The 72,089-nt window shown below is 41.3% G+C and overlaps 1 non-coding gene across 1 annotated transcript; it reads right to left on the reverse strand.

The window, feature by feature from the left end:
- Positions 1-28,935: 28,935 nt before the first annotated feature.
- LOC142435392 (small nucleolar RNA SNORA42/SNORA80 family) lies at positions 28,936-29,069 on the reverse strand. Its single transcript, XR_012781455.1, has one exon. It is a non-coding gene; the product is annotated as a small nucleolar RNA SNORA42/SNORA80 family (small nucleolar RNA).
- Between the last annotated feature and the right edge of the window lie 43,020 nt (positions 29,070-72,089).

Below are 72,089 nucleotides of genomic sequence, written 5' to 3' on the forward strand. Positions count from 1 at the left end.
CACCATACTTTTCCCCCTCTTTTTTTGCACTGTTCACGTTCCCCGTAAGTGAAAAGAACACTCCCCTCATTTGACTTTACACACTCTTTTAAGTGTGCTTCAGTGTCTGCTTTTCACTATTATACGGATGTCACTCCAAATTATGTTGTTCCCTCTTCTCTGACCTAGTACTATCTGGAAATGCAGACTTGGCTGTCACGAAATTGATTGTCCGAAATCCTGTTGAGGATGAGCAACTGCTACTTGGTTCTTTGAACAGATGGAATGAGGTGAGCTTCTTTCAGTTTTCAGTTGACAGGGGTGCATTTCATGTCAGCAAACTCCACAAGGATTCACCCACACTTTCCTTGATTGTGTGCATTGTCTTTTCGTTTCCTCAGCAGTATCTACAGCCCAGACATTGTACTAGAGTGATGACCCTGATGCATATATCCTAAATAGGCCTGTCTGACCCTCTTGGGATAGTCTGTGATTTTATCTGAATAAGAGACTGATACTTGTTCAGAAAGCTATGGTAACTAGCTTCTGTGTCTTTCTGAATAATCCACTCATATTGCTCACTGATTGCACTAGATTTTTTTGTTCCACTTTAATAGATTTTTTAAGGTACCCCAAGATATAATCGTCATCATCGATGGCTGAGCAAATTCATCCCCAGGCATGCATCTCTTTGTGGAGGCAGGGTCGTGTGAGTTATTGCCAATGTGTCACTAAGCCAAAAAAACAGACAAGCCATACCTTTAAGTAAATCTCCTCTCACTGCCACCACAGGTGGCCCCAAATGCTTTAGAGCAGTGGCCCCCAAAGATCACTACTGACCTTTTGGTTCAGAATCAGTCTTTGCTAGGAGGAGGTAGGTGACTTCAGTCTTGTAAAATATTTAGCAACATACCTAGCCTCAACTCACTAGACAGCAATACAATACCAGATTGCGACAGACACAAATGTCTCCAAATACTGTCAACTGTCCCCTGGGAGGCAGCATAGTCTCTTGTTGGGAAAACCTGCCTCCGACTGGATCAGTCCCTTCAGTTAGAGTATTTCTTTTTGACCCATTTCCAGGATCAGAAAGTATGGATCAAATAAAATTTGTGTATACTTCCTGAGACTGCCAAATCACTTTCCAAAGGGGTGTGCTTTGTTGCCCTGCCCCACCAGAAAAAAAAATTCGAATGGTCCTGTTCTAAATCAATTCCGAGAGGCTCAGTTCATATTCATCAGTATTTCTGAATTTAGGAATGTAAACTATGATTGTATTATGGTTGTTATTTTGTGTTTGGGATTTTTTTCTTGGATACCAGTAAGAAGAGATTATCTAAAAAAAGAGAAGAGATTATCTGTGTACAGTTAGTTATTTTTTTTCATTTCATATAATGTTACTTCAAATGATTTGCCCATTGGTGGGATAGGGTTTCTGGGAGGAGTGCAGTTTTGAGGGTCCCTCAAGTTGATTCCAACTCATAGAGGCACTGTGTACATCAGAAGGAGGGACTGCCAGGTCCTGCTCCCTCCTCAGAGAGCCATAGTCACAAATGTAGCAGACAAGCGCTTTAGGAAAACTGAGGCAATATTTTTTTCCATGAGGGTTAATTCATAATGTTTTAATGTTTATGACCTACATTTCTTTCTAGATTTTTCTTTAGGAAAAGAGCAGTATGCGAGACAACCGTGAAGGCCATTTCCCAGTCCCTCTAGGGCCGTAGAGTTCCTCGTGTGGTGGTGACCCCCCAACCATCACATTATTTTCGTTGCTACTTCATCACTGTCATTTTGCTACTGTGAGGAATTGAGTGACCCCTGCGAAAGGGTCCTTTGACCCCCAATTGGGTCTCGGCCCACAGGTTGAGAACTGCTGCTGTAGGGCTCTATTTGCAAATGAGGGAATGTGTAAACTTTCAGAGATTGCAACATGTGAAGTGTGAATCCTGTGCCAATGAAGACCCTTGTAAATTCTGCTAGCCCATTGAGCCAGTGCTTATCTAATCTCTTTTATCTAATGACTTTTAACAATGCTCCTCGATAGTCATCTTAACTTCAATTGTCCATTGTATACATGGTGATAAATGATGACTTTAAAACCGAAGTTGTATTACCCTGTCCACTCACTTCTTTTGATTTCAAATCAAGCAACTTTTAGGAATGTTTAATTATGGGTAAAGAGTCATTTAAAAAGATATTGGAAAATATACAAATTACAGATTGTAATTAGGAAATATACATATTACAAAATATATATGGAAGAAATGATACCAATTCTATAAAATAAAAGTCGCTCTCATTGAGTTAATGATGCTACCTAAGGATTCCCTGTGGGTTTCTGAGATTATAACGGTTAGCAGGAGTAGCAGGCCCAGTCTTTCTCCTGAGAAGCTGCTGGTCACAGCCATCTCCTGGTCAATCATTATTGATAAATTAACTTCGGTCTGCTAGACCTTGGCCAAGAGAGACTGAGGTGTGTGATCAATATCATTCTGGGCGTGGGGATAGGCAGGGACACTGAACATACTCTGAGCTTGATTTCCTCATCTGTGTTGAGAGATGTTGGAATCAGATTACAGCCTCCACAGTATCTTGGTGAATTTAGTGGACCAAACATAGACCTTAGACTTTGTCGATGCGATACTTTACTTATGGTTTGAAAGCTAGAAAGGCACGGTGAAGAAGGGAAAACAAATGTTAGCAATAATACAAATGCCAAGTATGGTGTTTCTTTTTAATTACAAGCTAGAAAACTGGAATCATTCAACATTCAAGCTCAAACTACATAACTACTACAGTCAAAGGGGAGGTGGACTGTCATTAACTCTGTTCTCACGCATAGTGACCCTATATAGGGGTGGTTTTCAACCTGAGGGGTTTGGCACATTTGAGGGTCAAATGACCCATTCAGAGGGGTTGCCCGATTCTTAACAGTAGCAAAATGACAGTTATGAAGTAGCAACGGAAATAATTTTATGGTTGGAGGGTCACCTCCACATGAGGAAGTGAATTAAAGGGTCGTGCTTGAGAACCATGCTCTAAGGCAGGTGTCCTCAAACTAAGGTCCATGGGCCACATGTGGCCCGCCGGGTGTTTTTGCCCCGTTTGTTTTTTACTTCAAATTAAAATATGAGCAGTATGCATAGGAATTTGTTCACAATTAAAAAACAACAACAACTATAGTCTGGCCCTCCAAAGGATCTGAGGGACAGTGAACCGGCCTCTTGTTTACAAAGATTGAGGTCCCTGCTCTGGAGGGTTGCTGAGCCGTTTTGTAAATGCTTGCAGGAGGAGATAGGCTCACCTTTCTCCTGCGGAGCTGAACAGCCAACTCATAGATAACAGTTCAACGTTTACCTGACAACACCACGCCAGAAAGTGTTTCCAAGGTGCTACCCAAATCCCCCAAAGCCCACTGTTCTCTAGTCCATTTCCACTCATAGAGATCCTATTGGTGTTTCTGAGGCTGAAAATCTTTACATGAACAGAAAAGCCTCATCTTTCTCCTGTAGAGCGGCTTTGAGTTCAAACGGCTGACCTTGAAGTTAGCAGTCCAAGTAATAATCTATTACACCACCATTGAATGCAAATTCTATCATCAATAATAATCAGAAAGCATGATTATACAATAGCCCACTAACCCATCTATTTCATAGTTCCTCGTTGTCTTTGCTTTTTTCACTTTCTCAGTGCTATTTAGTGCTGTATTGCACCAAATTTTGTAGTGTTCTAGTTGAAATTGGGTCCCTGGAGACTGATTTAACTTAAATATGGGATGTTTCTTTAACTCAACTCCAAATTGAAGCTAAGTAGACTTTTAAACTACGGTATTTCATTTTTAGAAGGAAAAAACTCCCGCAATGTAATAACTAGGAAATCTTGTTGAATCTTCTGCTGTGATGTTATTTTTGCCCTGAAATGATCACTTGTCTTCATTTTGCCAAGTTTATTGCCCCAAAAGGATACCAAAAAGGCACAAATTGCTACCTGCAACAAATGTTCTAGTAGATATAATATCTCCACGAAGGCATCTTCTGACATAGTGTTTGGGTTGTTACTGTAAGGAAAAAGCATTCTTTCATTTTGCGTGTCTTTTATTTTTCGAAAGCTGACTCAAGCCGTTGCATCGAACAATTTGTAGTCTTTTATTCACTAACAAATCAGAAGCTGAAACCCAGGAACAATGACCCATGCACCTGAGCATTAACAATCTTTCCAAGGCCCTTGGCTATGTCCTGCATCACACCGGTGGGTGAACAGCAAACAGAAGTAATTATACAGCACAGACATTTATGCAAGTGAAAATGCACATGAGAGAAAAAAGTCATATTACCACAAAGACTTTGCCTCTGGAGGGTGGGAGGAAAAAGGGAAGACAGATTGGTTTTGGGGAGAGTTTGATGGCTGGCCTGGAGGTAGAGGGAAGCATGAGATCATTGCTTAAGAACCTTTCTGATTCTCTGTAGTGCTGCATCCTGGTGAACATGGGCAGCATCCTCCTTTGACTTCTAGCATCTGGACGAATGTGGTCAAGGAGACAACTAGCTGGGATATATGCCTTCTGGCCTCGGGGCAACTTCTCACCACTGCCATTGAGTCCATGCCGACTCATAGAGATTCCATAGGGCAGGGTAGAACCGTCTCAGTGGGTTTCTGCGACTGTCACTGTTCTCGGAAGTCGAAAGCTCCCGTCTTTCACCCGTGGAACTACTGGTAGTAGCTCCATCTGAAGGACACCTCTGTCTGATAAGAACATAATTCATATTTATTGTATTCATTGGACTCTAGGGTATTTGTTGTTTGGACAGTTTGTAAAACCCCTCTTCATAATATATGTACTATCTTGACAACCTAACAGTGGGCTGAGGCAATGGGTGCTTTGGGTTAGATTATTTTAGGCATTCTACATGTTCTTCTAAGATACCATCTGCTTGATAATATATTGTCGAAAATTAAGCTAATGGGATATATATGTATTGAGAAGGCAGGCGTTCCTTGAAAACACTCTGAAGAATGTCTTTCCTGTATTCCATCACCTAGAAGGAGCTCAAGAATAACTCTGTAAGTTTGGAAAGTTGTACATCCAAAGTTTGGTTCTGGTTTCCAGTTCTAGATACGTAGGGGAGAGAAAGAGAGAGAGAGAGAGAGAGAGAGAGAGAGAGAGAGAGAGAGAGAGAGAGAGAGATCTAGGATTCATTTCACCAGCACATGCCTTAGGCGTCATTTAGCAGAAAGAGCATGAGCCTTAAGTAGCTCAGTCTTGGTTTCATTCCTACAACTTCCACATACTTGTCATGTGCTGTCAATCCTTACAACTGTGATCAGCAGTTTCCTTGTGTGGACGAAGAAAACCAAAATTGACAATAACTTTTTTAGGAGCCTAGAGAGAGCCAACTGATGATAAGAAATATTAAGGAATAGCAAAACAAACACGAGTTACCTGTACAAAGACCAGAGTGATGCTGAGGTAGCTTTGGCAATTCTCCCTTTGCAGATGAACAAGCAGGTTCAGAGATATTACATTACTTGTACAGAGCCCTACAAAGTCTCAGGTCATTAACCAAGCCGTTACTCAGGAAGGCTCATTTTCCAACAATATTGGATTCATTGGCAAGTTCTGGCTTGAAATGTGGTCACAAGTCTTGTGGTGTCGCACCATCTCGATCACAACCACCCCAATCCAAGTCTCTCGCCTCATCCACCAGCTGGTATATTGCAACAGCTCCGACCTGTTCACTCAGTTTCAATTCTTGCTTCTTGTACTAGCTGTTCTCTACACAGGAGCCATAAAGATCTGTAGAAATCATCAATGACACCATGTCCCATTCCTACTAAATGGACAACATTGGCTTCCCACTGTTTTAGATCCCATCTTAATCCCTTTAGAACAGCCTTCGGAACTCTGACTCTTCTGCTCGGTCTGCCTCTCGATGTAAACTCGTGCTCTCCCTCTACCTACAGGAGCAGCTTCTCAAACAACCCAAACTCTTCTGCCTCATAGCTTGCAGGGTTTTCATCCAGGCAATACTTTCTGCCATTCCTACCAGATTCTCCCAAAGTTTTCCCTTCAGGTCTCTGGTCAATTGTCATCATCTAATCAGGAATTGGACAAGCGATTAGACAAGGACCATTGATAAGAGACCTGAAGGGAAAATTTTGGGACAATTTGGTGTCTAATCAGTGACTCTGGAGCCCTGGTGGGGAAATGGTCCATAGTTCGAAACCACCAGTAGCTTGGCAGGAGAAAGACTGGGCTTTCTACTGCCTTTAACAGTTACTGTCTCTAAAACCCACAGCAGGGTTGCTAGGAGTCACCATTGACTGGGTGGCAGGGAGAATCAGTGACTTCAGTCCCATCTTAGTCATTGACTTCATCGCCACTCCCACCACCCATTGCCATCAAGTCCATTGTGATTCAAGGTGACGCCTTATGTTCAGAGTACTGTCATCAGGCCCCTTTGCTGTCATGTCCCTGGGTGAAGCTCCAGCCAGCAGCTGAGCACACTACCTTTTGTGCCACCCAGAGACTTTTACCTGATTTCTTCTTCGCACTTATTCTTATCTGAAACTATTGTGTTATTGCCCTCCTTTTAAAATTATTTATTGTCGGCTCCACTCTACTCCCCAAAGCCTTTGAGGCAAAAGAAAAAGACAGAAAGAAAAGAAACAAAGCAGAATGGAATAATGATAAAACAACAAAACACCGACAGAAACAAAATAAGGGAGTCATTTAAACGGAAGGGAGAATCAATTAAATATCTTTTGTTTTTTCAACTGGCCTGGCAAATTCCATTGCACCCAGCCCACGGAGGGAGGATGTTCCCTCTGCAGGCATGTTGGAGAGACAGGCACCTGCAGGTAGCATCCCAACCCGCAGGGCACTATTTAGTAAGGCAATAAGCGAGCCTCCTGCTTGCTGGGGAATCAGGAGTAGGAATAGCATGGATGATTTCCTCTGATTTTAGCCATTAATTGCAAACCCTCCTCTACCAGGTCTTTTGCCAGAGTGACTAAGAAGAAGCCAAATTGACTAATTTGATCCTCGCCTTCTCGTTCCATTCCTGAGTGGTGCACATTGGGAGGAACGAAAGGGCTACAAAGTGGCTTCGTGCACAAAGCACAGGAGGCTAAAGCAGAAGCAGAGCAAAGTCTCCTCCACTCGCTGGTGAATGCAAGGCTGCATTGCTCATCCACTCTCCTAACTAGGGATATGGAGACATAACGTCTTGATGTCACCAGTTCGTTGTTGATGTCGTCATGAGGTGCCATTAAATCAAGGCAACCCCGTGTATAACTAAACAGATGTTAGCTGGTCCTGTGCCACCTCCCTGATTGGTGGCAGGTTGGACCATTGAGTTTTCATTGGCTAATTTTTAATAGTCGGTGACCAGGCCTATTTCCTATCCCGCTTGAGTCTAGTAACTCTGCTGACATCGGTTCCCACATCATAGCAACAGTGACAGACTGGTGGTGACCACACAGGAGGTGGCTTGGGGAGGTATTGAACCCAGATCCCCCACATGGAAGGTTAGAATTCTACCACTGGTTTACTGACTTTTCCCTCTATGCTGACTCAGCACGGTGACCATCTTGGTGGAATTTTGCAAGAAAATGAGTGGTTCGTGACCAGCCCGGCCACCTAGGTAGCAAAGGACACACTTCAGGCCCAACTCAGGGCTCCACCCATCCCTTGAGTGTGGAATGTAAGCGGGTGGTAGTTCAGACCCATGTCATTCTGTCATTGCCATTTGCCTACTAACTCCTCAGAAAGTGGTATGCACCTTTGTAATGTTTTGTTAACTAATTCTAAGCAATGGGCTGAAGCCACAGCTCAGCATGGGTTTAATGGCATTGCCAGTTTGGTCCATGATTAGAAGCTTTCACAATGTGTCCCCTCACAATTCGAACTGTATCCAAAGCGCACATTTTCTAGGCCTTTGACTCTACAATTGGAATTTCTTGATCAGGCAAAATACATGCTTTAAAAACTATCAAAAGGGTGCTTTCTCACAAATAAAACTGCCTTTGTGAAATGAATGGGCTTCAGAAATGTGTGGGAGAAATGAAATGAAAGGCAGTGAAATTCTTCTACGATCTGTATGAAACCTCTTCCTACATGGGAGCAAGCAGGCAGACCTTCTTTATTTATGGACCACCTACTACTTGAGAAGCAAGTCAGAAAATGAAAATATAAAAGTTTGTAATCATCTAATTCCTTTGGAGCTCTGTGAGGTGTCCAGTCTGGTCTTAAACAAGTTTCAAAGCAACGAATAGGAAGTCAGCGTCTGTGCTGTGTTGGCAAGACCACCCCTGAGTCCCAGCTCTGCCTCCACTGCAAGCTTCACACAGCCCAGCAGACGTGGCAATGCATCTGTGTTGGCATTTCTGTTGAAACAAGTGTTCGGGAAAATGCTCCAGTGTCCCTGCTCACAATAAGACTGCCTGAGTCCTAACTACATGCCTTTGTTTGGCATTCTGTGAACATATCCCAGCAATGCCAGCATCATTCCACCGTTATTCCATAGCACAGACGTTCACTCCAGAAGAAGCCTTCCAGTCCTACCCACAAATAGCCTGTCTCTGAAGCATTTCCTCTTCACTAGTACTATGTCATGTGATGATGTTAGGCCCCTTTGTCTGTACTTCCACGTCAATATGCTCATCTCTCCAAATGCTACCTGTCATGTTTGTTCTGTGAGAGAATGCCCTTACTCTCTGCCAATGAAAACCAGAACTCCTTCACCAAAGTAAAGCTTAGCTTTCCGTTATTCTACATTTACTTAATCACACCTCATTATGTCTAGCAAGCAAAACGTTCATCTATCCTAGGAACCAGTGCCTGCTACAAAATATCCTGATCCCAGTGAAAAAGGAAAATACAGGACCTCTGGTTCAAGAAATAATCAAGAATCTCAAGATGGCACTAACAGAGCATTAAGCTAATGCAGGGTTCTTCTGGGTGCAGGGCCCTGTGCCTGTATAATTATACAGAGAACATGCCCATAAAGCCAACTCTGCCTAGAGCTAATCTATTCTTATAACAGCCCTTTGAAAGAACCATTGCTATTTACATTCTGCAAAGGCAGAAGCCGACGTGCAGAGAAGGAAAGTGATGTATTGACTATTACACAGTTAGGAGGTGATAACACCAAGGCTCAGAGAAGCACTCCCATTCTGTGCACCTGACTTCTAGCAAATGGGACCTACAAACCATCTCTGGTCATCAAGCTAAGAATGATGTCTGCATTGTTAAATGTGTAACAAAATGTTAATAAGCTATTTTGTGACCCAGACAATTATATCAAATGCAAATTTAAATGTCCATAAAGGTTTGTTTAAAGATAGCCATGTCCAGTCATTATTTATTGTCAATTATGGCTTTTATGGGCACAGCAGTTGGTTTGAGGAATTGTGACAGAGACCCTATGGCCCACAGGGCCTAAAATATTTACTCTCTGGTCCTGTAGAGAAATCTGCCAACCTCTGACGTATATTAGGTAGTCAGTTCTTTTGAATGAAAAAAAGTGCATGTATGTATGTGCATATTATCCAGTTGCCCTCTAGTTGATTCTGATTCATGATATCCCATGCATTTCAGAATCGAACTGTTTTCCACAGCGTTTTCAATGGCTGTGATTAATCATTTAGAAGTAGATTACCATTGTGCCTCAGGATGGACGTGAAATGCCAGCCTTTCAGTCAATAGCCAGGCACATCATCATTTGTATCTCTCTGAGACTATTATGTGTTGCAGTGGTTGTTGTGTGCCATTGAGTCGATTGCAACTCCTAGCGACCCTGCCAGACAGAGGAGAACTGTCCCATGGGGCTTCTGGCTGTGACCCGCACTGAAGTAGACTGCTACGTCTTATTTTCTGGGGGGGCAGCTGCTGCTGCATTCAAATCACCTACATTTCAAATAGTAGCCGAGCACTTCACCATTCATTCTGTCACCAGGACTTCTATATTGATGTTGATCTACACATACCAGTATCTCTTCGTCCCTGGTAAAATCAAATAAACCAATCATCAGACAACTTAAAATGTTATATCATTCCATAATCTATTTGCTCCACCTTAGACTAGAAGCCAGTGCAGGAGTTACAGCACATCTCAACCCAATGTTTGCAGTCCTACAATCCACTTTCATCTCCCCTAATTTCTCAGGTGATGGGAGTATTCTGTAAACCCAGTGGCCTCTGCCTTCAAACTTCATTGTCTCCACATATTTAAGATTGATTCAAGATCCAGCAATGCAGTGTAGGGTTTATTTGGTTTGTTTGTTTGTTTGTTTTGTCCTCTCACCCAGAGTGACTACTGGGAGGTGCACCGGGACGGGACCCTCATTTTATTCACTTGGTCAACTTAAAACCTCCTTTCATCCTAAACAACATGTCTTTGTCTTTTTCTGTCAAACTCCAGCTACTCGATAACAGAAAGATACTTTATCGGAAAGCCAAGGTTGTGAAGTTCCTCATGGTATCCACTTGAATTCTCAGCAAAGATATTTTTGTAATTCTAAAGCTTACAAAATACTCTGTGTGTGTGTGTGTGTGTGTGTGTGTGTGTGGTGTGATATAAACTCTGACTCACTCCTGGAAGTCTTTGGGGGCAAGTGGGAAAGTGTGGGAATGGAGAGAATCACGGGAAGGAGAAGCTCAAAATGGTCGGGTGTAGCTTCTTGCTTTGCCGGACCCATAACATGCAAACCACCTTCTCTGATAATGTGCTCAGCATATACCTTGAATAAGTCTATTGAGAGCATGCAACCCTGATGCACAGCTTTCCTGATTTGATACCATGTGGCATTGCCTTGCTCTTTGCACAACTGTCTCTTGATCCATGCACAGGGAAGTGTCCTGGAATTCCCATTTGTGTCAAGGCTATCCATAGTTGGTTATGATCTACGTAGTTGAACGCCTTTGCACAATCAATGAAAGAGCCATAAGCCATGCCTCGGCTTCCAGCCACGATCTGTCTGATGTTAGCTATGACAGGCCTCATTTTATGTCCTCGTCTGTATCTAGTTCGACTTTGCCCAATATCCACTCACACCACAATGTGCGCGCTTCGAACTTCCCAGGGAAGAGGCTATGCTGACCCTTCCAAGCTCAATGATTAATCACAGAGCCGGGAGTATGTTATGATTGTTTTGTTTTGTTCTCTTGCTCATTACCTCCTTTACTTAGTAGGATCTTTCTCTTATCTTGATCTTGATTGCTCCTGCCTGTGGCTATTCCAGTACAGTAAACCCCAGACCACAATGCTAATCCGTTCTAGAAGGAGCACGGACATGTGATGCGGTCGAGTTCCGAATCAATTTTTCCCATAAGAAATAACTGAAAATAGATTATTCCGTTCTTGACCACCAATTTTGTACCCTAACCTTGCCTTTTTATAGAAAACATGACACAGAAATTCCAAAGTCAATAAGTTCAGAGTTAAATATTATCATTTAAATAAGAAACACAACATTAAAAAAAGTTTTGAACAACTACAGTACAGCCCATACCTTGAGATTGAGGAGGGTCTGGATCTGTGGACCTACATGTGGAGAGGCAGTAGGAGAGAGAGTCATTGTTTGGAAGGGGAAGCCCATTCCATAAAATCAACTGGTAGCTACTTTTCAGGAGTTTTCCCCTTCTTTACCTATTTTAACTAGGACCTGGATGGCTTTCTCTTAAAAAAAAAAAAAAAAACCCTTTCTAATGTGGTCTGCTTGTTGGCATTAACCTAACTGTTTTCTAAATGGATTTACTGAATTATCATTATTGATAACACAGTTAAACAGTTCCTTATCATGATGTTTCTTTAAAAAAAAAACTGCCTTAGGACCCAGGTTTTTTAATCTAAAAATAATACAAAAAGCAACAAAAACTTAGAAAATTATAGCAAAATCTTTGGAACAAAGCCATGAATGGTTTACGCAACGTGTACTAACCACACCAACTAAAGCTGAGTGACCAAACATGAACTGCTTTTGTTTACCAAAATCAAGTGCCTCGTGTCAGATTCTGATGTTCTGTTCAAGCTCCGATGTACAGTGTTCTCAACATTTCACTTTGAAATCTGCTTATGTCGAGTGCTGCTGCGATCGAGTACCGGGTGCTACTGTACCTCCTCTCTCTGATCTCCCTTCACTCTGTTTCTTTGCTCTCCCTACTAGTCTGGAAGAAATCTGTGGGTCGTATTTCCCAATAAAGCCTGTTAATCAATATTCATTTTCTGTTCCAGTCTACTTTTTCTCTCAATATGAAGAAGAATGTGGTATTGTTAGGAAGCTAGAGGCAAAAACTAGAGGTTGTCCCTCTCCATGCTAAGGCAAGGCCTCCATCCCCCTCCTTTACAGGAAGTTGGAAGCAGATAAAGGCTAGGGGCATGGCAAAAATCAGGCCTTTGATACAGGAAGCCAGGACACTTGGGAGAGCCCCAGTCTAGGCCAGTTGGGCTTAATTTGGCCAACGGGGTCAACCAGTACCATCGACCTCACTTCCCAGCAGAGGGCCCTGAAAAACCAGTCAGGAGTCCACCTCCCTCTTTGTCCAGCTGCTCCTGGTCGGTGCTGGGGTTTCTCTGGCCTCAGGTCTCCCACGTGGCAGGCAGTGGCCCTGTGTACCTGCGTCCTGGGGCTCCTCTCTTTCAGCCACTCCTCCACAGTCCCTCTCGCTGGCCGTTGTCTCTCTCTCGGGCCTCAGTTGCCACTTGGTTGTGCACTGCCCTGAGGGTACCTGTGTTCAGTGTACTGTCGTGCCTGAACTGGCTTCACTCCTTTTTAAAATCCCACTTGGATCACAAACAAAACTTCGGCGTGAATTCTTTCTCTTGTGAAGCCGAGGACCAAGGAATTCACCTAACAGTATCAGGATCAGGCATATGAGCAACGTATGATATGCAGATGATACAGCCTTGCTTTCTGAAAGGATCACAGCCCTCGGTATGTACTATAACTCAGTGTAAGAAAGCCCTGAATCCTCACAATTGGACCGATAAATAATATTATGGTAAGTGGAGAAAAAATTGAACTTGTCAAGGATTTGCTTTTACTTGGAGCCACAATAAATGCCCATGGGACAAAACCCCTCACCCACACCCCTCACACTCATGGCCTTCAAGTTGATGCAGACTCAGAGACCCTCTTGGACAGGGGAGAATAGCCCATATGCTTTTCTGAGGCTGTTACTGTTTATAGGAATAGAAAACCCTGTCTTTCTCCGTTGGAGCAGTTGTTGGTTTTGAACTGCAAACTTTGCTGGTAGCAGCCTGTGTTAGGCTGGCTTGACAAGAGAAACAAATCCAGGGACATTCACATATGTGTAAGAGAGAATTTTATATGAAGACATGGTTATGCATCAATAAAACATCCCATCCCAGTCCAGATCAAGTCCATAAATTTGATATTAGCCCATAGTCTGGTATTAGCCCTTGAATTCCTCTTCAGACTCACGCAGCACATGCCATAATGCAGAATTCAGGAAGATCACAGGCCAGCGGAGGAGATCCTGTGGATCCAATGGCAGTGGACGCATCTCTAGGATTCTGGCTGCCATCAGTGTGGCTCCATGTGGCTTGTCAACAGGGAGGTGAATCAGAGAGAGAGGATGTCTCAACTCCAGGAAGGAAGAGAGTTCCCCAAATCCTCTTAATTAGGCCATGTCCACAAGGAGACATCTTCCGGCTGTGACCTGACTGACAGGCTAGACTCCATCACTTCATTCTTTCATCAAGGCGGCATGAAATTGTGTAGCTGGCATGCAGCCCAGCTCATAACCACTACCCGAGAAGGGCAGCAGTCAAGGAGTCAAAGGACGTATTGCATTGAGCAAATCTGCTACACAAAACTTCTTTTCAAGTGTAAAGGAGCAGCGATATCTCATTGAGGACTATGGTGCTCCTCAAGGCGTAGTGTTTTCAATTGCCTTAAGACACATATTACAGCTGACAATGAATAAGGAAAATCCAAGAAGACTGGATGCCTTTGAGTGACAGTTCTGGTACAGAATATTGCATATACCTTCGCCTGTCCAAAGAAAGAACAGACCTGTTTTGGGGTGAAGTACAGCAAATATGTTCCTTAGAAGGAAGGAGGCCAAGACTTTGGTTCACGTCCATTGGACAGGTCATCAGAGAGGATCAATCCCTAGGGAAGAGCATCATACTTGCCAAAGTAAAGGGGCTGACCCAGGAGCTATCACAAAGATTCCAACATAGTAACAATTGCGGGGATCCTACAGACTGTCAGTGTTTTGTTCTGTTGTCTATAAGCTCCCTATGAGTCTGAACCAACTTGGTGATGATGCCTCACAACAATGAAAGGACCTTTATGAATTAGTATCTGTTAGATGGTGACAGGGTTTGGGTATTGTAAACTGCACTGGACTGGCAACTGTTGTGGACTTAGCTTGCAATTTAACACTCAGCAAGCACTTCTGTCTTCAAAGCACTACCCTGATTTAATTAGTATTTCTAATTTTCCATGAAGTAAGTGTGCTGTTGTTCGTCCTCCTTTGTAGTAAGGGAAAGTGAACTAACAAGAGAAAAAACACTTAAAGGCAATTGCTGGTCCTTTTTAATGAGTCAGAAGCTAGTTAAGGTGGTCTGAGCCAAGTAGGGTCTTGCTCTCAGCAGCAACCTCCTGAATTCTTAATTATCTTTACAGGAGAATGATACTTACCTTAGACCACTACCAAGCTTTGCCTGGCTTTGTAGAGAGTGGCTGCTTAATAAATTTGGGATAAATAAATGAAAGGAAAGGATATGAATTTTTAAAATAAAGAAACATCAAGGACATAATTCACTCAGCTTGGTTTTCTTCTGCCTTGTTGGGTCGAAATGACAATTGTTTGTATTGGAAGTCTCTAACTTATAGTGACTACAGTACACACTGGGATCAGACTGGTTCCATTGGATTATTTGGGAAGTACATCTCCAGGCCTGTCTTCCTAATCTGCCTTAGTCTGGAAGCTCTATTGGTGCCTGTTCAGCACCTGAGCAATAGCCAGACCTCTACTGATGGGTGAGTGGTCTCTCACACAGCAGGCAAGAATTCTGTCACTGAATGACTGCTGACCCATCCATGGTACCCAAAGAACTCAAAAGAAGATCATAGAAAACCTCATTCAAAAACAAGTGAGAGATCTGCACAGATACCTCACCAAAGAAGACATGCAGATGGTAAATGAGCATAGGTAAAGATGTTCAGCATCATGTCATTAGAAAATTGCAAATGAAGACAAACATCAGATACTAGTTTGCACCCACTGGAATGAGTAAAACCCCAAACACTTAAAAAGGTATTCATTCAGTGATGGTGGAAATGCAAAACCGTCCAGCCGCCATGGAAGACAATTGGGTAGTATTTTACAAGGCTAAACCTGCTCCTCGTAGGTGATACAGCAGCTGCTCTGCTCAGTATTTACCCCAGTGGGTCAAAAGCTTACCTTTTCTTTGAAATTAACCCATACTGGAAGTAACTGATGTGTCTTTCATTAGCTTAATGGATAAACTGTCAGTGTAATCCATATAATGACATGCTATTCAGTTATAAAATTAAGTGAGCTATTAAATCACAAAGAAACATGAAAGAAACTTGAAGGCAAAAACCAAGGAAGGCCGTTGGAAAAGGCACGATACAGTTGTAGCGGTTGACACCGTGGCTGCAACAATGGCTCAAGCACAGGAACAATTGTGAGGATGGCACAGGACCGGACTGGGTTTCATTCTGTTGGACATTGGGTTGTTATGTGTTGGAATTGACTCAATGACACCTAACAATACCAACAATACAGTTGTATGATTTTGGGAAAGCCGACAGTATAGATATGGTAAAATGATCAATTGTCACTGGGTGCTCTAAAGAATACTGAGCTTGATTCATGAAGCAAGGGCATGTTTAGAGCACTGGAATGATTCCGAGCGATGCTGTACGAGATGTGATGTTCTGAATTGGTTAGAACAGATGGTACAACACAAAGGAGTGAAGCCTAAGAGCAATTGTGGACTTCGGTTAATTATTTGTCAGTATTGTTTCATCAAGCGTAATAATTGTTCCACGGAAGTGCAAAATGTAAATAGTAGAAGCAAAAGTGGCAGGGAGAAGAGAAGAGTTATATGGAAATGCTATATAACTTTAACACAATGTTCCTGTGAGCCTAAAATCACTCTAAAAACATAATGTATACTTAGAAACCTCCCCCCACATGCACATCTTGGAGCAAGGATGGCAAGACTTCATCCTGCGTGTTTTGGACATGTTGGACAGGAGGGACCAGTCCCTGGAGAACGGCGTGGTGCTTAGTAAAAGGGACAGGCAGTGAAAAAGAGGAAGGCCCTTGATGAGATGTATTGACACAGTGGCGACAATGGGTTCTGACATAGGAACAATTGTGACAATGGCACAGTGTTTCATTCATTCACTTGTGCATAGGGTCACTATGGGTAGGAACCAGCTCAAAGGCACTACACACAGCTTGCATGCAGAAAATCTATCCATCTTTTGTCCTGCTCTCTTTGATAAAGATAATACCCAGGGATGAACTAAATGCAGCAGTGGAGTAATATAGTCCCTATCTTTAGTGTTATGTTGCAATTTTGTTATTTTTAACCCCCTACCATCATTTTTAGCCATCACCAAAAGGAAAATTATAAGTCAATCACCTTCCAATTAAACACCAAATTTCTGATTTGTTTTTTTGACTGCACTTGCTTTAATTTCCCTAGTATTCACTCTCATCTCTGTTCACATAAAGACTAAGCCCCCTTTTCTGTGTGGCTAAAGCTCTGTCTCAGTGTCTGCATCCAGTCTTTCAGAGATTCCATCAGGTGTCTTTTCCCACCATGATGTGGGACCCAGGCCCACAGGGCTCCATATTTTCCCAGTGACCACAGCAGCATATTCACGTGTCAACGAAATATTTATCAAGCACATAGTAACTACAGCTTCAGGAAGCTCCAAGGCTCACAAAGTTTCCTTTTTAATTAGCTCGTGAGGACAAAGCATGCCTCGCTATTCTATTCATGGGACAGAATGTGAAGCCAGTTCTTGAAGGGCAGAAGAAAGCCATTGGAAAGGGCAGCTGCCGCTCCTCCTGGAGAGGAGTCAGGACTCCTGGTTTTGCCTTCCCCAACCTCTAAAAACTGTTCTGACCTGGAGCTACGTAATTCTCCAAATTGTATTAGTAATAAGCTTACCCTGCATGCAGATTGTGCCTCCCCCAGTTGTAGCCCTCTTCATCTTACCCACTGCCATCTAGTCAATTCAGACTCACATGGAGGGTGTGGGGGCTGCAGACAGCCTCATCTTTCTCCTGAGAAGCGGGTCTGAGAAAATTATAATGGAGCAGCTGGCATCCAAAGAAACCCAAGATGCTGCATATCTATTCAGACACTGCATTTCCCTTTGGCCGATGATGGGGCGGAGGGGGGGGGGGCGGGGGGCGGGCAAAGTGCTCTGCTACCATCCTTCTGATGTTACAGCATTCTGGGTTCCTTCTTTAGGGATCCAGGCTCTTTCATCTTTACTTCTCCAGCTGCAATTTATTCCATCTTCATAGTAAGGGGAAAAAGCAGAAGCAGTGGGGTATTAATATTAGGGGGACCTCCTTGATATTTCCTACTTTTATGTTCAAATGGGAATTTTGTAATTTTGTAGATCTGCTTTCTTCTGTACATTTTTCTTTCTTTTATATAGCTAATGAGATGGAAATATTGAATCATGAGATGCATACTAATCAATGATCTAATGGACATTCCTAATCTTAAAAAAAAGAAGCAGCAGCAGATTTTAGACACGGGAGGTATTAGGTTGGATTGGCAGAAATGTGGGTTTCTTCCTCCCAACCCCAGCCCCACATACCCTGTTGATGAGTCCAAATAAAACAGAGGTTAGCTAAAATCCACATACCTGCTGGTGGACAATTATTTCCACCTCTTCTTCTACCTGAGCTAATGACAGCATCGTCACAGTCTGCTTAGTTTGCCTCCCTTTTCCATGGAAGTGCTAAGGGGATACAAAGATGGTGCAGTAGAAGTATCAGTGCAGTGTTGGCAATTCAGAAATATATTTCTTACTACTGTATCAATACGTTTGTACTCAGCACACTGTTAATAAATCTTTGTGGATCTTAGAACCTAGGATGCTTTCTCTGGATAAAGAGCCCATGAACAATTTCTATGTGCACTTGTTCAGCTCCTGGAACTGCTAACAACTGCCTAGCACTGTATCTTCCTGAAGTTAGACACCGCTAGCCATTGTTATGCTCCTGGTGAAGGCAAGTAAGTACATGAATTACATGGGCACTAACTTCTTCTGAGTTTGTTCTTAATTGAGTTCTTATAAAAGTCACTTTAAATTTCTAATGATGCCTGACCTCCAGGGAATGCAACTGTCCAGACACAAAGAGGGCTGCCCAGGGACTGAGAGAAAGACAAGCCTTCATTATGCAAATATTATGTTTGCTAAATATGGATGCTCCGTTATTCCTCTATTGCTCTAAATATACATAAATATTCTAATTGCTGATGCTATACAAAAGACATCCAAGAGCTTGTATCCTGGATGGTAAGAGGACCCTGAAGAATACTAAGTAGAAAGAAGCATGTGAAATATATATATATATATATATATATATATATATATATATATATATATATATTTGATCAAGCACGGTTTGCTAGAATTCTGCCCCTGGCTTTGGTGCTTAAACAAGCATTTTGGGGTGATTTTAAATACAAGAAAGCTGAGAATATTACTGAGGACTTCAGCAACATCAAGGCCTGAGTCTATGTTTCTGGGTTTTCCTAGGATCTCATAGATGCCCCCCCCCCAAAGACACAGCTATTTTTGTGCCTCTCTAGACTTACTTGGGATTGAAAATATACCTCAGGAACCTCTATGTGCTTAGCCCAATGCTTGGGACTGTGATAGTATGGGTTTCTTCTTCCAATGTTATATGATGTACAAGAATGTCTACTGGAAAACTACTCTTAGTGGTCGTGAAAAGACATGGGAACAGAAGAAAGAGGGTGGATGAATCAGGTTATGATTCTCTCATCAAAGCTCTGCACATCCAGCTGATTACTATGGCCTCTGCCGATTCAATATAGACAATTCTATACGCATACAGTGAACAATGGCTAGGTGCCCAGTGTTGTGTGTGACATATGCTGTGGGGATTCTGAAAGGAGAGTAAGAGTTAAGACAAGGCCTCTAGAGCCGTACCACAGGGGCATTGTATAATACCTGGAACCTAGGAATAAAGGATTTTAAGTAGCAGAAAATGTTTTAATGATGCTGTTATATTAAGGACTTTGAGATGGGGTATTTACTGGATTCTCCAGGTGGGTCAACGTCATCAAAGAGGTCCTCAAAAGTGAAAGTTGCTTTTGTTTCTCTGCCTGCGATCAGAGAGACAGCACAGTAAAGATTTGGCCTGCTGTTGTCGGCTTTGAAGATGGAAGCAAAGGCTCGCAAGCCAAAGAATGTAGTCAGCCTCTGTAACTTGGCAAAAGAAGGAAAACAGAACCTTCCCTAAAACCTCCAGAAAGGAATGCAGCCCTGCTGCCATCTTTGCCCGGGACCCCTGTCTGACTTCTAAAACATAGACTAAGCCATTGACATTACTTTGTTCTGTGGGAACTTCTTTTGTGGTAACCTAGGACAAAAGCAAGGGGAACGGAAGTGGTGCCTCTGAGGTTGTGTTGAAGATTAAGTAAGTGATTATGGATAAAACACTAAAATTGTATGTGATACATAATATGTCTAAGTGTCACATGTCACCACTCAGAAGCCCCGATGGCACAGTGAATGAAGCATTGGGTAGCCCATTCCATGGCTGGCCATTCAAATCCATTAGCCAGTCTACTGTGGCTGTCTGCTCCCATAAAATTTAATTTTTCAAATTCCAGCGAGTGCTACTATCCTATCCTATGGCATCACTGTGAGTTGGAATCAACTTGATGAGAGTGGCTTGCATTATGATCACTATTACTGACATAAGCAGAGTACGAGTGTGACCGCTATTGAAATAGAGGACCTGAGCATAACCACAACTAATGACCACATTTCTCGACATTTTCTATTCGAACTGATTTGAACATCATCCATGAACACTCAAGATTCCATTTCCAATTGCTTTTCCTCTGCCTGAAATTGCCATGAACACACCTTGTTATCTCATACCTATGAATGTTTGACCATTCTCTTTCCTCAGAATTCTACCAACTTATCTAACTACCTCCTTCTAATATTACAATTAGCAAGTACCTAACTCAATAAGGCCCTGTGGTCATGTGACTGGAAAGGGGCCCTTGTCCTGGTTCTAAGAGGAAAGTTAGGGAGGTGACTGCGGTTCAGGGGGCAGGAAGGAACATGGTACCAAGAATTCAGGAATGCAGCCCTTAGTTGAGCTACCAAAGACTAGCTTTGGGCACTCAGCAACCACTGCCATACCAGTAAGACACAATGTCAGATATGTTAGCCCATCTGACCTTTTGGAGAGACAAGGATCACACAACTCAAGGGACCTACCAACCAAAACGCTGTGAGTCTGGTAGGAAGGATTGGCATGGGACTGTGGTCCAGGTCTTAACTACCATGCTGTGCTCCCTGAAGCCTCTGCCACCCATCTCTTGGGCTCCTGGGTGTAAGCATTCAATGAGACTGTCCTTCACAGGGTCCAGAAGATGCCCACAGGGCAAGGTCTACAGAGGCCTGGTCTGCCGCCACCACCTATCTGGCTTTTCAACAGCTCAGATGACTTGTAGGTAGTAGAGATGCTTGCGTTAAGTAGAGTGACCTTTCCTGACAGATGGGGCTTCAAGCCTGCCATGGGAAATGTAGACAGATATTCACTGTGTTGATTTGTATACCTTCCAGCTCAATCATTTAACCCTTCCCTACAGAAAGACCTCCTAGTAACATATTGAACTCATTTTTATTCACAAATGCTCACATTTTAGCCAGGGGTGACCCGTTTCTTCTCAGCCTCCCTATGCATATACTTAGCAGTTGGGGGTTGCACTTCCTGCATACAGTCTAAAAGTGGTTTCATAGAATTTGTCTGCCTGATAGACAGCTCTCCCAGCAGCAGGTTCTGCTCAAGAACATAATTGGGGTATTCCTCCTACAAGAGCTGCTGAACACCAAAGTAAGGCTGCGGCCCTGTCGAAATGACAAACCTTGACTGCCAGAGATTTCTCCAAATCCTCTCTGTTATCTGGCATTTCAGATGCTATTCTGAACTGGATTAGAAGCCTGGAGGTGGTTTCTTTGTTGTTGATTTACCTTGAAACAGCACACATAATAGCAACTTCACACGAAGTACACACAGGAAACATCCCGTTTACAATAACTCCCGTATCTTTCTCACAGATATTCTAGTACAGAATCTTCTTTACCACGAGACAGGGATTCATCACTTTGCCCCCATCTATGGATGCTGATTTTCCTTTCCCTCTCTTATACAAATATGCTTATTCAGCTAAGGGCCAGGTTTTCCATTTTTTCCGGATCCTCACCTTGACTATCAAGCAGCAATCTCCCAATCTCTGTTACTGTGTACTTGGAAGTCGTTTGAATTAACCTTTGGAACAGTCTCACAGAGATGCACACCCTGGGAACAAAGCCTAATGGTGGGACTTGGGCTCTTTTCACATTGTTCCCAGGCTTTCAAGTGGTTCCCATCAGCTTTTTCATTGAAGACAGGCCTCTCCATACATTTTCCACACAATTAACATTGATCAAACTACAGATGTACATCAGACTAGCAATAATTTTGTCTGTAATGGCTGAACCCACCACAAATGATCATGCTTACACCTGAAATATAATCACTTGCTTATCATATTTCATAGCTAGTTAATCTAAGTACACATTGGCTGCATCCTATATACATAACTACGTGGCTACTTTTAAATGGAGACTTTCTCTAATTTGCTAACCACATTGTAGAAAGAAAAATCAGTGTTCTTCAGCATAGAACTTTGAAAAAAATATCGATGCAGGATAATGCCTTGCCTGTCCTCAGAAACTCTCCTATTGGGAAAGGGGGACAGGCAGAGATAGCTCTTGGAGAAACTCTTATATGATGTAGTGATGACTGATTATCAGCAATCAAAGTACTGCGAGAGAATCAGAGCACGAATGTATCTTGAAGGGGCACCAGCGAGGACGGCAGGTGGGCCGTTGGGTTGAGAGGGTACATCGATAGCAACACAACCTCTGGTCCCATGCAAATTCCACTAGACCTCAGCCAGTTATAAATGTATGAAATCTCCTTCAATTAGACTTCCTGAGTACTAAACTCCTCTTTCTCTCAGCCTTTATCATCAGTACTGTTTCTTGTGTTCATTTCTGGTACCTAAAAACCACCCACTACTAAAAGCTGGTGGAAAAGAAAAGTGCACGGTGAATGTGGAAATAATCCATCTTGGGAACTAGAAGGAAAATATCTTTAAAAAGGGTAAAACCGGCAGTAAATAATGGTCAGGTGGAAACAACTCAAGAATGATGAGTACTCTGAGAATTTAATAAAAATGAAAAGATTTCCTCTGTAAAACAACTCCCCTAGCAGGAACTATTTTTTTTAACTTCGTCAAGAATCATTTCATGTTTAGTCAGAGTGAAAAAGAGCCAAAGAATCAAACATTTTGGTCAAATTGTTTTCACAGAGTTTCATTCCATCCCATGGAAAGAGCATACACTTCCGCAGCAGCAGCCTCTGTATGCAGACCCTGCTCCTGTGATCCCATTGCCTACATTCGCTCTTTCCCAGGAACTCTACAGGGAAAAGAACAACAGAGATTGGGCAAAAACAAGATAGAAAAGATGTCATTTTGTCTGAAGAATTGTGGCAATCTCCAAGGAGAAGATATCATTTGAGTTAACTCTTCCAAGTACGGAAAAGCATTTCCCCCCACAAAAGTACAGGCCAAGGAATGGTATTTAAAACAGGATAGCATAGGTCCAGGGAAGGATGAGTGACAATTTCATGTTCTCATGCAAGCATGTTGAAACTCTCACGATTGAAGTTCATATAATATGTGGAAGAAGAGAGGTTGGCAGAGGCGAGACCGCAAAGGATCTGACAGGCCCACCTTGGGAGTTGAAGGAGCTGTTGCAGTACAATGTTGAAGCCCTTGACTGAGAACCCAAAAGACGGTAGTTGGACCCCACCATCTGCTCTGAGACCTGCTCCCATAAAGAGTACGGCCTTGGAGTTGCTTTGGAGGCGTTCTCTTCTGTGCCATAGCGTCACTATGAGTCGCAGTCTCCATAACACATCACCATGTGTCTGTGTACTGGTAAACCCCTGGCGTCCTGGTGGGTAACACATTGGGTTGCTAACCACAAGGTCAGCAGTTTGAAACCACCAACCACTCCTGAGAAAGATGAAGTTTTCTACTCCTGCAAAGTGTTACGGTCTTAGAAACCCAAAGGGGGCAGTCTACCCTGTCCTATGGGGCCACTATGAGTTGGTAGCGATTGTAAGGCAGTGAGTGGCTGTTTATTATCTATGTAGTTAGGCATGTGTCTGGAGCACTGGTGGCGCAGTGGTTAAGTGCTCAAATGCTAAACTTGCAGGGATTGGAATTCTCCAGCCCACCAGCAGGAGGCAGAGGCAGCAGTCAACTCCCATCAAGATTATAGCCTTGGAAATCCTCTAGGGCTGTTGTGCTCTGCCCTGTAGAATCGCCATGAGTTAGGATCAATTTGATGGCAATGGTTGTTGTTGTTGTTGTTTTGGTAGGGTGGGGAGACTTTGTTTTTCAGGCAATAGGAAGCCATTGAAATATTTGGATCAAAGCTGGAAAATTGCTGACTTTTTTTATTTTGGAGATATCTGGCTTTGGTGTAGGAAGAAACAATGCAGGCAAAAACAGACAAAGGCTTAAAGTCAACTGGCAGCAAGAGTAATGGAAGCAATGGAGAGAAATGAAGAGAATAGACAGGTTGAACATTCTCAGCAGAATTAATAAGATCTGATGACTGACTGAATTTCTAGACCATGGAGGTGAGTGGAGAAGTCGAGGGATGGGGAGAGGTTTAAATTCACTTGGTTGTCAGGCTAAATGTTGACGTTGTTTGCCAAGAGGGAATATGTAAACAGAAAGGGATTCAGAGGTGACCAGAGCCCCATTTTGAGAGCAGATTGGACCTGAATTCGGTCTGCCACTTACAATTTAGGCAAGCTAATTCAGGTTCCTGAGACACTTGAGTTGTTTTTGTTTTTAGTTTTGTATTTTCCATCTGTTGGCATTGTGGTTACACAATGGTCTGCGATCCGCAAGGTCAGGAGTTCAAAATCCTCTGCCACAAGGCAGGGCTGTTTTCCTTTTTTTTTTTTGGCCGGTGGGGGTGCGGGGCGGACAGCTCCTTCTATCTGGTCATGAAGACATTTTAAGTTTACAGGATCTGGGAACTTATTTAACTTCTCTGTGATTTAATTTTCTTCCTACTATGAAATTGTGTGTTGGGGGAATTAAGGGAGCTAATGCATGTGAAGTCTTTTGATCAGCACCTGGCAGATAGTAAGTGCTCAGAAAGTTAGTTTTGTCATTTCCTTTAGTTTAGTTTAGCATTTTATTTCTCTGGGCCCTCCACCTTTCTTTTTTTCTTTTTGGTGATCCAAATGGGTTTTTATTAAGGAGAGAAGGTGATAGAGAAGAGAAGAGAGGAGAAGAGAAGAGAAAGAGGGGAGAGAGGGGGGAGGGGGAAAGAAAGGTTTGAGAGAGAATGAGAGAGAGAGAGACCACAGCAAAAGAGGGAGGTGATCTCCAGGTTTTCTCCACATTTCTTATTAGGTTTACTCCTACTAGTTTTTTCTACTAGTCTTAGTAGAGTTGCTAGATAAAATAAAGGACATGCAATTCAATTTGAATTTCCGATAAACATCCCAAAGTGCAAATATTCCAAACAAAACTTTAGACATACTATGGTCAAAAAATACTCATCTGAAAGCCAAATTTCTCTGGGATTCCTGCATTTGTTGTTTTTCTTGTGAAATCTAGTAATACTGTATCACTGGGAATTAGATGCTCTCATTGTCTTTTCTAATGGCTTATTTGGGGAACTTAGGGGAGGTGATCCTTATTATTCTGTTTCCACAAGGGGACTTCAAAAGGTTCATGGGAAAATTCTATGATCTTTTTGTGATAGACCAGGTTAACCACGGAAACAAATCTATGGACACTCATCTATGTTTAAGAGAGAGCTTTATATCAAAACAGCAATTGTATATTGAGAAAACATCCCAGTCCAGTCCTGATCAGGTCCTTAAGTCTGATATTAGACCATACGTCCAATAGTAGTCCATAAATTTCTCTTCAGACTCATGAAGCACATACAGTGATGCTGAATACAGGGAGATCGCAGGCCAGTGGGTAGGAAGTCGTGTAGATCTAGTGGTGATGGAAGCATATCAGCACTGGCACAGGTCTCCACAGAGCTCCTCCAGCTCCCCCTGCATGTCTCCTCAGCAGGAAGGTTAAGCAGACTGAGTGTGTGGCCCACTTCTCAGAAGAAAAGAAGTTCCCAAATGCCCATGAGAAGGTCACACCCACAAGGAAGCATCATCGGCAGACTCCACCCTTTCACTCTAGTTATCAAGTTGACATGAAATTATGTTACTACCACACTTCATTTTCCATGAATTTTCTTTATCTTTATGGAAGCATGCTGCCAGAGCTCTCTCCCAGAACAGCAGATGGGTTCAAATCCATTGACTTTCTGTTTAGCAATAAGATAAAGAACTTAACCAGTGTGCCACCAAGGCTCCTCTGAAGAAAGAAACACAGCAAGAAACTCCGAGAAATGTGAGGACCATTATGCACCCCACTCTAAGCAGAATAGAAGTATCAGAACCAGAACCCAAACTCACTGCCACAGAGTTGAGTCTGACTTTTAGTGATTCTAGAGGACAGAGTAGAACTTCCCATGTGGGTTCCCAGGATGTAAATCTTTATAGGAGTAGGAAGCCTCAATAGAAAGCCTCATCTTTCTTCCACAGAGGGCCTGGCGGTTTTGAACTGCTGACCTTGTGGTTCAGAGCCCAGTGTATAACCACTATGCCAGTGCCACCTGGGCACCTTGAACTAAGGGAAGATAGGGATAAAAATGGAAGAAAAGCTGAATTACAGTGTGAATATGCTTCTGATAAGGCCAGGCTTTAGGTCCCTTTGTTATGATGTCTGATACTATATGAATATGCTTGTGACTTTGGATTTTCAAATGTAGGTGTAGATTTGATTAAATAAAAAATGAAAATTCTGCACTGTGCTCACAGCATCATTCAAAAAATGTGCCTAAATGCACTGGCATGTTTGACTCCCATTGTCAGTGTGAGGAGAAAAAAATGTATTAATAACAAAAACAGTTATGATGTCTATGATAGGTTGGAAAAAGCAAAGCATATTCCAGAGGGTTTTATTAAGGGACAATGCACCTAATATGTCAAGGAAGCATAAATAGCCTAGCAGAAGGCAAGCCAGGATCACATTGTGTCTATTGTAAAAGGGGTTCCTCTGTCTATTACGGTCCCTTCCTGCCTTCGCAGGCAGTCCAATTAGCTTCAGTTTGAATTACCTCCACCTTTCTCTCCCCACCCCTATTTGACAACTCTCATTTTAATTACTCAGAGAGACTTCTATGGATTTTTCTCCTGAGATACTTTTAAATCGTAATAATATGGCATTAGCCATCTTTTACAAAAAAAAAAAAAAAATTTAAAGAAGCAAGTGCTCCTTGAAAATCAATCTTCTTTCTGTCCTTCTAGGCTGCCTGATTCTCCAGCTCCACATGTTATTTCAGTAAAACCTGTGAGAGCCAGGATCTTTGTGAGGCGGATGCCTGTCAGAGAAGCAAAAAAAACCACGCATTGCCATCAAGTCAATGCCAACTCACAGCAACTCTAAAGGACAGGGTAGAACTGTTCCTGTCTGTTTTGGACTCTCTTTACAGGAGTGGAAAGCCTCATCTTTCTCCTTTGGTGTGGCTGGCTGGTGCTTTCGAACTGCTGACCTTGTGATTAGCAGCCCGCATGTAACCACCAGACATATCTGACTCCTCTGGGTTAATCTATTGCCAGGAGGCGGAGGCCAGACATGCATTGACTCTCCATCATTTTCAACCGTTCCTCTCATGTTGATTCTGGGTTAGATAATTCATCTCAATGGTCATACAGAACTCACAGAAAATACTCATGGTACCAGAGTTTATTAGGGAAGTTAATAGGGCTACCACAAGGCTGGATCAGCCAACAGTAAGGGTACACTTATTGGTCTCCTCAGTCAGCAGCCAAGTGTTTCTCTTGGTCTCAGCCTCTCTGCCCCGGGGTTTATTGGCCTTTATACATGGGTCAGGAAGCTAGCCCGCCTATTAGTCTTTCTGACAGCCCAGTAGTTTCAGGCCAGGGAAGCAGAGGGTAGCCCATAATCTTGGCACTGCTCCTCTGAGTCTCCATGGCCAAGTCGCTGTTGCAACTGGTTTTAGTGGATTCCACCACGTTAGAGAGAGATTGTGGGCATACTCTTTTGATGGTCCTGGGATTTTCTCTGTATCCCAGATAGTTGTTATATGCTGAGACATGGCTTTCCTGGAAGTGCGGTTTGTTTCTTAGCTGACTGTACCCTACGTAAAAATGACAGCTGGTGACTTAAGTCATACCCTCTAGAAAAGTAGACAGACGCCCCTAAGTGTGTAGCTGGATTCACATGTGCTACTGACATTAGGTCTTATCCCCAAACCAATCCCATCCACTAGTATAATAGAGAATGCTCTTCGAAACGGGCTGATAGCCACAGAAGTAGAGAGTCCAGAATAAGATGTCACATAAGGATTATGGTTAGATGGACCGTATTAATTGACCATAACTCACACCAGACACAGGTTTCATCTTTGGAATGTTTCAGTGTGTCTTGATTGGTTTGAAGAATAGTCAACTTCCTGGACGCAAAAGAGCTAGAGAGACAGAAAATGTGGTGGTGAGCATGGTACCTGAGTTCATCTCCCCGCGTCCACCTTTGGTTTCTTTAGCTGGAGATAGAAACTGGGTTAGAAATCATCTGATCTGCTTCTATCACTTCTGTGACTACTCCTATGTGCTACTGTTGCATGGATATTTTAGAAGAAGATTCCCTAGCAACTAAACACGTGGTGTGCCCATGTGTGCGGGCATTGTTAGTTTGTCTGAGACAGAAGCAATAAGACTTTCTACTCTTAAAGTTTTTTTTAATGGGGCCTCTTACAGCTCTTTTTTTTTCCTCTTACAGCTCTTATCACAGTCCATACATAGATCCATTTGTCAAACACATCTTTACATATGTTGCCATCATCTTGTTTACAACATTTTCTTTCTACTTGAGCCCCTGGCATCAGCTCCTCCTTGAAAGTTTTATAGACCTGGAAACCCACAGGAGCAGTTCTTTCCTGTCCTCTAGGGGCACTGTAAGTCAAAGTGAACTAGATGACAATGGGATTTTGTTTCCTTTTATTTTTTGTGTATGCTCCTGTAAAGATTTTACAAAGCATCAGAAACCCTATTATATTGGTTGCTGGGAGACAGAATTGATTCAATGGTCGTGGGTTGCTATTACACATCAAATGGCCAGTCATCAACACAAAACACACCTTCAGATTCTGAAGCACCTGAGTGTATTCCAGAAAATGAAGTCATCCTTAAAATTTACACTCCTTCCTGAACAGTGTTTATTCCTTACTGTTTTTCCCGTTCCTCCATGAATGCCTATTGTTTAAAATTAATTTCGACATCATTATTATTTTATATGAATCTAAGGACTGAAGTTTTCATTGCCTTTCTTATTGTTCTCTCTTTAGGCATCTGACCTGCCTAGCATTTTATAATGAACTCAAAGATTACAGTTCTTCAGTAGAGTTTATTTCTTCTTATCTATCTATCTATCTATCTATCTATTTATTTATTTATTTGTTTGTTTGTTTGTTTTTCACTGTGCAACCCACTTCAGCGCCTGAAGCACACAGGGTAAAGCCAGGCAATGGTTCGGGATTACAGTTTGATTTGGCATGGGACACTGTGAGAGGCCCATGGGATTGGACCTGCCACAAATCCAAACCCATGCACAAGAGTTTATTTCTATAATCAATCTTTCCCTTGCCCTCTCTGGTCCTCTGTGAAACTGACTTCTCTTCTCCTTTCATGGAGTAAACTTACCACAAGTGTATGTCTTGTTTTCTCCTTGGTTCAAAACAAAGAAATTTCTCTTTGTACACATGGAGAAAGTAGGTGGAAAATAGTGTCTCAGATTCCTATGTCTTCTCATGTATGACTCATAAAAGGAGTAGAAGCGTGTATTCATTTAAGCTGAGCATGCTCAATTGAGCTGTTTAAGTCTTCTTATGGAGCTAAGTGACATTGAAAGAGTTTTTATCTTCTGATTTTTTATGAAAGAATATAGGATGATAGAATCATGAACCAATGTTCAATTCCCTAGTTCTCTGAGTTATAGTCATTGTTGGAAGGGCACCCTGGACTATCTGTTAGACTTATTTCCTTATAAACTTTCTCATGGTTGGAGTACAGATGTACAGATCAAGTTCATTTCCCAAAGCCATTCCTTCTACTGCCTGCTGCTTTCCTGGGATTCTCCTGCAGATTTGTCCATCTTTGCTGTTCCTTCCTGACTTTGGAAGTTTGTTTCAGGCAAATTCTTCTCTTTGTTCATCTCTTGCTCTTGAAACTTGGGTGACTCAGGCTGCCTGTGGCAAGTAAGTCAATTCATGAAGCAGATGGGCGGTGGGGTTGGACAGGGAGAGTTGGAGTGAACATGTCATTCAAGGAAACAGAGTGGGTCCGGTCCATCTCAACTCGCTGTCGAGGCACAGAGAATGTAGAGGATTTAGGGACATTAAGAAAGAAGGGGCTCTGGTAGAGGGACCTTAATAATCTTATCACTTGTTACAGGACAACCAAACCAAACTCACGCCCATGGAGACAATTTCAACTCATAGTGACCCTGTAGGGCTGTGGGTTTCTAAGACTGTAACTCTATGGGAGTAGAAAGACTCTACTTTATGGGTTAATAAATATCATGTTTTCTTTCATAAGCTGCTTTCTTCTCTGATGGTCAGTAGTCTTCAAATATTGAGTGGTGATGACTCATAAAACAATTTATTCTACTTTTTCCTTGGGATGTGGGAGAATATGTTTCCATCTATTTTCTCTTTAGTCAATGCTCCTGTCCTTCTGGTTAAACATTACAAACAACTCTTTTTTCTTTATCTTTCTTTTTCTTTTTCTTTTACAATTTTTACTAATAAAGAAACTATAACAAGTGACACATAAATTATATTTACAAAATGAATAATTCTGATCCCACTCTGCACTTATTTTACTATGATCTAGGTAATTCTCTTTTACTTAAATCACTTTTAAGGAGTTACCTTAATTTCTAACTTCCAGAAAAACAGCAAAGGCAAGTTAATTAACTGCAAACTCCGTGGAGCCTGATGTGACATCACTATAGATTATTGTTCTGTGAAGCACCTTCTATGGGCTATTATTATTATTCATTTTATGGGTGCAACTATGGTTTGGCTGAAGAACGATCTCTGAGAGTGGATTCCGTTCTCTGTTTAAAGAATGTCTAAAGGTGACCAATATTTATCAGATCAGTAATTCTGATCTTTTTAAAGATTTTCCTTCTTCCTCTACATTTTTCTCCCACTCTATCCAGGACCTTCTATTATGATCCTACTTAGAGCTATCAGTAGTGCTAGCCGGGCACCGTCTAGTTCTTCTAGTCTCAGGATGAACAGAGGTTGTAGTTCACATACTCCACCTTTTGGGCTTGTTTCTTTGAATCTTTACCTTTCATCACTCTTTTCTGCTCCCATCAGGAAGATACCAATAGCTGTGTCTTAGGTGCCCACTCACATACTCCTGTCACTACTCACCAAGCTGGGCTGGGAACGTTGCCTTTGTGGACCCTATTATGCCAATTGACATTGATGCTCCCCCCAACTATGGTCCCCACTTCAGTGATTCATGTCATCAAGGTGTTTGGTTAGGGCTGAGATGTTTTCATAACGTTGCCCATGTATAAGAGGGGCTCCAAAATGTTCATGGAAAATTAAATGAAAAGATAATAAACTTGTCTATGACCTTTTGGAAGCCCCTTTACCCACTTGTATATAGTTGCAGCACACATGCATGTGTGTGTAGAAATAATCTGTGGATTGATATAGAGGCTGCAACATGGGCTCAAGACTAGGGATAATGACGAGGACGGCACAGGAGTGGGCAATCTTTCCTTCTGCTGTGTGAGGGTTAGAATGGACTCTATGGCACCTAACAAGAACATCCTTTGTCAAACCATAAATGTAGATGGCTATGCTCATGCATAATTCCATACCTTTTCATCTGTGAATTCACTCATAAATCAGCCTGTTATAGCAGAATTGCATGTATTATGGTACTCACAATTATGGCATTTTTACTCTTCCATACGTCCCAGTGTCTTCCTTTACCTTGGGCATGTATGTTGACCATGCCCTTATTGTGTATCGCCTGTCTCTTCTCCCAAGTTAATACATGTTTATGATCTAGTTAGTTATTTACCCCCCTATTCCCCTTTCCCTCAAATCTCTGGTAGCCATAAAAAAACAAAAACAAGAAAAAAAACAGCGAAAAGTTTCTTTTCCTTCACATTTCCCTGGGCAGTGTTTTGTTCTATTGTACATGGTCACTGTGAGTTGAAATGCATCTAACAACAACAACAACAGCAGCAACAGCAACAACATGGGAGTCCCCTTGGGAATAGTCTGCAGATAGGAGCTTTCAGGTATCAGAGCAGCTTTCCCAGGAAGCAATATCTAGACTGAAAATTGAAAGATGAGTCGGGCTTGGCGACGTAAAATGGAGTGGGCAGGTTGGATGGAGGGCTAAGCTAAGAAGACGAGTTTGGGTTAAATTTGGAGAAGTAGGTAATAGTAAAGAATTTATATTTTATTCTGTCAGGAGGGGGCTTTCAGGTGGCAGAAAACGTGATCGGTTTTCCTTTTCAATAGTGTTCACTGGCTGTTGGGGTTAGCAAGAGGTGGCTACAGAGGTGAAAGGAGTGGAAGGTAGCAGCAACCATGGGAAGGCTAGCTAGCAGTTAAGAGCGGCCTCATTAATCATAAGAACAATGGCACCCCCACACTATCCCCCCCCAAACTGATGCCACACAGACTTTGGATGTGAGGCACAGTGTCGGTGTGCATTCATTCTGCCGAACAATGGGAACGAAGAATAATCTAATACATTGTCACAGCCAGGTATCAGCTTACGTACAATCTGGTAGAATAAGTTTATACCTTTGGTTTTTATTCTGGAAGCAATTAGGAATGACTATTTAGACATTATAAGGGATAGAAATATTAATCCAGTGGTCATCTAATTTGCATTTTAATGTAATATATCCTTTAAATTTTAAATTTCAAAGGAAAGCACTGCAAAATGCTTCAACAATCTTTGTACACTTTTCACAATGCATCTTCTAAAATTACCCGACATAATTATAGCACAGCGATCCAAACCAAGAAATTACCCCTGATAACATTCCTACGAGCTATCCTCTCTTGTTTGATTTTCACCAGTTTTTCCACCAATACCATTATTTCTTGGGCCATGATCTCAGATTGCATTTCGTTTTCACATCTACCTTTGTTTCTGGTGTTCTACGGTTACCGTAGTCTCTTTGTGTTGTATGGCTTTGATACGTTTGAAGAATAGTAACCAATTATTTTCTGGAGTCCTCTTATTTCTTCTTATGATTTGAATGTGATTATGCATTTTCAACCAGGATCTGACAGAGTCAGTGCCGTGCCTGAGATGTTGATCTGTTTTTGCCCTGCCCATGCTAACACTGATCGCTTGGTTAAGATGGTCGAGTGCCAGATCCCATCCTTGGACGTTTATCATTCTAATTTTTTAAATTTGATTGTAACTTTTGAAAGTGCTCCCTGGACATAACATGGAGAGGAGTGGATCAAAAGCAAGACAAGTGTTGGACAGAATAGTGAAGAGACCAGACCATGTAAGGGATAATGGTGATGCAGACTAGGGAGCAATGATAGAAAAGAGGAAAACGTGCAATTTTTTGGGAGTAAATTTGAAAGCCTTACTGATGAATTGACTATTAGTAGAGGAAGAAGTATGTCATATAAAGTGTGCTTCTAACACATTGGCATAGATGGCTAGTGGTGAAATTCTGAGAGATAGAAGCACCACATTAAGTTGAAATATTGACAATAATTTGGATGGATAAAGGAGGGTAAGGCAAGAAGCTACTTATGCACTCGCCGAAGTTAACAATTGGAGCTTGATTTCTGGCCTACACAACTGGATACACTGGATGCAAATTTGGTGGGAGACTACCTGATGGCATGCTAGAGGATAAGCTCTTTGGGTTGGAAGCAACTATCCCATGGCCACAACCATGAACCCAAACATCCCACCAATCCTGAGGTTAGGACATGGAGGGGAACGCTTCATTCAACTCCATATTGGGTCACTACAAGTCAAAGACAACCTCACAGCTCCTAACAACAATGACATTAATAGCAAAGAAAGGGATGGTAGTGGAACCTGGGGGGACTTCTGTCAGAGCCCGGTGTGATACATCTTACAATATGCGTTTCCAGCAGTATATTGTAGAGTCTGGCAGGTGAACATTTTCTATCTGGTCTTGAAAAAGCAAAGGTCAAGGAATCTTACCACGAGCTGTTGTTCCTCTTCAAAAATATTATTGATTCTTTTATCTGCTGATAGGTTTTGTGATGTTGCTTTGGCAAGTGCCATTGAATACCTGCTGCCGTATTCTCCTTGAGATTCAGAAGCTCTCAAAAGAAAGCCTCAGCCCCATAGGGGGAAAATGTCCAAATCAATCAAGGAATCAAGTACCATGCCACCTGTACCTCATCCGGAAGCAATGTTAGACAAAGCCAAAATTGCTGTCGAACAGACCACAGTGTGCTCCCCCACTGAAACATGAACATCAACGAAGCAGCAAGGAGAATGACTCAGATGTACTTATCTGTAGAACTAGAGCTCTGTTTATCCCTTTCAAACTACTCAGTGGCAAGCCAACCAAACGTACACTTTTTTTTTTTTAAGAAGGGAAGGATGCTCATCATTTTTCAGGGCATGAAACTAGTAGACAGACTTCAGAGCCCTGGGAAAGAAAAATTTTAGAAGACCTTCCCCCCCACCCCCACCCCATTAAGAACAAGCCACACTGCCTTTCTCTTTCTTCATAATGAAAATTCCAGCCATTTTTCCTATTATCTCTTTTTTAAATCATCAATTCAGCAAATAGAGAAAGAGCCCCTAATATGTGTACATTGTTTCCACTATCTATAGCTTGACAGATGGCAAATTGCATGGGCAATTTATCTAAAATCATAGCATATGAATCAGTGCAAAGACTTAGGACTCTGTTATCAATGAGACCGGGCATAGAGCCTATTGAAAAATCGGAAGGGAGGGAGAGTGTAAGCTAGGCACCAAGGAGGAGTCCTGGTGGCACAGTTGTCATGAGTTGTGCTGCCAGCGGCAAGGTCAGCAGCTGGAACCCACCAGCAACTCTGCTGGAGAAACACAAGGCTTCCCACGCCTATAAAGAGTGACAGTATCAGAAACCCCACAGGGGCAGTTCTGCCCTGTCCTATGAGTCAGCATCCAATCCGCGATAGTGAGTTTGATTTCAGTTTTTAATCTAGTAGTACTTTAGGGTACAGAGTGTATTGTGCAGTAAGTCATTATGACAAAACGAGATAAGGCACTCATTTGTGGCATCTCATAGAATTCCAACCGGAGAAACATCCTGTTTCTATCCTATTCAGTTGAAGAGTTCAAAACATTTTAGGGATCCTAGACTCCACATCCAAAGCAACGTGACTCATCAGTTCCTGGACTGATCCTTCTGCACACTTTCCAATCACATAGCTGGAGGAAGAGACCTTAATTTTATTCACAATAGTTGATTTTTAAGCATCCATAGGAAAATACAGATTGGGTGGAAGGCTAAAAGACAGGGAGGTCAAGCAATCATTTTAGTTGCAACAACCCTGAATACATCAAGCGTGGATGGCCTGAATGGCTTCTTCAATTTCTCGTGTGTAGACACAGAGACTTCTGCTACATCAAATGCTATTGTGAGTCACCTCCAAATCTGTTCAGGCTTCATGCAACCTCATGCAGAACAGGAAAAAACAGTGTCAGGTCCTCAACCATCCTCCCAACTATGCTTACGTTTGAGCTCATCATTGAAGCCCTGCATCAATCGGTTTCATCAAGGGTCTTCGACTTTTTTGCTCTCCCTCCATTTTACCAAGCACGATGTCCTTTATCAGGCACCAGTCTCTCCGGATATTATGCCGAAAGTACGTGAGACCAAGACTCACAATCTTTGCTTCTAAGGAGCATTCTGTCCATGGGATTTTGAATATTCTTCACCAGGACCATACGTCAAATGCATACATTCTACTTTGTTCTTCCTTATTCAATTTCCAAGTGTCATATGCACATGAGACAATTGAAAATACCACAGCCCAAGTCAAGCACTCTATGTCCTCCAAGTGACATTCTTGCTCTTCAACACTTTAAAGAGACCTTGTGCAGTCGATTTCCCTAATTCAACTGCACCACATAGTCTTGAATAAGTAGTCTCTGCTGAGAGTTACAATTCAGATAGTGTCAGTTAAAAATGTCAAGTAAATTGAATAAGGTTTTTTAAATTTAGCTAATGAAACCTTAAGATTATTTTTTTCTTTTCTAGAGACCTTACATACACTCTGCTGAAATAAAATAGAGCCATTTTCCAGAGAGATAAATATTTTCATATCTCTTGCTACCAATAAATGGTATAAGGGAAAATAATATCCTGGAAATAGCAAATGAAGGTAGTATTCACTTACCTGTCATCCTATTAGTCACCTAACTAATTAAAATGATTGCCCGAGTGGAAGCATTTGGACGGACATAGTAGCTAATTTAACATTGAGATTCGTGGGTACCAAGGGGATTGCAAGGTCTTATGGCAGATTTCTTCTCAAATGAAAGCCTTGACTTTTTTAGAGACTAAGATAATCCCACAAATATCCTAAAGTTCAAGAAAAAATCAATATTAGACATATATCAACTGTATAACCACTGTAAAAAGTGAAAAAGTTACCTCAAACAACTGGCAATAGAAATTCCGTACAATCCAGGGATCCTTCTGCTGGGCATGTATCCTCAGGAAGAGGCACAATCAGCACATCCATGCCCTGTTAATAATGACAAGAAGATGGAGACAAGCTAAAAGGCCATCAGGGAGAGCTGGCTAGTGGGTGTGAAGAACATTTCTTAATAAGAGGGACAAGAGAAATCAAGGAGATAGTGAAGAGTAAACTATGGAGGGGTTAAACTGTCAAATATGAAGGTGATGGTCTAAAATGTAACCCCCATCTGATGTACAAAGAAATTTTTTATGAAAAAAGAAAAGAAATGGAGACACACCTCATGATATGAATGGACTTAGAGGACAGTATACTGAGTGAAATTATGTCGTCAAAAACAACAGGGTAAATATGGTGTGAGACCACTTTTATAGAAAAATTAATCAAGAAAAGTTCTTCTTACCAAAAGAAACATACCCTGGTGGTTCTGAGGGAGGGAGGGTGCAGGTCACTAGGGAACCAATAGGGGCCGGAGGGTAGACGGGTGTTAAATTTGATGCAAGGGAAGATACTGTTTTACAAGTGGGAGATGCGACAAAGGTGAAGATTAATGCAAAATGATGATTGCTACAAAATCCCTCACATAATCCACGATAAGAATAGTAAAAAAGTTCACACACATTGGTAAATAACTTAAACAGATAATACATTATATCAGGCAATAAATTAAAGGTAGGATTTCTGGCTTATTTCTTAATTCTAGTTCCCTGAGAATGGAAATTAAAATGCTAAACACTCGCTTTCCTCATTTCCCTTTTAGCAACTCCTCAGCTTGGTCATTTTCCTTGCTTCTTTACCTGGTACTAGTTACAGAAAGCAGTTTCACTAGGCCTTGTTTCTTTTTTAGTGACCTCCTTTAAAATGTGCACATTTTAGTCCCTCAGAAAGAAAAGGACATATGACCCTTTCTTGAACACACTAAAGCAGTGATTCTCAACCTTCCTAATGCCGCAACACTGTAATATAGTTCCTTATGTTATGGTGACCCCCTCTCCCAAACCATAAAATTATTTTTGCTGCTACCTCATAACTGTCATTTTGCTACTGCTATGAACCGGGCAACCCTGTGAAAGGGTGGTTCAAGTCCCAAAGGCATCGCGACCCACCGGTTGAGAACCGCTGCTCTAAAGACTCAGATGAATAATTGTCACTTCTGCCTGCCTGCTTTAAAGCTAGTTGATGTGGAATCTATTCCTACTGATGATGACCCTGTGCATGGCAGAGCAGAACTATGTTCCATGAGAATTTCAATGGCTAATATTGCAAAAGGAGATTGCCACACATTGACATCAAAAGGCTGAGAGGGAAAATGAGGGAGTTGAGGTTTCTGATAAACTTGGCCTGGCCAAGATAGTCAGTGGTTTGGCAACTAATCCCTACCAATCCCCTGTGACCTGATCTAAGGCAATCTCTTCCCATCCACTCAGTTGTAAGTCTCCACAATGGGATAAGATGAAGGTAGAATGCAATGCTCACACTCAGGTCACAGACCTGCCACTATTAATTGCCTAGGGGTGTGGCCTCCTTCCAATGTAAATGGTTAGTGGATGCTGTCAGACTGACTGCTTATTTTGTTCTTGCTGTGTCTAGATCCTGCAACTGGATAAATGACCTCTGTTTTTGTTGTTTTAATTTGATCCAATGGCCTGCCATATTGTCTGTCCATTCTGGGAGTCCTCAGAGCCCTGCTATCTGATCCATTCACCTTGGTATCATTCGTTTCTTGAAGAACAAGCCTAATCTACTGACCTTAGATTCATCTACTTCTGCTGCCATCAGCCTGCCTGTGATCTTCCGGACAATCTTGGGTTCATTACTTCCCTCCCCCATGTGCCACCCCCCCTACCCTGCAAAGCTAGATGAATATGGAGAAACATATTTCAAGTCTGACCTACAGACTTGAAACTTGCCAATTGGTACAACTGTGTGACACAGTTTCAAATATAAAAGTATCTATACATACCCATAACAGTGTCACTGGTTTTGTTTCTCTTGAGAAGCTAGCTTAAGATAGGGATCGGGTTAGCCTCAAAAGCAGGTGCAGCAGATCCTTGAAGAGGCCTGCGTGGAATTCTGGCACCTCCAGAACTGGAGGCATCACACCCATTGTTTTCTTCCAGGGAGTTTAATTTTAATTTAGTGGAGCCCCAGATATGACAAAATAATAATTTATAAATTATCAAGGGTTCATGAGGGAGGAGGAAGTGGGGAAGAAGGGGAAAAATGAGGAGCTGCTGCCAGGGGCTTAAGTGAAGAGCAAATGTTTTGAGAATGATGAGCTCAATTAATGTACAAATGTGTTTTACACAATTGATGAATGTGTGGATTGTGAAAAGAGTTGTATGAGTCCCTAATTAAAAAAGATAGAACAACAACAAAAAAAGTTAGTGGAGCCTCAAGAAGAGACAATTGTTTCTACTCCTTAGATTGAGACTAAGATTAACTGTACAAGGGGAGGAAATTCAGTTTTGAGATTACTTAAATAAGAAATGTGGATTGTTAATAACAAAAGGGTTCAATCTCAGTAACAATCAAAACCATAATCCAAACTCACTGTCATAGAGTTGATTCTGACTCAGCCACTCTGAAAGACCGAGTAGAGCAACTCCCGAGTTTCTGACACTGTGACTACTTATGGGAGCAGACAGCCTCACCCTTCTCACGAGGAGGAGCTGTGGTCTTGAAGTGCCAACTTTACAATTTAATGTCTCAACCCTTATCCCATAGCACCATTAGTGCTCCTTCAGTAATATTCAAAGGAACATACTTTGAAATTCTAATCCTCTATCACATTTCATCTATCAAGTTAACAACAGCAAAAAGTTCACTGTAGATATCCTATGCTGCAAGGGTGATAGCCGAAGGAAGTTTTCCTATGTGACTATTGAGAATGTCAAATAAGACACAGGGTTGTTTATATGGGGGTTGGGGATTACATCACGTATCAAGAATCATGAAAATGCACATTCTCTTTGATTCCACTGTTGAGGTTTAACAGAAGATGGAACAGAGGTTTTTATTGGAGCTGCTATTTACCCCACATGAGGACCTCCTCCTCGCCGACCCCCAGAGCAAAAGCGCAGATCTGTTGGGAGACCTGGATCACATTGATGCTGGCTGTTTGAAAGTGTTCAATGCTGTTTGTGATTGCACTTGGCTCCTAAGGCAGCTTTAGCTTTGAAAGATTATTTTAAACTCTAAAAATAAAATATATAAAGCAATGCACCGATGAATAGTTCTTTAAGTCAAAGTCCATTGAAAAGGCTTAGATCTGCTGTTTTATCTCCTGGAAAGTGAATTCATTTAATTGAAGAAAATTTCCAAAGATCAGATCAGTTGGGGGTGCTTGATAACAAATCCAAAAGAAACCATTTTCCCCATAAGTAGCATAGGACATATTAAAATTAATTGAGTTCATTTTAATCAAGTAAGCAGCTTGGAGAGGATGCATTCTTGCAGGAAGCCATGGAAATATCCATAATATAAATGCTGAGTAAGAAATGCATCTGCACCTTTCCCCACCCAGCAGCTAGTGCTGTTGGGAAGGCTCTCCACCTCGCTTTACTGCACAGCCACCATTGAATGACACTTTTGAGTCCGGACGGGGTTGTCATTTGGCACCCTGTCAGTGATGGATTCAGAAAGCTAAACCCTCTACTTAATTAGAATAGTCATGATCCAGATGGTAGTCATCATATATTACATGATTATTATAGTACAAACATATATATAATCACAGTATACACATACATAGTATAATATGTGTATCTATATATATATATATGATGTATGATATACTGTTCTTCCTTTCAACTTGGGGGGGAACCCCTGCAAAACCACTCCTGAGCATGGCCCTGCATCTTCACCTGTGAATAAACACTAAATAATGACTTGGGAAGAATGACACGAGAATGAAATGTCAGGATACCATGCTACAAGAAAGGATCAAGTAGCCCTAGTAATGAAGAGCCTGTCATTTTGACATGAAGGGGAAAAATATCACAAGAAGTGCCAGATATCTAGGGAGGGCAAGTGCTTGTCATTTCCATGAAGAGACAAAGGAAAAGCAGCTTGATTAAAATAGCTACAAATTACTGCTCCAACCATTTTTTAATTATAAAATAATAAAAAGCAAACCCTACCCAATAGCATTTCCTGCATGAGGATTTGGATAGAACATAGCATTTAATGAGAGTTGTACCTTAGGTCGCTCTGTACACACTTGTATTTGGCAGTGGCTCCAGACTGTCTCTCTCTGACAAAGTAGAATGCAGCTTGCAGGTCACACTGTAGCAAACACCTCCTTTCACACTTTAATGCAACGTGACTCCAAAGACCTGCAGTTACTTTTAATGCCAGATTGTCAAATTCAGAGACTGGAGAGGATGAGCTGACTTTAGCAGGACAGCCTGCCTAAGAATTTTTTTACCTCCTTTGAATGGGTTACAATTCTTTATCCAGACACTTTGAGGACATTGTCTGAAACAATAGTATCCATTTTGTGGGTGTACAACCTGAACACCAGATAAGTCAAGTTAACTTGGCCAAGTTGACATAGCACGTAGCATAAGAATTGGCCTATTTCTCAAAGTCTATCAGAGTCACAAACTTGATATCATTTCCCTTTAGTATGATGTCACTGTAACAATAACAATAAAAAAGGCCAGAGAGCTAGGGTTTGAGATTAACTTTGTTATTGACTCAACACATGATCTTGAAGAAATCAGGTCTTTAGTGGCTGTCTCCTTGTGTAGTTACCAGGAGCACTCAGTGCCATTGCTAGAAAGATTCTACAAGCCACCTGGTCCTCCAGACCACGTGCCATTTACCAGGCTCCCTTCTTTTTCACTGCACCTCTCAGGGTTCATTAGTTTCTGTTTGTTTTGTTTTTTTCATTTCACCAGTGTGGTACTTGAATAAATCTTGTTGGAATCAGAATGGACAGGAAGTGGAGTTTGTCCCCATAGGCTGCTAGAATATGTCCCTCAGAGTGTTGTATCAAGTGCAGTAATAGGGACATATTGGAACATCCCAGTCCCAGGCCTTTATTCTTATCACACTTGGTTGGATTCCCTGGTCTCTCATAATTAGGGAAGCCTCTGGAACTTCAGCTGTAGGGTAGGAGTGCAGGAAATCCTGAATGGATTATTTAATTAATTGAATTATCTCTGCTAATAGTCTCTAACATTAGCTAGGATAATAAAAAGTGAGCTGCAGTAGCAATGGAACTCCTCCTGCAAAATGGTGAACTCAGTCTCCCAAAGCGGAATGGGTCAAGATCCCAAAGATATCAAATCCGCCTTCTTTAATTTTAGAGGAATACATATTACCTTCTGGAAACTGAAAACACACACATATATATGTACATTTCTTTACTCCTGGAAAAAAGTATTTGTTTGGATTATAGTCAAAGATTAGAATTCAATTATAAACACCATTACCTATCAACGACCATTTAATTAAGTTCTACATGTCAATAATAAGTTCAGGTACACGCTCACAGGAGAAGTCAAGCAGTGGTGGTTGAGTTGATTCCAATTCCTGGTGATCCCATGTATGTTGGAGTAGAGCTGTTCTCCATAGGGTTGGCAGTAACTCCATTTTCAGAGGTAGATCAACAGGCCTTTCATCCAAGTTTGCTCTAGATGGATTTGAATTGTCGACCTTTGGGTTAGTAGCAAAGAGTGTTTAGAGTTCTGGCCACCATAGATTTCTATCACTCTATTTTTTTAGTAATAGTGGGACAGATGGCAGAAACCTTAATTTGCTAAACATCCTCATGCCAGAGGAACATGTGTAAGGTTCTTCAGAGACTCTGTCTCATTTGAATGCCACCCCCCCTGTATCCCACCCCTCAAATTTGATGTTGTGAGTTTTCCTGTCTTCATTTCGCAGTTGAGATAACTAAGGCACCTAGAGGTTAACAGCTTGTCCAGAGTTCCACAATAGGCATGACTGTATGGCGTCAGGCCCCTCTACTCTCCTACACACTACAAAGCATCTGTGTTGTCTCTGCTGGCCTTTCATAGCCTCCAAATGGAAGACACATTTAACAGATGGAAAGGATATGGTTTGTGGCTTTGTAACATAGTGTAGTATCCCCCCATGGGCAGATAACTTTCCATGTCCTTTATTATAGCTAGGATCCAACCAACTGAAGAAATGAATACAAATTTGGAATGAGGAGAAATGAAAGTGTTGCTTAGATACTGGCCCAAGCTGACTCATCACCTAATTAATTCTCTGAACAGACCTCTGAAGGAGGGGATATTAGCTGTCTATTGACAGATGAGGAAACTGAGCCAAAGAAAGTTGAAATGGCTTATATATCATCACTCAGGGGACTTGACAGAGCTGTAAAAAGACCTTTGACCTTTGAACTCCTCTTTCTGCTTTAAATAAGAATGTTCCACATCAATAAATAAATTTCAAAAATCTCTGTAACATCTAGCACCTATCATGTAGACCAATTGTTCCTTGAAAATATGACCATACTGGTGTCCGGCTATCAAAAGAGATAGTGTCTGGGGTCTTAAAGGCTTGAAGATAAACAAGTGGCCATCAGCTCAGAAGCAACAAAGTGCACATGGAAGAACACACCAGCCTGTGTGATCACGTGGTTCCGAAGGGATCAGTTATCAGGCATTAAAGAACAAAAAAATCATATCATTGGGTGCACGCCGCCATGATATGGTCGCTGAGGAAAAATGGGTGCATAAGCAAGTGTGGTGAAGAAAGCTGATGGTGCCTGGCTATCAAAAGAGATAGTGTCTGGGATCTTAAAGGCTTGAAGGTGAACAAGCGGCCATCTAGCTCAGAAGCAACAAAGCCCACATGGAAAAAGCACACCAGCCTTTGCGATCACCAGGTGTTGAAGGGATCAGGTGTAAGGCATCATCAGAAAAAAAATTTTTACCATAGTAAATGAAATGGGAAGTGCAGAGTGGTGACCCAAAGCCCATCTGTCGGCCGCTGGAGATCCCCTCACAGAGGGGTCTAGCAGAGGAGATGAATCAGTCAGGGTGCGAAGTAGCACTGATGAAGAATACAGCTTTCCTCCAGTTCCTAAATGCTTCCTCTCCCCCTTTATTTTTAAAAAATAAAGATTTTATTTAAAAAATAAAGATTATTTTATTTTAAAAATATGGTAATTTTTTTCTGATGATGCCTTACACATGATCCCTTCAGCACCTTGTGATCGCACAGGCTGGTGTGCTTTTTCCATGTGGGCTTTGTTGCTTCTGAGCTAGATGGCCGCTTGTTTACCTTCAAGCCTTTAAGACCCCAGGCACTATATTTTCATTTTTCAAAAGAAAATATGACCATACTGTAGGAATACCATTTCTTACAAAATGAAGACTGGTGACTTACTTTCTACAAGAGTCATTCAGGTTTTGAGGATATCAAATAACTAGTGAATATAGACCTGACTTTTAATTTAACAAGCAAATTATTACAAGCTGGAAAATGCTAGAATTGGGAAAGGACTCATATAGAACAAATATTTCGCGTCTGCCAGGGGCCCAAAAGTGAATCATAAACAAAATATTCAAGTAGAAACCCAAGCATTGGATCAAATAGCAGCCTCTCCATGCCTCTCTTATTAGAAGAGTTCAAAGACTATTTCACCGGCACACTTATCAGCCTAGATCTTTTGGGTTCTCTGTTAACACAGTCAGGAAGCAATCAGAATACTGAGCACTGAAAAACTACTAGTTGAATCATAGAAGGAAGGAGCTTTTATTTCTAAACTATCATTGAAAATCTCTTATTACATGTTAAGGACTGTGATAAATCATGGATGAAATTCACTGTCTGATTTAACCCTCACAGAAAAAAACTTTAGATACAGGTGCTATTATTTATTCTTATTCATGTATTACAAACAGGGAAACTGAGGCATGGCACTTTGATGTATTGGATGCAGCTCAAAGAGGCTGAAAAGGCATTTCAACTCAAGATTCTTGTTCCAGAACCCGAGCTTTGAAAAGTCAATGCTTTTCTTTTGTCAAAAGGAATATACAGAGGTACAGAGGCAACATATCTGCTGCATAAAGCAGTCCACTTTCCCCAATGAAGATCAGACTGGGCTGTTAGCCAATATACTCTATTATCCCTCATACTTTGAAATGAAGACCATGTGCCATTGATGATCAGTCAACAGACATCTGTGCAATATACGCTGTGTAGAGCTCCAGACAAGCGGAACAAGCAAGACTGTAATGGGGGCAACCATGACAGAGTCTCAGAACTCCTTAACTAGACTTGTAAAAAGAAATAAGACCTGACCCCAGGATAGGATTCCTGCAGTGACACCCGGACTGCGTCTATGCAAAGGCTAGATTGGAAAATAGAAATCCAGCCGTTCATTATTCTGAAGAGAGTGAAAGAAAAAAACTGGAGAAAAATTTTTTAAAAAATAACAGGACATTTATAGCAATAGTTAATGCTAAGAACTGGTTGCTTGAGCAAATTCATCACTTTATCCCCTAAATCAATGTGTGGGCCAACTTGCATAGACAGAATTGTTATGAATTGAATTGTGTTCCCTACAAATATAGGTCAATTTGACTAGAACATGAGCTTCAATATTGGTATTATCATCCATTTTGTGATCTAATGTACCTGTCCTAGGCGTGGTGGCGCCTTAACCTCTGAGATGTTAATGAGGCAGGATTAGAGTCAGTATGTTAATGAAGCCTGATACAATATACTGGATTAGGTTGTATCTTCAGTTAGTAGTTTCATTTGAGATATAAAAGAAAGTGAACAAGTGAGTATAGTTTGAGGGGCCTGATTATCACCAAGGAAAAGGAGCAAGAGGGGAGCACATCTTTTGAACCTGTGCTGAGAACATCCTAGAACCAGGGGAAGATTAATACTAAGACACATATGGATCTCCATGACATGCTGAACCCCAGAGGTTGAAAGGAGACGAAGACTTTCCTCCAGAGCGCATAGAGATAGCAAACTTTTTACTGTCTCAGCACTCTGAAGTCAGACGTCTACTATCCTAAAATATAAGGGAATTATTTTCCGTTGTTTAAGACCAGCCACTTCAGTGGTTCTTTTATAGCAGTACTAGAAAACTAAGACAAGTGTCAAAACCGCACACTGCATGTTGATGACTAATTAGGATTTTTATCCCTTGCTGTACAATTCTTACCTATTTTTATTTTACCACTTGTCGGTCAATTTGTCATTCCATGGTAGCTTGTGTGTTGCTATATACTGAAAGCTATATCAATGTCATTTTATATACCAGCAGTATCATCCAAGGTGCACAGGTTTCCGTAGGACTTCTTGACTAAGAATGACTAGGAAGAGAGATCTGGTGTTCTACTTCTGAAAATAAGCCAGTGAAAATCAATTGGTCAGAGGAGAACATTGTTTGACTAGCCTACTTTGCTCACGTCATGAGGAAGGGTCAACCATTTGGGGAGAACATTATATTTGGTGAAGTAGAGGGCCAATGAGGACAGAGGAGATCATTGATAAGATGAATTAGAACAATTGCTACAATAATGGATTTTGATACCATGAGTTGGAATAATTTAAGGGCAATTAACAGCAACAATATATTAGAATAGCTCTATACACTTAGACTGCCACTTATCTGACTCTTTATCATATTGTAGTGACTCGTGTGTTGCTGTGATGCTGTAAATGATATTGCTGGTGTTTCAAATGCCATCAGGTCACGCAGAGTAAACAAGTTTCAGGGGAGCTTCCAGAATAAGAACAGACAAAACTAAGAAGGAATAGGTTCCCCACTTCTGAGGAAGGAAATGCTGAAAACCTTATGCATAGTTCTGAAACCTTGTCAGCTACTGAAGGCCTAGTGAATGGAAGCAGAGCGTTGTTAGAGATAGAGCAGAGGATGCGCACATCAGGTCAGGAGGGAACTCTAAACCTGACTGAGGAGGAGCTGCTTTCCCGGAGTGGAGCCAACCATGGTGAAGTGAATGGGGTAAAGCCTGCAGGAAGGAGGCTTCTGGATCTTCCTTTGCTGATGGGGCACAACTGAAGGGGAGGAGAAACAGCTGCAAAAAAACTGGTAATAATCAGACCTTGGAATGTGCGAAGTATCAATCTACGAAAATTGGAAATGTTCAAAAATGAAAGGGAACACATGAGGCTCCTAGGCATTAGGCAGCTGGAATGGACTTATATTTGGCCATTTTGAATCAGAAAATCATATGATTGACTATGCCGGGAATAGCACAATCAAGAGGAATTGGCATGTCATTCATTACAAAATCTATCTGAAGTATATTGCTGTTTGTGAAAGGATTATGTCTATCCACTTTCAAGGAAATTCAACCAATATGACTATTATTCAAATTTATGCACCAATTACAAAAACTGGTGATAAAGAAATTGAAGAAATTTACCAAGGTCTTCAGGTTGAAATTGATCAAACATGCAATCAAAATGCTTTGATAATTATTGTAGATTAGAATTCAAATGCTGGAAACAAAAAGGAAGGAAAAGCAGTTGAAAAGTATAGACATGGTGATAGAAATGTAGCTGGAGATCGCTGAGAGTTCTTCAAGACCAACGACTAGTTCATAGCAAATACCTATTATTCAACAGCACTATACACATGGACTTCTCTAGAAGGAATACACAGAAATAAAAGTGATTCTATCTGTGGGAAAAGATGATGAAGTTTAATATCAGCAGCTAAAATCAGACCATGTGATGTGGAACACACTGTCAATTGCTTATATGCAAATTCAAGAGAGCCAAATATAACCTTGAGCCTATCCGGCATCTCAGTGACATATATGAAGCATTGAACACTAATTACAGAAAACCTGAGGAGCTGTCGGAGGGCACACAAAACACAATTAAGGAAGAAATCCAAAGGCCCTTAAAAAGACAAGATAGAAAGAACATATCAGAATGGGTGTCAGAGGAGACCTGACAACTTGCTCTTAATCATAGAGTAACTAAAGCTAATAGAAGAAATGATGAAGTAAAAAAATCTGAATAGAAATTTTCAAATAACAGTTCGAGAAGACAAAGTAAAATATTATAATGAAATCTGCAAAAACCTAGAGTTTGAAAACCGAAAAGAAAGGACACAGTCAGCTAATCTGAAACGGAAAGAACTCAAGAAGAAATCCAAACCTTGAGTTGCAATCTTGAAATGGGCAAATATTGAGTTCTGCAGGAAGCATCCATAGAAAATGGAAAGAATAAACAGTCCTTGTTCCAAAAAGAACTAGTCAACAATCCACCATCTCAGGAGGTGGCATATGAGCAAGAACCAATGGTGCTGAATGAAGAAGCTCAAGTTGCACTGAAAGCATGTACCAAAAACAAGACTTCAGGACTTGATAGAATGCCAGTTGGAATATTTCAACAGGCTGATGAAGCGCTGTAAACACTTACTCATCTGAGCCAGGAATTTTGGAAGACAGCTTACTTGGCCAATTAATTGGAAGAGAATTATCTTTATATCCATTATAAAGCAAGATTGTCATACAGAGTGCTCAAACTCCAGAACAATATCGCTGATATCACATGCAAGTAAAATTTTGGTGACATTCATCCAATAATGTGTATTGTGTATGTATGCAGTAGTATATCAACAGGAGCTTCCAGAGTTTCAGCCAAGATTTAGAAGAGGACGTATAACAAGGGATATGTTTGGTGATTTCAGATGAATAATGGCTGAGAGCAGAGAATCTTGGAAATACGTTTCCTTGTGTTTTATGGACTATACCTAGGCATTGCACTATGTGGATGATAACAAACTATGGATAATCTTGAGAAAAATGGGAATTCCATAAAACTTCATTGTGCTCATGAGGAGCCTGTATAAGATCAAGAGGCAGTTGTTCAAACAGAACAAGGGAATAAAGCATTGTTAAAACTCAGGAAATGTGTCAGCGTTGTATCCTCTTACCACACTTATTCCATTTGTATGTTGACCAAACCATCAGCAAGCTGCATCAGGTTGGAAGGAAGACATATCAATAATCTGTGATGTGCATATGGCACACCTGTATTAGCTGAAAGTGAAAAGGAGTTGAAGTATTTGCTGATAAAGATCAAGCATTGGGTTACCATTCAATATAAAGAAGACCAAAATCTGCACAGCTGGACCTATAGGTAACATCAGGATGAATGGAGAGGAGGTTAACATTGTCAAGGATTTTCTCTGGCTTGGTGTCACAATCAGTGCTCTTGGAAGCAGCTGTCAAGAGATGAAGAGATGTGTTGTATTAGATAAATCTGCTTCACAAGACCTCTTACAGTATTGAAGAACAAGGATATTACTTAGAGGGTTAAGGTGTGCCTGACCACCTGATCCAAGCCATGGTATTTTCATATGCATGTGAAAGGTGAACATTGAATAAGGAAGACCAGAAAAGAATGGATGCATTTGGATTTGGGTTGTGATGCTGCAGAAAGTACCAGGAAGTTTTAAAAAGATAAACATCTGTCTTGTGAGCAGTGCAGCCTGAGCGTTTCTTAGAGGCAAGGATGGTAAGGTTTCATGTTGTCAGGAGAGAGCAATGCCTGCAGAAGGACATCAAGCTTGGTAAAGTGGAAGGGCAGCAGAAAAGAGAAAGTCCCTCCATGAGATGGATGGACAGTGTGGTTGCAACAATGGGTTCAAGCACAGGAGCTGGTGTGAGGGTGGCGCAGGACTTGGCTGTTCTCCAGCTCGATAGCACATAACAACAACATGCACTTCTATTAGAAATGAGTATTAAGATGCCTTAAGAGTTCAACTTCATCTTTTTGGTCTTTCTCTTTACTAGGGATACATGAATAAAAGACAATGCGGCTAAAGTTAGCTCAGAAAATATAATCCATGAGGTTTATATCATCAATAGAATATGATTTTTCATTTTAATGTTTCCACATTCAATTTGAATTACTATGACCTCACTTCTCATATACAATTCCTGATTCTACAGCATGAAAGTACAGACTACATAAGTAAGTATAGACTATACTAACATATGACAATGCTGTTGGAGGCTGGAACGAGACAGGCCAATGAACTCAAAGGTGGTTTATTGTACAATACTGAGTTTTAACTACTGCAGATTCCATCATTCATATCCATGAATATACAGGGGTTCTCTTTATAACTTAGACAACTGAAATTTCAGTCTGCTGTTGACATTTTAAACTTGAATGAGATAAAATGAATATGCATTATATGTTATTAAAATCCAATGAACTTGGATTAGTAAACTATTAAGATTTTTATTTCTTTCATTGCCTCAGCAGGAATTCTCTAATTTTGTCTACCCCTTTAATGACCAAAAAATTCTAATGCCTAGACCCCACCCCAGTGATTTAGGTTTAATTGTCCCGCAGGAAGAAAAAAGCATGGAACAATTCTATTTATAATACATGATGTCACCATCATTTAAGTACAGACTCCTCAGCAGTTAGCAAAAATAGCATTACTTGTAAGGCTTTATTTTGTATTTCAAATTAATATTTGGAAAAAACTTTCAAGCTAAAGGGTCCAGAGATGTCTAAAGCAAAAAATAAGACACTGTCATCCCTATAGTTATCTGAATGACATTTGCTCTACGATTCTATACAGATATAGATAGATTGATCTCTCTCTGAATGTGTACAGGACACTACTTTGTTCTTCCTATGATGTTTGTTCTATCAGTAATACTTCAAGAACACACTTTTTGATCAATGGCTACTGATCTCATTCAGTTTTAATACTTCCAGAACATTATCTCCAATTCCCCTCATTTTAAGTTTCTGCTGGTTTTCATTTTATTTTGTGTTTATCCCAACAAAATTGTTAGACATAAAATGCTTGCTATTTGACTTTTGTGGTAGACATCAGACAATGGAAATGCCAGGTCAAAAATTGTGTGCAAATTTACATTTTCATAGTTCTGAACAATTTCTTTTATGTATATGCAATTTGCATTCTCTTTAGCAATGTTTGCGTGAGCCTATTCCCTGGGTCAACTTTTAAGCACACCATCCATCACTCTCAGAGAGGCATGACTATCCTTGCCACCTCAGCTTTAGCATCATAAATCACTGCCTTGGGGAGCCATCTTTATGGGCAGGCCTGTGCCAAGTCTCTGTGGCGGAAGAGCATTGCTCTATTATCTCTGCTATCTCTACATGGAGACAGGCACCGAGTTTTGGGTCAAAGGATGGACTTGGGTTAGCTCCACATGTCTCAATCTCACAAATACCTGTTGGGGATGAAGAGGTTTAATTACCTATTTGAAAAGAGCTAGGGAGGGATATAAAATTTCTTTCCAGGTGAGAATCTTGGCCACCAGAGGATCACATTCGGATACTACCGTTTTCATTAAACAAACTGCAAGGAGAATGAAATCTTGTCATTTATTCTCTGCAGCGTTTCAGGAGAGGCCATCCATTTGCTATTGTGTGGACACAGACTATCATAGAACTGAAAACCATCTGCAAGATTACCTGCATCGTGAATTGAAACCAATTTAGCAAACCTTCAATAGAATTTCCCTCCCTCATACTTTTTTTTTCAATACCATAAAAGCAATGTTGCCAATAACACATTAAAGGAAATCCTATAGCTGGACAACAATGCACATTAGGACTATCTCCCCATTATTTTTGTGCCTCACAAATAGAAACTAAAAGGCACAGAAAAATCAATAAAAGAAGAAGAAATGAATGCTTAGTTTACTCTTAATATGACTACAGAATACTTTCAAAAGTATTGATGTACAATAGAAGAGTTAAAATTTCTGAGTGTCTTGTATTCATGCACTCACTGAAAATGTTATATTGATTTTTTTTAAAAAGGCTTGAGTGTCTATGTGTTCCACATTGTAAAAGTTTAAAAGATCTTTCCTTGGAGTCCATGTCTGTTTTTTTTCAAAGTTTAATCAGCCCTAGTTACATTGCTGGTAGAGAGCCTCTGAAGAGAAGCTTTTCACAGGGAAGAGTCAGGCCTTTCCTATTGTGCTAGTCTGGGTAGACTATAGAAACAAATTTATAGGACACTCATATGTGTATAAGAAAGAGGTTTATATGCAAGAGCAATTGAACATTGAGAAAATATCCCAGCTCAGTCCAGATCAAGTCCATAAGTCCGATATTAGCCCAAATGCCCAATACCAATCTATAAAGCCCTCTTGAGACTCAAAAAACAAATACAATGACGCCAAATGCAGGAAGATCACAGGCCAGTGGGTGGGAAGCCTTGTGGTTCCAGTGGCAGTAGAGGCATCTCAGCATCGGCAGGGGTCTCCACGTGACTCCTCCAGTTCCCAGGGCATGTGGTCTATCAGTGTAGTGCCATGTGTCTTGGCAGTGGAGCATCTCCCAGGGAGTGAGCATAGAGAGAGAGGGGCTCCTGCCTCTAAGGAAGAAATCCTGGAATTCCCAGAATTCTCAGGGGAAGGTCATGCCCTTACAGAGACCTCATTGGCTATGACCCCATTGACAGACTGGACCCCACCCTTAACGCTTAATCCTCTCAAATCCCAAATTGACACCAGATTACGTAACTACCACAATTGCCAAGCATTTCTTCTAAGAAAGCTCTGGGTGGACTTGAACTTGAAACATTTTGGTTAGCAACTGAGTGCATTACCCTTTTAAAGATAGAGACCCTTGAATTCCTCTATTGCCAGCATTGTGCTGGCCTCTAAATAGCACATTTGCAGAGCAAGGACTTGAAGAGAGCCTCCAGCCTAGGGGCACACACATCTTCTTGGCCCTGGACTTTCCCTGCGTGACAGCTTGAGTCCATACCACATTTTGCCCGGAAGCACAGTGGCTTTTGTTTTGGGCTTTGAATATTGGGAACAAGCAAAGGAGGTTGAATACAAATTTCCCTCATGGTGTTGCATTTATTTTCTTCTCCGTATGCGTTTATAAGAGTTTTTGTCTGTTGTTTTTCAAGGCGTGTTTAACTGTTGTGATAGTTATTTGATTTTGTTTCTTGGTATGCACTGTGAAAATGTGGGGAAAGCTTCAGCTTCAGCGGTGTCCAGCCTTAGGTTGACTCTTAGGCTTGTCACCTTCTATTGAGAGCCTGCCATTTCTGCATCTCAAAATAGGAAGAATAATAAAACAGATCTGACCTCAGATAGAAATTATGAGGAGTAATTAAAAGAATGTATGTAAAAGCAATGCTTGATGGAGTAGCTGCTTCTACTACTACCACCATGAGCACTCCCATTGCTGCCATCCCTACGTATTTGATGAAGACAAAAGAAAAGTTGATGGACTGGAGAGAAAAGGAGTTTTCTCTGTCCTTTAGACAGAAAAGAGAACCTTGCCAGCGAGAGGAAACAGAAGTTCTTTTTTGCACAAGCAACGTTAACAAAACATGTCTCAACTCGGAAATTATCCTTCAAATAAATATGCTTCCGATTGACCTAGTATTGCAAACAGTCTGTTCTGGCTTCAAAGACCAAGCGATTGGTTAACTGACACAATGAGTTCACTAACTGGTACCAGGCAGACCAAGCCAATTGGTAAGATAGAATTCGTTGCTTCCCCACCGAGAGATGGTAACCTTGGCAGATGATATCTGTAATGCAATTGCAAGGCTCTTATAATCCTGCGCTCTTCACATAGAGCACCTGGCTCCTTCGGTGTGGCTGAAAGATGTCTTCTGATATTAAGAAAATCAGCAACTATCAGACTCCGTACACCACTAAACCAACAACTGACCCACAGAAGTTGTTACTGTAGCTACATTTAAGGGATACTGGTTTTGATATGTCATAATTGCCTTGTGGACAATATATTAGGTTTTATTTAATTTGTTTTTCTGTTTTATGATTAGCATCGGTGCTGAAAGACATGATTGCAATAATGATAAAGCATATCCTAACTGAGATTCAAATTGAGATTTTATCCAACTGTGTTGAGGGGCTTCAAAACATAAGAAAGACACAGGACTAGAGCTAGAATTAACCAAAATCAATGGTAGTTTATTATTCTTGTATCAAAACTAGGGTCACCAATGGACAAAGGCAAAAGTCCAGACATTTAAACCAGGTTGCTGGGTAAATCAAATATAAACCTAATGGCTTTTGTTCAATCAAACTTATTAATCTTCAAAATAACCAAGTTGAGTCAGACAAACACAATTATCCTTATTAATTTATAGAGTTTTATATATACAAAATCAGAATTGTAGACAAATGCCTGAATCTTTGTACTTTTGCCCTATTCCCAGTAGCCTCTCTGCAGCTTTTCAGTAACCTTGAAGTCCAACAGCCTCACAACTCTGGCAGCTTTGAAAACAAGTCACTTTTGACATTTCAAGTTGTACTCTTCTCTGCACTGCTTCCACTGGATCTCCCAAGTTTTGTGTTAACATTTTCATCTCAAATTATTTTCTTATTGCGCCTATGATTTATTCTTTTAATGCATCAGTTATTCAGGAGAATACTGGTGAATTTCCACATGTTTGTTAACATGCCACATTTGCATCAATTATTAATTTCTAATTTCATGTATTTATGAATGCTGAAGGTACCTTGTGTGGTTCCAATTCTTTTAAATTTATTCAGATTTGCCTTGTGATTTAGCATATTGTCTGTCCTGGAGAAAGATTTATGTTAACTTGAGAAAATGTGTACTCTGTTGCTATTGGGTTGAGGGCCCAATAAATGTCTGCTGTACTCACTGCCATCAAGTTAACTACAACTCATAGCAATCCTATAAGACAAAGTAGAACTGCCCCTATTGGTTTATGAGCCTGGAAATCTTTATAGGAGCAGAAAGTCTCCTCTTTCCCCCCTCAAAGTGGCTGGTGGTTTCAAGCTGCTAACTTTGCTGTTAGCAGTCCAATGGGTAACCCACTATGTCACAAGGGCGCCCATATTTTCTGTATATCAACCAATTCACTGCCATGAGGTGATTCTGATTCCCAGCAACCCTGTAAGTCAGGGTAGAAGTCAGGTTTCTGACATGGCATTACAGGAGTAAAAAGTCTCATCTTTCTCCAGAAGATCAGCTGGTGGTTTCAAACTGTTGACCTTGTTGTTGGCAGGCCAAAGCAAAGCTCCTATGCCACCAGGGTGCTTTCATATTCTATTTATAGTGTTGTTCAGATATTGTCAACTCCGGTGCTGTGACCAACTAGATCTTTCCATGCAAAACACTAGTATTAGACGGTTCCTTGACTATACACATATACTACTTCAAAATAAGTTTGTGTTGGACTGGATTGACTAGAAACAAATCCAGAGGCACTCATATGAGTGTAAGAATTACTTATATCAAAGAGAAATTGTATAACAAGAAAACATCCCAGCCCAGACCAGATCAAATCCACAAATCTGATATTAGCCCCTAAATCAAATACTGGTCCACAGATCCCTCTTCAGACTCACACAACCCCATGCAATGATGTCGAATGCAGGAAGATCACAAGCTGGTGGGTGCAAAGTTTTGTAGATCCAGTGATGGTGGAAGGATCTAAGCACTTGTGCAGGCCTCCACGTGACTTCTACAGCTCTCTGAATCTCTCCTCCACAGGAAGGTGAAACAGAGAAAGAGTGTGTGGCCTGCTTCCAGGGAGAAAGAGAGGAAGTTTCCAGAATCCTCATGATTAGGCCATACCTACAAGGAGACATCTTCAGGATGTGACCTGATTGACAGGCTAAACTAAACATAAAACTCTTAAAAGAAAGAATAGGGGTAAATCCTCATCACTTTATGTTATGAATATTTGATTAAATTAGTTTGTTGGTTCCTCCACGCCACTCCCCACCCCCACCCCATTCCCAGTACACTTTCTTGTTTGCTTCAGATCTGCTTTACGGAGCCTCCACTGCTGTCATTAGAAAACGAAAATTTCCCTTTTCTAGCTTACATTTTTTGAAGGCATATTCCAGGCTTTTATTTGTTCTTCTGATATTTTTAGGTCTTCAACTGTAAAATCTTGCTCTTTTTTTCATTTTTAAACCTGTCTTGGTAATGATTAGCTCCCCCCGCCGAACATTTTCCTATTCTTTAATAATGCTATTGTAAAATAACCTTTTCAGGAAAGTAAAAGGAAATAGAGGAAAGAGATAAGAGGAAAAGGGCATTTATAGAGGTCTATACACAGGCATGAACATATGCAAATATATTTATATATTGAGATAGTTAAAGATTATTGTGCCAATCTGGCTGATAAACACATGTAGGGTTAATTGAAGGGCGGAGAGATAAATGGCTCGGTGAGCCTTGCCTTTCCAGTTCTCGGGTCTCTTGTTTCTGATGGTCGGACCAGCGTGCAGCTGCCTTAGCCAGTGCCCAGCTTCAGCTGTCAAGGCTCACTTCCTGCAAGACATACCTGAGGAGAAATCACATGGACCTACCCCAATGCAGCCCTGGGTGCTGGAGCAGCTGTGTGGAGACCCCTGCCAGTGCTGAGATGCTTACACGTTCACTGATTATGCTTTCCTCTTGCAGTCGGTGTTGTAGTGTGTGTTTTGTGAGATGGAGGAGGACTTTGTGGATTGCTGTCAGACATATGGGCTAATGATGGACTGTGGGCTTGGGCAGCACTGGATTGATATGCTTTCTTAATGTACACTTACTCTTTATACAAAACTCTCTCTCTTACACATATCAGTTTTTGTGGATTTGTTTCCCTATTTTACCCAGACTAACACATTTATAATGACAGGGAAATAGATTTATGTGCATATGTTAAGTATTAAGGTAGCAGACAGACATTGGGCCTCTACTGCCTCAATGCAAGAACACTTTGTTCTAATAACCTGGCATTCTGTGATGCTCACCTTGTCCACATGATCAATGAAGACAAAATGGGTGCAAGCGCAAATGTGTTGAAGAAAGCTGATGGTGCCTGGTTATCGAAAGATATAGTGTCTGAGGTCTTAAAAACTTGAAAATCAATAAGCGAACATATATCTGGGAAGCAACAAAGTTCATCTTCAAGAAGCACAGTAGCCCGTGTGATCATGAAGCTTTGATGATATCAGGCATCAAAGACCCAGAACAAAAAATCATATCAATGTGAAGGGGGAATGTGGAGTGGAGAATCAAAGACCATCGGTAGACAATCGGACACGCCCTTGCACAAAAGTTTCAAGGAGGAGACGAGCCAGTCAGGGTGCAGTACAGCACTGATGAAACATACAACTTTCCTCTAGTTCTTTAATGCCCCTCCCCCTGACTATCACGATCCCAATTCTACCTTACAAATCCGGCTAGACCAGAGCATGCACACAGGTACAGATAAGAGCTGGAAACACAGGGAATCCAGGACAGATAAACCCCTCAGGACCAACAATGAGAGTAGTTAGAACAGGAGGGTGAGGGGAAGGTTGGGGAAGAAAGGGGGAACTGATCCCAATGATCTATATATAACTCCCTCCTAGTGGACAACAGACAAGTGGGTATAGGGGCACATTGGTAAGTGTAAAACGTGACAAAATAATAATAATTTATAAATTATCAAGAATTAATGAGGGACGGAGGGAGGGGGGGAACAAAGAGCTAATACCAAGGGCTCAAGTGGAAAGACAATATTTTGAAAATGATGATGGCAACATATGTACAAATGTGCTTGACCCAATTGACAGAGGTATGGATTATCATAAGAATTGTACGAGCCCCAATAAAATGATTTTTTAAAAAGATCTAATAAATGTACTCCTTACAATGATGATAGTAATAATAATAACCCTTTAAATTATCTCAGAAATTCTATTTTTTGTTGATCTTTTTTTATTTCTGTAGCTTCTTGCAAAACTGCTTACACTTTTCATCTTCTTGGTGAACATGTCTTCCTGATGCACTTCTGTTGACTGAGACATTATTCGCTTTATTGCCCTGCTTTCTTAAAATAACTTTGTATGATCTTTCACCAAAGCATTTTCTGTTGCTCATGTTTTAATTGAGATGAGTTCTCTGTTTTCCTGCAAAGGGACCGTACATAGCTCACTACCAAGACGTTCTTGAGTTGTAACTCTAGAGTGCCTTCTTTGATTGTATGCACAATGTGTTAAACTAGCTTTTCTTGGTACATATACTATTTGTTCCCCTTCCCCTTTTGGTTTGGATTTTATGTTTCCTGTCATAAACAGAGTTGTGGAAACTCACAGGGGCAGTTCTACCTTGTAATATAGAGTCACTATGAATCAGCATTTACTTGATGGCAATGAGTTTGTTTTGGGGTTTGGTATGAAGCCTTTTACTCCCGTCAAAACGGACAGTTTCTGAAACCCACACGGATAGTTCTGGTCTGCCCTATAAGGTTGCAATGAAGTGGAATTCACTCAGTGGCAGTGAGTTTGGATCAGGTTGCATGTTAGTATGCTACTGGTAGTACTGTGGGGTTGACATTGGGTTTTTAACCCTAAAGTTGGCCTTTCGAAACCACTAGCTGCTCCACAGAAGAAAGAAAAAATATCTGCACCTGTAAATATGTATAGTCTTGGAAGCCCAATTATAGTACCAGTATGATTTGGAATGAACTTCATGTCAGTGGAGTTTGGGGTTTGGATGTTACCATAATCTGTTCTGTACCATTTTGAAACTACTCCCCGATTTTCCCTCAGTGTGGACCTTTATGGTGGGTGGATGTGAGTACTGGTGGGTTGGTTTTGAGCATGCGTGGGGGCCCCAGGGCCTCCAGCACCATAATATCTTCTTATGTTCTCCGTGTACTCATCTATCAATCAGAGCCCACAAAGCTCCCAAACAATTTCAGCTGCACTTCTGACATTTAGTCTACTGAGCTTTCTAATTATTCCGTTTTGGTCACTGGTATCATTGAACTTTTCTTTCATTCCGTCTGTCTACTTGCTCTTGCTACATAGTTGTTTGCTGCTGTTTAGTTCGTCTCACCCACTCTTGGGTATAATAGCGATTCCCCTCACCTAATTTCGTTGTATTTATCATTAGTGAGTTTTCAGTTTCTCTGTTCATGTTATCACTTTGCCTTGCGGGGAAGATTTGGTGAACTTTAACAGAGATATTCACATGTGGTGGTGTGACTGGAGTCTGCACAGAGTCCTTTCCTCCGGGAACAGTTGAAATGTATCTTCATACCTCACCATGCTTGGTAATGTCAGGAACAAATAGGAAGGCCCTTGGCCAGACCGATCAAAAAATGGCTGCAACAATGGTGAGGATGGCACAGGACTGGAGAATGTTTTATTTTGTTGCTCATTGGGTCGCTATGAAGCAGAACTGACTTGACCCAACACCATCCATTCCTCTAGAAGAATCTATGATAGCACCGTGTTTAAGTACCTTCCTGCTCAGAAAAGGTCAGTGGTTTGAACTGACCTGACCCTCCACAGAGAACCATTTGGCAGTCTGCTTCTGTAAAGGTTATGAGGGTAAGTGAAAAGGTATTGCTAGAAAATCATGCTCACTCACTGCTATTGAGTGAATTCAGATTCATAGTGACCCTACAGGATAGAGTAGAATTACCCTTGTTGGTTTCTGAGGCTGTAACCTTCACAGAAGCAGAAATTCTCATCTTTCTCCCTCAGAGCCCCTGGTGCTTTCAAACTGCTGACCTTTAGATTAGCAGCCCAACATGTAATCCACTATGCCATCAAGGCTCCTCTGACAACCGTTGAAACCTTTATTAAACAAAATAAGTTCATACAATTCTGAAAGCAGTGTTTCAAGCCCTGTAAACCATCCTTGAAGAATTCTGCTCTCTACTCTTTATACCTATTATAATGGCCATTGTGATAGCCTTTAAAGACATAAATCATATGCCTTTGAACTATTCTTTGAGTTTAGGGGAACCCCCAAATTCCAAAGAGTTAATGAAAAGTAGCTAGATAAAAGCAGGCCACAGGTAGGCCGCTCATTCTCTTGTTCTGAAGTGCTTTGCCAGCAGAGGGTGAGATCCCTCCCACTTGCCGCTGCCTCTGTGCCCTCTCAGGGCCTGCTTGCTCTCTCTGGATTTCCTGTTCTTGCTTCCACAAGCTTGGTTTCACGTTCCTGTTCTGGTATTCTTTCCACGTGGTTTTCCACGCCCCCCTGAAATGGCCATGTTCAAGCATGAGCTTTCCCACGTCCCCACCTGGCTGCTTTCCAGAGATTGTGTATACTGCAGGGAACTTCCCTCCCCCTCATAGAAGTTACTGGGATTTACAAAAGTGCTCTGCCACGTGAATTCTTTCAGCGTTGGGACACAAAAATCGAGGCAAACCACCCCAGAAACCTAACATGAAGATGGGGGTCCTAGTTTGGTAAGGTTAACCAATGAGATTCTCCTAGGTCAGCCTAACCTAAAGGAACGGACAGGCACATTGTTATAATAACAATTTTTAAATTCCTTGACACAACATTCCTGTTCTTATTCTCTTATTAATGTCGTCTTAAATTTTCTTAGCGCTTCTTCCTAATAAGCCCTCATGATCCGTGATTGTCCTATATACATTGAGAAAATCCACCAAGATGACACCTGTAAAATCCCCCAGAAAACAAGTTGCCATGATCTTCTGAACTGACCTCTCTTCCTTGGAAATAATTGGCCCAGCAGATCCCTCTGGGAGCCACTTTTGGGATTGGGCATTTTTATTGACGGCATCCTGAAGAGACTGAGACACATGTATTACTGAGTGAACATTCTGCAGCCATTAACTGGTCACAGAGACACGTTTAAACATATCTTGGTTGTAAGGAACCTGCGCATATATGACCTGGAACCCTTGAAGCAACCCTTTTTGATTGACCCAAATATCGCAATGAAATCCTCGTGGGGCAGTTCTTTTCCATCTGTCAGGGTTGATCTGAAATAGAAAAATGCTAAATGTTACTGGCTTTGATTTGAATTTATTCATTCTTTTTCCTTGGCCCATCTAGGTGTCTTAGAATCTAAATAGAGTTAGATTAGGCAACAAATCAAAGGAAAACTTCAGTGGCTAGGGGCAATATGTTTTCTATGGAAAACAATTTACCCTTTATGTGACTCTGCTAGAAATCAAGGGATCTCAAAACTGTACACTACCGTAGGCGTTTAAGTGCTGGATCTGCTTCTCTCAGCCACCTCTACATTTGCCTTCCTTTAGTTTCCTGCAGTTTTCCATAAAGGACTTTTACATGCTGGTTAAACTTAGGAATGATATAGAAATCTCAGTCAGACATGCATTTCCAGCACACTGAGATTTCCCATCGGTCCTTTAATTCATCCCCCAATAGTTTATTTACCTCTTTTTATATGTTTCTCTTGAAACACAGTGTCATCTGGTTGAAACGATTGTTTTAGTCATTCAGTGAGTTCTTCCTGAGTAATTTGACATACTCAGCAGCTCTGTTGAAAGAAAGGACGCTCTTTCAGGTCTTTTCTTCTTCAGAGGCATAATGTGTGTCAGAGGGGAATTAGCACGGAATTACCATTGTTTAACAAATACCAAAGTAAAAAAGGATTAAACATCTCTACAAATAGCCAGATCCCATGGGCCTTTTGACTTTAAGGATTGTGGAAGGTAATTATATAGTGTAATTAAATTATTTCAATTCAATTGCAAACTTCATTTCATGAATAGAAAATATTTCTGTTGAGGGAATACCTTTCTTTCATCTGAATCCTCCTTTGGGATGGAAGACAATTTGTCATTTAAATGTGAGCAACAAGAGACTAAGTAAATCTCCGAAACACAAAGAAGTTCCGTTTTATGCCTTCTATTTTGTAAATTTTGGGACTGAATCTTATATTTGTAAATCATGTCAGTGGCATGCAACAGAATTAAGCCTTCCAAGACTTGGCTCATATAAACAGTTAACCCAAGGAGACAAATGAACAGGTGCGTGGCTTTGAGGTTTTCTTACCAGTTATCAGGAGACGCCTCCAAAATCCATTTTAACACATGAACAATGGAACTAGTTTTTTATTTCCATCTTAATCATTTGTACAACATGGAAAGGCACTGGATATAAGTAGGTGACTAAAGAAATGCTGACTGAATCCTAAGCCCTGAAGCTGCACCTCCAGGGCAAACAGTGGGCCCCTCTTCTAATTCTCAATTTCTTTGTTTGCAGAAGGAAGGGGAAGGCTAAAGTATCTCAAAGGACCTTATCAGCTCTAGCCTTCCCTAGAACCCCAACAACAATCCCAGCACCAGTGACAAGGCAGGCACCCTCGGGTAATTTTAAATAAGGATGACCCCAAGTGCATCAGACTAAAACTGGGAACCATAGGATCTTTCAATGGCTGAGTTTAGGAAGTAGCTATGTGAGACACCTGTGGGTGGACTTCAACCTCAAACTTTTGTTAAGCATCAGAGTGCGTTAAACACTGAGTGATGCAAACTTAACAGCCATGCAAATAACAGAGCATGCATTTCAACTACCTTCCAGATGCGAAACATGTGTCTTAGAGAGTTTTAGTAACCTGCTTAGATGGGCACATCTAAAAAGTGAAGGTGCCAAGATTCTGACCCAATTCCCTCTGACAGTGAAGACTGTAGTCTTTGAACTGTATTGTCCTACTTACTTCTGTGATTACCTTTCTATAGACCTGGATAGAAAAAAAAGATATAATTTCTATTTATGATGATGGGTTGAGTTGTGTCCCTCAAAGAGTTATGCTGAACTAGTCCTCCTCAGCACCTGTGAATGTGACTTGGTTTAGAAATAAAGTCATTGCCAATGTACTCAGATTAAGATGAGGACACTAGAGTAGCCTCTAATCTGATATGGCTGGTATCCTTATAAGAGAAGAGATGCCTACACACTGGGAAAATGCCGCATGCTGATGGGTAATGCAGATATAACTCAAGCCACGCCAAGGATTAGTAGCAACCCTTGAAGCTAGGAGAGAGACATGGAAGAGCCTCCAGAGGTCTAACAACCCCACATTCTGATGGCCCAGCTGACCCCTCCATTTTTTATTTCTGGTCTCTGGAATTGTGAGAAAATAAATGTCTGTTGTTTTAGGCCACATACACAAACCAAGAATAACTGTTAGTGTTACAGGTGAGAGTAAAGACCTCAGTGCCTCCTGGAGGTCGATTATGATGATGCGTTGTTGTTTTTATTTCCTTCTTGCCTTTTCAAAGGTTCTATAAATGGGGCCTTCCAAAAATTTTGTGGGGAATGGGATGAAAAAAGAATGATTTTTCAAAGAACCCTTTGAAGGCCTTTTGTATTTATTTATCCAAAACATACTTTCAAGGCATTCTCTGGATACTCCAGTGCATTCATTCATTGGTATTTCAGATATCTCCTGAGCACCAGAATCCTGTGTAGACTTCATCCTCCTCCTCTCCCCACGAAGAGAGACAAACAAACAAACAAGCAAACAGCAGACATGGGTGACCCAAGTTGAAAGAAATACACAGAAAGATAACAAACCACTTCTTGGGCAGAATCAGAAGTGTATGGAAAACCTAATGGCAGAGCATATATCTTCCCTAAACCTTGAGAAGCAGAGGGATGGGACGATATACTTATATAAGGTTATGCAGGACAATACTGGAAAGAAAGGGACACAGAAGTGAAAAATAAAAGACACGGAGTGAGGGACATTCAGGGGTAAATAAAAGAAATATGGCAATACGGGCTTTAATTTTTTATTATTTTCAAGATGTCATGAACATTTTCACCTTGCCATTCAGTTTTGCAAGTACATGTGACTGCCTTCAAGAAGAACCATGCAAGGAACCTGCTGGCTTAATTACGTTTCAGAAATCATTCTGGACATAATTAAGGTAATGGTCCAAAGCTTCTAGAGATTGTGGTATACACACAAAACTATAAGAAATGCAGGGCACTTACATTTATTTTGTAAATTGTAACAATCCTGCTCATGATAGCTAGAGAATTGTTCACCTTTTCCCTAGATGACTTCTTTCATTGGTGATTTCAAAGTCAAAATGGTGATCAGAAACTTTCAGGGAAAAATTTAATTTTAGCGCTAGCTATCCACTTGGCAAAGCTGCTTATGTATATTCTAATAAACCCAAGTGACTAGAAACAAAATACGCTTCATTCCAGTGTAAAGTTTACTTGTCCTCTGAAGAGGTGATGCTAAATATTAGTACTGAATAAATGCCTATTCTTTTGCTGATCATCCCAGATGAGGACCAACTACCAAAACCAGGGTGGAACCTTCTTTTGATTTGGTTGCAGGAGTGTGTCTTATTGATAAGATAAAGGACATAAGAACAATTAAGGTCCCATGTGTACACAGCCTTTTATGATTTGCAAAGCTTCTTTATGTGTCACATCAAATGGCTTCTGTATTTTTATTTCATGTAAGAGAGAAACCAAGTAAGTCTATCAGAGTCAGCATATTCAAGAATGGTGTCAGGATCAAACCAGTATTGTTACGTATCATAAGCCAGATGAGCCGTTCTTTAGCATTTGCTTGGTCATCTTATACCTATTTGAAGTCATTTTATTTCAGGGCCCTGTGGTCATAAAATCATTGAAAGTAGCTTTGATTCTCATGGGCTACTTGGAAGAGGAGGGACACGAGGTATAGCTGATGCTTTGTTGATGCCTTCTGCCAAGTGAAGGCTAAATAATGCTATTGTGTACCATCTCAACAAATGTTTCATAGTCATTTGATTTCAGAAAATGGTGAGAAATGAGTCATTATCCAACACGCTTTACTGGACGCACCCAGAACTCAGAGGAACCTGTACCGTAGCAATTTCCTCCAAATGAAATGTCCTCCATCACATTAAATCAGTGTCAATAATTGAAAAAGTGAAAGGTTATTGGTTTTGACTTTCTCTTCAAGATTAATTTGTCAATATATTTTCATTTTATAGCCCTATAAGACCTATACCCATAAGCAATTTGTACCTCATTTTATGTTGGCATATATTTAAGTAGCACTGAGACAAACACGACTTTGGACTTTGGTCAGGACTAAGGAACTGTGGTGGTGCAGGGGGTGAAGTGTGGTCCTCTAACTGCAAGGTCACTGGTATAAAACACCAGCCATTCCTTGGGGAAAAGATGGGTCTGTCTGCTCCCATAAAGAAATACAATTTTGGTGGAAACCCCAAATAGAAATTCTAATCCGTCATATAAGGTGGCTATGACTCTGAATCCATTGGCTTCCAGTTGGGTTTGTAGCAAGACTAGAGATAGTGGAGAATTTATTTTTTTCTCTTTATAAATGGAGCCCTGGTGGTATTTGGGTTTAGATTGTATAGTGGTCAGTTCCAGACCACCAGCTTCTCATCAGAATAAAAACTGGATTTTCTACTCCTGTAAACATATAGCCTCAGAAACCCACAGGGGGTTGCTGTGAGTAAGCATTGACTAAAACCTGATGGCAGTCAGTAAAAGCTTGTACATGAGTCAGTGGGTTAGTCTGGGTAGACTAGATAAACACATGTATAGACATTCATATGTATATGAGAGTTTTCTGTAAAAGAGCAATTGTATATTGAGAAAACATCCCAGCCCAGTCCAGATCAAATCCATAAATCTGATATTACCCCATATGTTGATATTAGTCCATAAGTTCTTCTTTAGACTCATGCAGCCATGCAATGACACTGAATGCAGGAAGATCATAGCCTGGTGAGTGGAAAGTCTTGTAGATCCAATGGCAATAGAAGCATCTCAGCCTTGGCAGGGGTTTCTGCATGGATCCTTCAGCTCCAGGCCTCTAGCATAGCTCCATGTGTCTTGTCAGCAGGAATGTCTGGCAGGGAGTAAGGATGTGTCCTGCCTCCAGTGGGCTATTTATCTCCTTAGTTTCTCCAAATGAAATGATCAAGCTGCAACCTGATTGACAGGCTAAACTCCACCCCTTCACTCTTAAGTTTCAAAATGACAACAGATTATGTAATCACCATGCTTAGCCTGTGGAAAGTCTGATTTATGTAACTTCTGAAAGCCTACCATTTTAAAAGCTTGGAGTCAGTTCTGCCTATTCTTGGTCTATGCTTCATCCATTAGCTAGCTGCATACAATGCATATCCCTGAGCTGCTACTGTATGCCTTTCCAGGCTGTGTACTTAGAAGTACCTATAGAGGTAAGGCCAATACAGTATTGGTCTTTAAGGAATTAGTTACCTAGAGAATATTTCATTCAGTCCCCCCCCCCCTACTTGTTCCGCTAGGTTGACTCTGCATCTTCAAGGTCGGTGGTCTTATGGCAGAAGCAGCTACTTGAGCAAATTCTTTTTGCAAACGGCCATGTAGCATTCATTGAGATCTGTCTCTCTGCGGTGCTCTTCAAAGGCTTTCACGTTGTCTACTGGTACCTTTTCCTGGTTGAGACACACATTTGAGGAGGAAAAGCATTGACAGAGTTTAGGGCCATATATAGAAAGTTCCAAGGCAAGTAAATGGCAGCAAGTCCACAGAGACGTTTCTGAGTTGTTGAGGTAGTTAGTTTATTGTGCCAACCTGACTGATAAACACATGTGGGGTTAATTGAAGGGTGGAGGGATAAATGGCTCAGTGAGCCTCGCCTTTTGAGTTCTCTAGTTTCTTGATTTGTGATGGTCGCACCACAGTGCAGCTAGCTGCCTTAGCCACTTCCCTGCTTCAGCTGACAAGGCTGACTTCCTGCAAGACATCCACAAGGAGAAGCCACATGGACCAATCCCAATGCAGCCCTGGTTGCTGGAGCAACTATGTGGAGACCCCTGCCAGTGTCGAGATGCTTACACATTCACTGATTTAGCTTTCCTCCTGAAGTCAGTATCATAGTGTGTTTTTTGTGAGATGGAGGAAGACTTTGTGGATTGGTGTTAGACATATGGGTTAATATTGGACTTGTGGGCTTGGGGAGTACTGGGTTGGGATGTTTTCTTGATACACACTTAATCTTTATATAAAACTCTCTCTTATACATGAGTTCCTGTGGATTTGTTTCTTTAAAGTACCAAGACTAACACAGTTGCTTTTGAATATGTATAAGAAAGATGGTGTGATGTTGGGTAGCAAGGCTGCGGAGAGGAGCTGGGCAAGGATGAACAGCTGGGTTGATACAGATGCCTTTCTAGCTAGGCTTCTTCCATTTTCCTTTACTGATCTCAGCTAGGTATTGCTTTCATAATTGAGACTGCAGTATTGGTCTAAGGCATTGACCCGGCTCATGTTAGGGAGATCTGGTTCTTAAAAGTTAGTTAATCAGTAATAATAAACCAAACCAGTGCTGTTGCTCTTAAGTAGACTCCAGCTCCTAACAATGTTACAGTACAAACTAGAATCACCCCATAATGTTTATAAAAATATCATCTTTATGGAAGCAGACTGCCCCATCTTCTCCTTTCAAGTGGCTGGAAGGTTTGAACTGCCAACGTTTTAGTTAGCTGTCAAATACTTAAACATGGCACCACCAGGACTCCATATCTCTCATCCAGATCACCATGTATTAGCTTCATAACTTATCTCTGAACTTTCATTGTGGCCGATAGACTGTTCTCTCTCCAGCAGTGTTTTTTGTGCGCAAGGCACTGGTCATGATGCATGGTAAAGTGGAGGGGCAGTGGGAAAGAGGAAAGCCCTCAAGGAGATAAATTGACATTGTGGTTACAACGATGAGCCCAGGCATTGCAACCACAGCAACGATGGCGCAGGGCCGGGCAGTGGTTCACTCAGTTGTGCGTAGGGTCGTTATGGGTCGGAATCGCCTCAATGGCATCAGCAACAACAGGCACTGTTCTATGTGCTGTTAGTATATTAACTCACTTCTCCCAACAATTCCATGAGACAGGTTCTTTTATTGCCTCCATTTGGTTGGTTTTGTACAGATGAAGAAACAGCGCTCACAGCAGTGAAGTGACTTGGGCAGGAAAGAATGGCGTAGCATTCTTATGCATGGTTATTGCAGAGTTCGTCCCTGCTTCTGTGATCCACACTCCATTCTCGGGATTTTACCCATTAGCCAACCAAAGCTAGGTGTGTGATGGCCTTCATTAAGATGGAACTGCCAGCAACAGTGTATAGATCTACCAATGAGAGCACATTAATGAAATGATATTTTAAGTGATGACTAACGATATGCCTGAAGCTTCTAGGACATCATAGGACACCTACTTGCAGTGGAGGCACAGGATGATACTGATTGGCAGTTCAATTTAGCTCCCTGGAGGAAAGTGTTAAGAAGGCCATTTCTATGAAGGTGACAGCACAAATGGCTTGCGGAAATCTGTCAATGTTGTCAAGATGATTCTGATTCAAGATGGCCCACGTGACAGACAGAGCAGAGCTTACCTATTGAACTATCTTGGCTGTCATCTTTAAGGGAACAGATTGCTTGGTCTTTCCTCCTTGGAGTTCAAACCCCCAACCTTTTGGTCAGCAAGTAAGCACTGAACCTTTTGCTCCAGCAGGGCTCCTCCGGTTTCAATATGTCAGTTGAATTATGGAGACTCGTGAGGTATTCTTGAAGGAGTGTTGGCTTAGGCATTTAAGGCAGGAACTCATTTCTGAGAAGGGTGACATAGTAATGCAAATTGTCTTCTTTAGATTGTCCCCAAGAATTAGGGTATGGATTCTATGGGGGAAGAACTAAAGTAAGGGGGAATCTCCAAGTTCCAAACATCCATATAGACAACTATTACTTGCCCTTTAATGTTATGTTAATTTGCTTTCATTTCAACAGAATTGATCCAAGCCCCACTAGCAGCAGAGTCTTCCTCACACTCCCCTTTGTGTGCTATAAATTCAGCTTTTAAACTATGGAGACTTGTCTTACACGAAAACCAGAAAACCAAATTCACTGCCTCCAATTCAGACTCATAGCGACCCTATAGGACAGGGTAGAAGTGCCCTTGTGGATTTCGGAAACTGGGGTAAAAAGCCTTGTTTTCCTCCCAAAGAGTGGCTCGCGGTTTGAAACTGCTAACCTCGAGGTGAGGTTGTCAGCCCTTGTGGAACCCACCGTGGCACCAGGGCAGGAAAGTAAGGCTACATTAAGTGCCCTATGCACGATCCTTAACAACGAGGAATGGAGCTTGTTCATCTCTGGGGACTTCCTCAGTCGCTCTTCAGTAATAATCTCCCATACATCAGAGCACCAGGCACTAACATTTCTATGGCACTCTCTGCCCTACTTGTCTCGCCCTATATGCCGGATAGCTCTTATATATTTTTTGGTTCTAGTTTAGATGTCACTTCCCCTTAGATGTTTTCCCTGTCAGTATATTTGGCTACTGCATCCTTCCTCAGTATTTATTTCTCCCTTATCAAAGCTTTTATCACACTTTTCAAAGGAAAAACAAAACCCCCAAGAAGCCCCAAACAAAACAAAACCATACCCACAACTAAATAACTACCGCCATGAGCCGAATCTGTTTCATAGTGACCCTACAGGGTTTCTAAGGCTGTAAATCTTACCGAAACAGATTGCCCCATGTTTCTCTCTCATATTTGAACTAACACCCTTTCAATTAGCAGCTGGAGGTTCAGCCATGGTGCCAACAGGGCTCCTAATCAGACTTTACTGTACTTTTTTCATTTCTGTTTCTCCTTCTGGTCTTTAACCTCCTGGGAAGCAACAGCATGCCTGCTCTTGTTAAACAAGGGCCATATCACTATTGTTTCCTTGTGAATCTTGCAGCTCCAAGGACAGTATCAGAATCATACTTGGCCATCAAGAAATTGAGTACAGTCCGACTTTTTACTGACTCCAATGATGTATTTCTCCACCCTCTAAGGAAGCACCAAAAAACAATGAAACTATTCACTGAAGCCCTAACAAAGGTAGAAGCCCTGAAAGGAGTGCCTCTGGCAAAGCGAGTTGGGCTCTAGTTCAAGGTCACTAATTCAAAACCACCTGCTTCTCCATGGGAGAAGGATGGAACTTTCTGCTCCCATAAAGATTCACAGCCTCCAAAGGCCATGGGTGAAGTTCTATTCTGTCTTGTGGGGTCTCTGTGAATCAGAAGCGACTCAATGGCAGAGAGCTTGGGAAAGAGGTGACACAGGGAATGATATTGCTTGTCCCACAGAACTGAACCCAAAGTCTTCCCTGGTCCCTTAGACTTTTACACAAAAATGTCCTAACTAAAGCGAACCCCCCACAAAAATCAACTCCTGCCTATCATGTTCCTCTTGTCTTCCCCGTCCCCTTCTTCTCTCAAGACTGCTGCTCTTACAGGAAAGACTCCAAGCACTTTCTAGTGTAGGCATTGTTCTACCTTTTCTCTGCCAGCCCTAATTAGCAGGATTAACAGTACAAATATTACCCCTATCATTTAAAAATAATTTGTTTAGCAACATAGCAAAATGCCGCAGCTTTGATCAGAAATAAGACTCATGTTTTGAGAGTTTTCCAGTATATAATTTATAGTTCCTTTTCTTGGTTTTAATTGTGTCTGTCCCTTGCTTTCTGGAGAGAGACCTTGAAAAGGGCATCTCTCCAATATTGCACCCTGGGTAATATGAGGATAAGAAACAGTTTTGTGATTTTGACATTTAGTTGTGGAAAAAGCCTTCCCTTTTGAGGGGCATTTCAAATTTCCTGTTCAAACAGGTGTTGGTCAGGCACTACTGAGGTGAAAGCCCACCGAGCTTTACAAGCCCCACAAGGATTTTCTTCGCTCTATGTTTAATTCTTGGCTCAGACCACAGCATAGCTGCCATTCTGGCTAAAGATGAATAAGCTCCTCTTTACCAAAGATCCCTACTATGAAGGGCCACTAGATTAACCTACAGTTTGAAAGTTTGTCCGAAAATCATAGAAGCACCCTCTTCAGAAGACATATCTATCATGCCATAGGCAAAGTCAGAAAATAGAAAGAAAGAAAGAAATGTCTTAAGTTGTCTAATGACTAAACAAAAGATTTTGGTTTCTTTATGAGTTTACTTAAAATGGCAAAATATATACACACATCTAGTTTTTGTGTTTGGTATTCAGCCACTTTCGATTCTCCTCACTGCCAAGGGAATAATCTTTCTGAAGCAGATTTAATATCTATTTTTAAAATCCTGTACAAATGTGTCAAATATTTCCAAGTATCAACAAAATGAACAAACTGCATTGAAAACAAACCAAACCAAAACAAATTCATTTCCATGGAGTCAATTCTGACTCTTGGTGACTACCGATGTTACAGGTAGAACAGCCCCATTGGATTTTCTCGATGGGATGGATAAAGAAATGCAGAAAAATAATGGATTCCCTTGATGTGGCACTGGCAGAGGATATGGAAAGTTTCAGGGTATGCGAGTAGATAAGAAAATCTGGGAAGACGTACAACCAGAGTGCTCCTGGAAAGCTTTGATGACAAGACTTCATCTCCCATGCTTTGGACATGTTAGCGGGAGAAACAAGTTCTTGGAACAGTACATACTTTGTAGAAGCAGGAAAAAAAAGTTAAAAAAAAAACCTCCATGAGATGAACTGATATAATGCCAACAGTGATGAGCTCATGTATAGCAAAGTTTGTGAGGATGGCCAGGACCACACAGTACTATAGGGTTGCTATGATTTGGAACACACTTAAAATCACATAGCAAAGACAGCAACAACTCTGGACTTTCATATAAGCAGTTACTTTGCACTATTTCTCACATCCATAAAATTATGAAAGACATGCTTTGAATGAAGGATATAACGTTGTGTGCCTTTCTTTCAGGTTCAAGTGTAGCAACTCGAACAGACATGTAAAGTGAAGGCTTGGCAATCTGTTGCTAATCAGAAAATGCTGGCTCTTGACACAAGGCATATCAGAAAAAAATGGCTGAAAGCAGAGAATACCTAAAAAAAGGTGACTTGTTTAATTGACAATGCCAAGACTGTCGACTGTGTGGATCCTAACACACTGTGGGTAGGCTTGAGAGGAATGAGAATTCCACAACACCCCATTGTGCGCCTGCGGAACCAGCCCATGAATCAAGAGGCAGTTTGGCGAAGAGAACAAGGACTACGGCGTGATTGAACACAAGGAGAGTTAGGTGTCATGCTTATCGCCACCCACCATATTTATTCAATTCTTATGCGGAACAAATCATCAGAGAAGCAGGATTATATGAAGAACATGGCATCAGGATTGCAGGGGAGCCAGAATTTGGTGGTCTTTGTTAGGGAATGGCACTGCCACCCCAAAAAACTGAGTTCCTCCCATACGCACATACCAATCACCAAAACTACCACTACCACCAGTACCCCTACCACCAAGCACTTTGGACTCCTGGTCTCTCGGTCATTAATGCCAATTGTCTTCAATACTTAGTCTTCATCTACTGTCTGGCCCAGCAATCCTGGGGGAGCCCCTACATTCCTCTTAACACATCTTGGTCTTCTTTATTTCATTCCCTCCCCACCATTAAAGAACTCCCAGACACACGCATCTCCTTTTTACCACCTGTGGATATTACCTGATCCAACCAATCATCAGTATACTCTCATAGTGTAGGATCTGGTGTCTACTTTATGCAGAGTTTCTCCAGAGCATCTTCTGAGGTCATACCACAACTTGAAAGTTTTTATCACTCTGTGAGCCAGAGGTGTCACTAGAAGGACCAGGGTACTCCAGGACCTTTTCTTCTCTTGTAGTGGATGTTCATCTTCTTTCTCATTCTGCCCATAGTGATAGACTACTTACTATTGTTGACTTCTCTGTTCCGTTCAGATTTTTTTTTTGGCTTGTTTTTTAGTTTTGCTAAAAACAGATGGCACCTTTTACAACATCTCCATCTGGAAGTGAAATAGAGAGAGACCATTAATTGAGAGAAAATGGGGACCGTGTAGCAAGGGATTACATGAGAAGAGGCGATGTATGTGGCAGTAACAGAGAGGGTTAATTCTTGAGAGGGGGACCCACAAAAGGAGTGGGAGTTGAAGAGCTTTGAGGAAGAAAGAAAAGATTAAGCCATCTCACCTTGTCCTTGTCTATAACCTTGTGTGGATGCATGTTCTTCATCTTCTCACCCCCACCAGTGCTGGTGGTGATTAGATTGTCCACTGTGACTACTTGTTCCTTATCAATGGCAAGCTGTTGTGTCTTCTC

The sequence above is a fragment of the Tenrec ecaudatus genome, chromosome X (genome assembly GCF_050624435.1).
Source record: "Tenrec ecaudatus isolate mTenEca1 chromosome X, mTenEca1.hap1, whole genome shotgun sequence".
Lineage (NCBI taxonomy): Eukaryota > Metazoa > Chordata > Mammalia > Afrosoricida > Tenrecidae > Tenrec > Tenrec ecaudatus.